Source organism: Alternaria ethzedia (assembly GCF_023757985.1).
Source record: "Alternaria ethzedia strain BMP 0044 chromosome Unknown scaffold_66, whole genome shotgun sequence".
NCBI lineage: Eukaryota > Fungi > Ascomycota > Dothideomycetes > Pleosporales > Pleosporaceae > Alternaria > Alternaria ethzedia.
Window position 1 is genome coordinate 1 of NW_026056259.1, and position 61650 is coordinate 61650.

General features: G+C 43.8%; 7 protein-coding genes across 7 annotated transcripts; 5 read left to right on the forward strand and 2 right to left on the reverse strand.

Moving 5' to 3' along the window:
• Positions 1–2528: 2528 nt before the first annotated feature.
• Positions 2529–3569, forward strand: J4E87_011038 (uncharacterized protein; the record flags this gene model as incomplete). The annotated part of the gene is made up of 1 exon (XM_049382605.1): positions 2529–3569. One exon carries the CDS (start codon positions 2529–2531, stop codon positions 3567–3569), a length of 1041 nt encoding a protein of 346 aa, XP_049227652.1.
• Positions 3570–8581: 5012 nt separating this feature from the next.
• J4E87_011039 (uncharacterized protein) lies at positions 8582–9490 on the forward strand (the record flags this gene model as incomplete). The annotated part of the gene is made up of 1 exon (XM_049382606.1): positions 8582–9490. One exon carries the CDS (start codon positions 8582–8584, stop codon positions 9488–9490), a length of 909 nt encoding a protein of 302 aa, XP_049227653.1.
• A 5374-nt stretch (positions 9491–14864) lies between these two features.
• Positions 14865–15489, reverse strand: J4E87_011040 (uncharacterized protein; the record flags this gene model as incomplete). Its single annotated transcript, XM_049382607.1, has 2 exons — positions 14865–15067; positions 15132–15489. The coding sequence occupies 2 exons, from the start codon at positions 15487–15489 to the stop codon at positions 14865–14867; spliced, it is 561 nt and encodes a 186-aa protein (XP_049227654.1).
• Positions 15490–17980: 2491 nt separating this feature from the next.
• J4E87_011041 (uncharacterized protein) lies at positions 17981–19675 on the forward strand (the record flags this gene model as incomplete). The annotated part of the gene is made up of 1 exon (XM_049382608.1): positions 17981–19675. One exon carries the CDS (start codon positions 17981–17983, stop codon positions 19673–19675), a length of 1695 nt encoding a protein of 564 aa, XP_049227655.1.
• A 6944-nt stretch (positions 19676–26619) lies between these two features.
• On the forward strand, positions 26620–27239 carry J4E87_011042 (uncharacterized protein; the record flags this gene model as incomplete). Its single annotated transcript, XM_049382609.1, has 2 exons — positions 26620–27110; positions 27218–27239. 2 exons carry the CDS (start codon positions 26620–26622, stop codon positions 27237–27239), a joined length of 513 nt encoding a protein of 170 aa, XP_049227656.1.
• Positions 27240–31277: 4038 nt separating this feature from the next.
• Positions 31278–31802, reverse strand: J4E87_011043 (uncharacterized protein; the record flags this gene model as incomplete). Its single annotated transcript, XM_049382610.1, has 2 exons — positions 31278–31394; positions 31449–31802. 2 exons carry the CDS (start codon positions 31800–31802, stop codon positions 31278–31280), a joined length of 471 nt encoding a protein of 156 aa, XP_049227657.1.
• Positions 31803–32329: 527 nt separating this feature from the next.
• J4E87_011044 (uncharacterized protein) lies at positions 32330–33298 on the forward strand (the record flags this gene model as incomplete). The annotated part of the gene is made up of 1 exon (XM_049382611.1): positions 32330–33298. One exon carries the CDS (start codon positions 32330–32332, stop codon positions 33296–33298), a length of 969 nt encoding a protein of 322 aa, XP_049227658.1.
• Between the last annotated feature and the right edge of the window lie 28352 nt (positions 33299–61650).

Consider the following 61650-nt stretch of genomic DNA (forward strand, 5'->3'; position numbering starts at 1 on the left):
CTTATAGTATTTAGTATTAATATTAATTAGAATATATAAACTATATTCTTAACTAATTCTATATCTAGCTACTAAGGTAGAGAAAGTATATACTAGTGTATACTAGTTAAAACTACTATAAAGTATAGAACTTACTTAAAATATAGAAAGATAATAATATTAATTACTATATTATAGTCTTATAGAATAAGTTTACCTTAACTCTAGGTATAGTTAGTACTTAAAATAGTTTAGAATTAATCTAGAAATATTTTTTAAGAACTTACTATAGTTTTTTAGATATAAGATCTAGAGCTTAACTATATTATAGTTTTTATAAAAGCTCTCTACTCTACTATCTAAAAGAGCTTATAGGTAGGTAATATTAATTTCTAGTAGTACTTTCTAGATATAGTGCCTTATATTATCTAGAGCGTAATTACTATAAGTAATAAACTAAGAGGTAAGCTCTATTACTTACTAGAATTAGTTAGAAATTATTTCTAAAATAGTTTAACTATATATACTATTAATTCTATCTAAAATAACTCTAGACTATAAGAACTCTCTCTATTAGTATAAATACTATTTCTAAACTAACGCTAAAGCCTATTAAAGTAGCTTCTAGTCTTTCTTCTCTTTCTATTCTACTTAATTTAGCTTATAAATATTTTTATTTACCTAAGTATCTTATATAAGCTTTTATTTATTTATAAGTAGATAAAATTCTATAATTAATTCTAAATATATTTATATATCTTAATACTAGAGTACTTAAAAACCTATCTTAAGATAGTTAAATTTAAGAAGAGGCTAAAAGTCTTCTTCTTCTTTACTTTACTAGCTCTATAGTATTAAAACTACTTATACTAGATTAGTTTTAAATTAATCTAGAAATAGTTTACGTAGGCTACTTATACTTTTAGTATTTTATAATACTCTCTTAACTAAAAAATATTATCTATTTACTTTTAAAACTTAAATAATATAAGTATAGTCTCTAGAGTCTATACTAAAGTATTAGAGTAGATATATAGTATACTTAATAACTCTAGCCTCTAAAAAAGGCGTACTACTATTTCTAGAAGTAAGTTAAACTATAATTTAGTTTAAATAAGTCTAGAATTATTCTAGAATTAATTTAACTATATACTTTAACTTAGTTTTTAATACTACTATTATTACTCTTACTAGAGCTAGATAAATATAAGTTAAATCTTTTATAGATATCTAAGTCTAATACATTAAAGTTAAGAAATTTAAGCTTAGCATTAAATATAAGCAAAGAAGGCTCTATATTATAATATAAGTATAATTTAGTCTAAATTAATTTAGAATAAATCTAAAAATTATTTAAATTAAAATTTTATTACTAAGTACGCTAATTCTCTTAAGTAGTATAACGCTAGCATACTATATTTTAAAAATTACCTATTTACGTTAGCGCATGCTATGTTTTAGCGCGCTCTTAGTTAGATAGACTGTATGCACTGACTACAGCTTGGTTGTAGCCCGGACTTGCGTCGACTCGAGTGTCTGAGATGCCGCTGCCATGGGCGTTCTGAACACGCTCGTGCTTGACCATGGTAGCGGGTCATCCTTGGACGCTGTGAGTGTGCGCGCGCCCGTCGTCTGCCATGAAAGAGCTTGAGAGGTGGGGTGAAGTCAACCAATAGGAGCCAAGCTAACCTCCAGGGTCCATCTGGGTGGGCTACCAGTGCGGAACCCCCCCACGCCTGATTTGTTCTCTGTCTTTCGCGCTCGAGCCTGAGGGATCTTTTCGCCACATGTTGGACGGCAAGATGTATTTGCTACGATGCTCATGTGTTGGCGTTCGAGCGCTGCGCAGCATCTACCCCATTCTGAAGACTCCGATTTACAGTTTAGCGGCTGGCCCGCGCGGCCCCGCGCTGACCGCGAACGCCCCAAGCCCGGACACAGGTCCAGGCACTCGCCTGATATTTATCGTCCGTCCATTGTTTTGCTACTTCACAGCGTCCTTTATCATATGGCACAACCTGCTCGCGACGCGTCAGATTGCGAAAATTCCATCTGGTCAAAGACCCACTCACAGCTGACACGATAAGGCGATCACACGGCGCTGGAATCGACTCTCGTGCGTCTGTACTAGCCCACACAGGTTTCGCATGAAGAGTATTATCGTCCGTTGGTAAGCTGGTCTCGCTTTTTTGGGTATGGTAATGTCGTATGCCGAATCGAACTCTCGATCCACTACGCAGAAATTCTATTCTCAACGCTAATCGCAGTCCCAGGCACGAGCCCTCTCTATGAACGGCTGCAGTCTCAAGCCCCGAGTCTCCCCACAACGATCACCGGGTTCGTACACCCACAAGCGAGGATGCGGCAAAGCGGACATCCCGCATGGGCGGTCATTGTGGAACCAGTGCTGGGGGGCTCTTTGCCTAGGATAAGCCGCGATTCGATACCCCTTGATGTCATGAACGTATCTCGCTGTGGAGACATATCTTGCTGGGTGATTAGTTTATGAGCTGTTCACGCTGTCCAACGAAGGTGGTTCTTGGTGTCATATGCCACCACATGACGAGGACGAACAAAGCCCGCCCTTCACTCTTTGGGGTTGTCATCCGCGGTTTGAGGACCTTGTACAAAACATCGATGCCGGCACATGGGTCGCTCCTGGCGACTGGGCCGGTGGCTGTTCTGTTACCAACGACCTGATCGAACACTTCCCCCGGGCGAGCAGCTCGCATTTCGTGCAGGATGGCAACACTCGGTACCCCACCTTTGATTTGGTCTCGCTCGAGATCATTCATACGAACCTGAAGGATATCGCGGTACAGCTGCGCGCTTCGTGCCCGCAGGCCATCATGGATCAATTGTCCGCGACCCTGGAGCACCTTGACCGATTGATCCATGGAAACCAGGAGACAGAGACTGTCAACGACGGGGCCAGCATCGGCTCCCTCAATCTGAGTGACCTTATTCGGGAGCCGTTACCCGATCTAAAGGTTGCCGACAATGCCAGCATGCACGCCTCGGATGACGAAGTTACTCTTTACGAGGGCGAAACCCAATACCTTCAAGCAGTAAACGGTGGGGCCACCAATGAAACCTACAATCTCTACCACGTGCTCATACAGTCAGATTATGAAGACAATGCCAGGATCCTCGAGCTTGGGGTTGCGGAGATGGCTGCGTACGAGGGCGACACGGACGAGCCTTCAACGCTTTCACTTGATTACGACTTCATCTACGCCGACGACATGGACGCCCAACCAGTCCAAAACCAAGTCGATGCCAGCGCGGTGCCTACACCATCCAACACCGGCCTTCTTCAGCAATTCGAATCAATGAACGTTAACGACTATGGAGAAGAGGTCTCGTCCCCGACCAATGGCCCACTTATCCCTCATGACCATCACGGCCCATGCGTAAATCAGTCCCTCGGTACCGACAGCACCGAGTCTGAACTTGGGCCTGGATTTGGCGACGATGAAGCCGTCATGTCGCGCTCTGACCTCAACCATGACCCTCAGCGGAAGCATCTTCCCGTGTACGACATCCGCCACCATGTGTGCACATCAAGGAACGGGTGGACGTGGGACTAGTAACCTTCTACCCACCACGTTGGTGGGTTGTTTGTCCAGAAACCTGCAGTACGAGCTAGATTGGATAAGAGATTGACATGCCATGCGCGAGTTCGGGTAGTACCTAAGCTGGAAGGGGTGAGGGGTTTGAAAGGTATACAAATTGCGAATGGGAACGAATTCGACGGCAGAGACGGCGTTAGGTGCTCATTGGCGTTGGCTTTGGCGTTGGCGTTTTTGCTTTCTCGATCAGAAGACATGTAGCTTGCGACGAAACAGGAAAATGATTGTAATGGTACTCAAGTACAAATGTAGCATGTGATCTCCTGATACCTCTTGCGTTGGTGTACCAGCCAACGTCATCTCGTTGGTTTGCTCGGAAGCAAGCCGCACTTCCGCATCTATCGCCTCCCCCGTCCTCGCAAGACTGTCTTCATCACTTTGCGCAAAGCATGACTCTCATTCAAGCAAGCTTTTACAGAAGTTCCGTGCTGCTCTTTTGACTAAGCCGTGGAAGATGTCGAGCAATATGGACCAAATGAGATACGCCCTCTCATGTTCTGGATGGCTGATACCAAGAAACTCTCCTGAATCAAGATGCACTACACTGAATAGTCGACCGTGTTTCTGCGCACAAGTCGCTGCAACCTTTTGGTGGCGAATATCGACTACACAATGCAGACGGCGAGGACCATGTAAGCGCGACGAGCTCATTGAGCTAGAATCCGAAAGTCAGGCATGGAGAAGAAACTGATGATCGAAACAGCCAAGTATCATCATGATAGAACCTGATACCTATGCATGAAAGGAAAGCACATGGTAAAGTTAGGACAGAAAGCTGACAGCATGACGGGGACGGGAATGGCGTTCAGATGCCTAACTGAATTCGTGCTAGATCTAGAGGCAAGGCTCATCACTCGAACGGTCTCTGGAAGCCCCACGCAAGATTCTGGCATTGGAAATGTTCCCATTTTTAGCCAGTAAACCTCATGTTGCTAGCTCGTCACCCTGCGTTTTCCTTGTACTGCATCATGAGATGGTCGGCACAAGAGAGCGGCCGTGGATCCAAATCCAGGAGGATGCGTGAGAGTAGCATGGTAAGTTCAGTAAGCGTTGAATGCATATGCGCTCTTGTTACTGCAATCTGCACATTTGCAGTGCCCTGCAACTTGTAGTAGTCATGCCCTGATCTCAGCAATGACCGCTTCGAGCATGCATATAGTGTGGCCATGTCTGCGACATAGCAATCGTGCATGTGGAACACAAATTGATGGTGTCGGCGGATTGTTGAGTCGGTTCAGAGGTAGCGGTAGCGGCAGAAGCCGGCTCGGAAGCTCCGGGTTTGTCGGGCCATTAGCAGGGACATCTTGAGTTGCACGGTTCGGAGGTGCCTGAAACTCCGAGTAGACGTTGAGCGTCTTCAATACAGTCTTCTTCAATTCCAATATTGGACACCGGAGTCTCGGCGCCATGATCTCAGTCCTCCCAAGCAACCATCCAAAGCGAAACTCAGACGACTTGTGCCTGTTGTCTTGATCTTAGCCGATGCAAGAGTGTATTTGGGGTATAGTCAGGATCGTTGGTGTCGCGAGATTGTGAAAGTGTCGTTCTGAACGAGACTTCGCGCACGCTCTGGAGAGTAAGATCGCGAACCGATTCGCGGGAATGTCGTAGCTTTGGGCCGCTTCATGAGGTGTTCGAGAGGGTGAGCCGTTGGGGTGCAAATGCCTGGTGCGGTTGCGCGAGACTGTGGCGGAAAGTGGCTATTTCGTGGCATTCTCGTCAACCGAGCAGTTAGAGATGGTACCGTACAGCCTCGGAGCTGGGCAGGATGTCATCGCATTACTACTCGGAAGAGCTGAGAGCAAGACCGAGTCAACGGCGACGTGCTAGTTTCCAGGTCGCAATCTAATACCCGTGTGTCTTCTCCTGTTGGTTGAGCTAGTGCCTTGTCCATGACATGATGGAAGACCCGGTGCCAGCTTCCTGATTTGCGATATTCATAGACCAGTCTCGTTTCTTGGCGTCGACATGTTCCTCGGAGAAGTTGGTGTTGTCGGTGTGTGTCTGAAGCCTGATGTCGGCCTCGTGCTGGGTTCACCGAGAATGGCAGCAGTTGAGATTGTCTTCGCCGGGGGCCACATTTGGCGCGCGGTCGCAGTCCAGGTACGTTGCGCTCGATACGTGTACGACATAGCTGCATGAGATGGCGTCACTCATACGCGGTTCGCAAACCAGTGGCGGCTGTGGCTATCAGCGCAAGCACTGCATGTACCGCTCTCGTCCAGACGCGATAGAAATCTCACACGGGCACAGCCTTACAGCATTCAAACAGCCACTTGTCCGAGAAGGGTCGCGTATACCGGCACAAGCGCTCCAGCTGCCCTGCTAGCCCCGGGTGTGGTCGCACATCCTCATCTGCTCATGACGGCCGAAGGCTCAATTGCTGCCGATGGGTGAATGTGCCAGGTGTATATGCATGGTGTTTTCGAGGTTGGGGCCGTGTGGTGACAGCTGCGGCGGGCTGCATGGGCGATGCAATGCGCCTCTCGATTCAGCTACAGCATGCGAGGCGGAGGTATGCGAGGCGGCGATATGAAACAGGCGGCGGTGTAGTGAGGTATTGAAATATGAGGGTCGTCCTAATGTCGCGGGGTAGTTGGCGCTTTCTCCGCGCGGCTGGTGGTGGTGGTGGTGGTGGTGGTGCTGATGCCGCGGAGCCAGGAGCCTGCAGCTGATCTGGGCCTCGGCGCGGGGAAGGCCACTAGTCTGCATCGGAAGCGTGCTCGAGCCCTAGAGGTCGCGGATTCGCAAGCATGCGGTGTCTTCCCAGCAGTCTTTCCATGGCAAAAGCAAACAAGGCGGGAAACGTTCCAAACAATCGCCTCCTCGGACTTCCCGTCGCAAGGTCAGAGATCAATTCCACTAAGTGCAATTACGTTAGATCGCTAGGGAGAAATCCCTGGATTTCCGACCTAGAAGATAGAACAGGGTGAGATGTATCTGAGTGACATGTTAGACGAAGGGAACCTTGGAAGTGCTGGTGTTGGGGTTGCGCGGCGGATGCGGGGCAAGCCGTGATGCGAGGTGTGACGCTACTCCTAGAGCGGCATGGCCTTGATCATCCATCATTCACACGGGCTTCGAGAGCGATAGCCATGCCTTTTCTCTCGTGAGTCCATGAATCCCTTGCCAATGATGATGGCGGGGTGCAGCATCCCCTTCTTCCATGACCACGTCGGCACGCGTCCTGCCATCTTTGACTGAGCTCGCCTCCCATGGCCTTCTTGAATGCGCGCCAATCCGTATTACTCGGGCTGTCAAACCCGCACAACACAATACGTCGCACTAGTCTGGTCGCTCCAACGATGCCGCTTGGCAGCACTACTTGTACAAGTATCCGTGTACGGCCACCGACCCATCTCGAGTCCATCTTGCTGACGATCCAGCCTAGGCCTCACCACCAATCGCACACGCTCCCGAACGGCTTCACGAAAGCCATACGACTTTCGCATCAACCGCAGAGCTCCCGCACACCAAAAACACCAGCGCCCATGACTCCTCCGACAGCGCCGATCGAAGGCACAGCCAACACCCCTCACACAAACTTTGTCGCGCGTTGACCGTCTTACGGCTTGGGACGATTGGCTGGCACACTGAACATGGAGGTGAACCATAACATGTCGAAGCAACGCGTACTGATAGAGTAGCCTGCTTCAGTCCAAATCGAAAGCACAGTCCCCTAATCGGTGAGGCCAGAAGAGCAAGGCCAGCATGCATGACTACTTCGTCTCGCACCACCCTATTCGCCAGACCCGACGCCGAGTGGAAGGTCGTCTCTGCTTCTTTGAGAAGAGCACACCGGCCACATCAACTTTGACGACTCATACGAAAATCGGTGTAGTATCTTCTTCCGCTCGCTAGAGGAGTAGCGGACCGGCTGCATCAACTTGGATACCTTACAAGAGACATACTGGGCTGGTTTGGGAGTCGGCTTTTCGCTTTGGACTCGTGCACCTCCAAAGATCATGTGAATGAGATCTCGTCGTCGGTTCCAAGTGAGTCACGGGCGAACAGCTATCACTCGCAGACCTGGGGCGACAGGGTCCGTTGTTCAGACATGGAAAGAAAAGCGTGCGCATCACGCTCGATCGCACCAACAAGGACGGCTTTTAGGACCCTCCCGCGAGGGCATCTCAGTTTTGCTTCGAACTCGATGCGTCCCTCGCCCCTTGAGTGTATGCTCGATGGCATTCGCGCCTTCGAATGATCGAACGGCTGTAGCACGAATGTTCTGCGAAATGGCCCACGTGGTCGCGGTCGGGGCTACGGCACAGCCAGGTGTCGGCTAGCTCTTGTGGGCAGTTAATGAAGGCTTTCAGGACTCGTGTCGAGCTTTCTTTGGCGGGATGATCTCGCATCTTTCGCGCGTCGCATCTCTTAGTCGGCTTTCGTGACGGGTCAAGAACCGCGATATCAAATCGACATGATCGACCACCACTTCACTACGCACGAAGGGAACTGGAGTGTCGAGGTGGAACGTTGGGGCGGAGAGCACGGCCCGTTACGAGCTGAGGTGCTGTTGTCATGTATGTGCAAATGATCGCATCGTCTCTTGGAACGCGCCCTGCGCGATAATGGCGACTTTTCGGGCTTCTGGATCACCAATAATGACGAGCAACGAGCAATGTCCCTTTACTCACTTATGTATTGCAGTCATGTCGTAGATGCTGTGACATATGCTGTCAAAGCCGATGCAACAAATTGTCGTAGCGTTGGTAGATACGCTGTCTGTTTCCGTCTTCACCAGGGCATCCCGCAATTGAAATTAACCTTCGTTGCTCCGACCCGCGCACTCACCGACTGACGTTGTCTGCCGACCCTTTCTAGTACGCTCACTAACTACGCTAAGCCTTCCTGGTTGCCAGTTATCCTCTGTCACCTCACGCGCTGGTCTCTTCTCACCATTATGCGCCCTCATTTCGCTGTGCCACCACTCGCGACCTGAACCATTGTGAAAGCCCTACCGCATCATGAAGCAAGAAAATGCGACCAGCAATCTCGGACACCAAGGGTACATGCGCAACAGGCTAAAACATCTGATGAAGGGATTCAAGTCGACCGCCCGGAGGCAGATCAGCTTATCCAATCGGGTTCCGGCCTTCCTTGCAACGAACGAGACTACAGTCAAGGAACCCGAGCGTGACACTGGGGATATTATGGATATGAGTCCAGACCGGCTCTTGATGGAGGCAATCAACAAGGTGACTCGTGGCTACGATCATGGTGAAGTCTACAAGAACATGACATACGGCTTGGCCGGCGAAAAGCGCTACCAGTTTGCTCGCGCTACTTCAGGCCTCTACAAGATCGAGAGCGACCACCAAAAGGACTACAAGTGCGGTGGTCAGCTCCCGGTCTGCGGCACCCCCCAGCGTGACCGCTACGAGGAGCGCGATCCTTCGGCCCACCAACAGGACACGCTTCAGCGCGAACAGCCTATCAATTTCGATGAAGAGACGAAGAACCTCGACCGCTTGTGCGAATGGCTGGATAGTGTTCCGCTGGATCATGCCGCCTTGAGCACGGACACGGAAGAAGATGGAGAGAATGAGAAGCCCAGCGATTTAATCAAGAGGCATCTGAACGATGACATCAATCGAGTGACGAGAGACTACAGACCTGGTGAGACTATTGCCCAGATCAAGGATGTCATGGATGGAGGCCACCGATACCATCGCGCTCGCCAAAGCGAAGAGAACAATCGTGCCACGGGCAATGATCAGGCTGCGGTCAACTATTCAGTAAACAGCAACCACCAAGGTCCAAGCGACAGTCATTGCGCATTCCAATATGGCCACGAGACCTGGGTCAACAGCAGCAGCGATCAGCGTGCAGCCTACGAGCATCAACATCATGAGTTGTACTTCCATGCTCGGTAAGCGATGCGCACGCGAACACATCATGTCTACGGGTTCGACCACGATAAGAATAAGGAGGGTTGTGGGGAGGCCGTCTCGAAGGAATGTAGGTAAGGCTTGCAGAAACGCTTCGATAATACAAAACTGACTCCAAACTAGCCTGTTCATTCCCTCCGTCTCGTCTACATCTGTTCTTCCAACCTTTCGTCTCCCGGCTAGACCCCAACATTACGGGACGACGGAACTTTGGCTTCATTGAGAACACGGCAGCGCATATCGGAGGAGACGAAATGCGGGACAAATTAGGAACGCTTTCTGGCATCTGTTAAAGTAGCTCAAGTAGCACGAAGTTTGATGCAGACTTGGAGAAGCGATAAAGTCGCGCTCACCTTGGTGGTTGCTGGAAACGTTGTCAACAGAGACGGAGGTGTCGCAACTGTAAGGGACCCGAAACTTAACAAGGCAGCGCATGCACATCTTGGAGGCGAAGAAGTCCATAATCTCACAGTGAATAGTCATTGGATTGGCTATACTCGCCATTCCAGAGGGTCTGTCTAGGCATGCAGGTATGACATGGGGTTTAGAAGTTAAGAGTTCACTGTCCGTAATGTCGCTCTTGTAAAGCGCATCTTGGGCTTCTTTTCCTAATTGCAATACTAGGCGTGTCGCTAGCAGCATGTCTAGGTGGCTCCCATGGCGTGCTCGTGTAGCCTCGACAGATGTACTCGGTGCAATTAACCCGGTCAAGTGGATCGCAAAGGCTCCAAGACGCACGCATCGATGCAACTTTCCAGTCTGACAACCCGCTCATCTCATGACGATGGCCTCATACCGATCCGCTCAAGATCTGTAGGACCAGTACGGCATCGTGGTCTTTGTTGTATGCTTGGGGCACGGCCGCATCTGAAGTTCCTCTCGCTCTTCCGGGTCGGGGTCGAGTCGTGTGTGAGCACTCAGTCGTATGACAGCCGGTCGCTTAGCGTTGTGGAAGTCAACAGGGCTCGATGGTAAACGTGACGTCGAGTCGAAATCGAGTAGCGGCCGTCAGTCCATGTTCGAGAGCTAGTGGAGCGGCGTCTGCCCCCAAGTTGAGAGTACCTGGGTACTTGGAGGCTTGTGGTGAGTCGGATGGTGGAAGCAGTGGTGACCCAGTCACCGGATGTCGCGACGAGCCATAGCTCATATCCGGCCGGAAATGTTGTTGCGCGTGTAAGTTTGGTCGAGGTGGGGAGTCGCGGAGTGTTGGGCGGTTGCGCCCGATCGAGTGAGCCGTCCACGCTAACGGCATAGCGTTCTCAGGGTTGCGCCCGCAAGCCGAGGTGAGGGGGTGAGACCGCGCAGGCCTGAGAACACACATCGCTAATCCTGACTCCGATGCACCCGTGGACGTCGGCCTCGCTGGAATGCGCAGCACCAGCAGAGACGAAGGCACTGCAGCCATATCTCTACGAGGCTTTATGCGACGCAAATAGCAATGACCATCTCCACTGCGGCGCCCAGCTGTACTATTCACGGGTGAAAAGCTTCCTGAACGCCAGCGTACCCGAGCGGGGTGCAGCCTCGCAACCAAGAGAATAGCCCCACGGGAGACGACCCGTGGAGGTGCAAGAATGTGAATGGGCTTGGTGAATGGGTTCCAGCGAAGGAGACGTTGAGCGCTACTATTGGGGCCTTTCACGCAACGGTGGTGTCTGCGGCAGCTGCTTTGAAAGACGGGCTGCCATAAGTACGTTGCCACTTTCACGAAACGAGGCGTGGGGAGAAATTATGTGAATGTCTCCTGCAATCGCATGTGCCAATCGAACTAGTTACACGTAGTGACTGCAGCGCTATCGTTCGCAAGGGACAGTCAGGGCTCCGCCAATACCAAATCTGCTTGCTTCAAGTGTCGGTACCAGCGGCGCATTCTGGCTCGTGTAGCTGCTCAGTGAACGACATGTGTATAGGTAAAGCTTCCAGTCGCGTTGTAATGCAAAGCTAGGGTCTCTTTCCGAAAGCTCGGGAGTGCTATGTGCCCAGATGTGTAGCGAAATTGTCATTGGCATAAGTTATCGGACTACCTGTGCCGCATCCACAGCACCCACGCCCATAAAACTAGAGACAGATAAAGGAAGAAGACCGTGATGGCTGCACAAACGAAGGTCGAGTACGACTGCATCCTTGTCTGCAAAGTCTGCCTCCAATGGGGACGGAGACAGCGGTGGCAATCGTCTATGGTTGCAGAAGCTTTCTGCAGCTGTAGTCGCCCTGCGCGAGCAAACATAGCAGAGTAGAAGGTGGCTTCGAACGCCCGACATCGATCCTGAATACGAGAAAAGATGGACTTTGACGCGCCACATGAAGAGCTTAGAGCGTGTGTAGTTCTGGTAGCGGTGGACGCCTCATTCCGCCCAAGGCAAGGCAGACACCACCTCTAGGGCTGCAGGCGCGGTTAAAACTTCCGGTGTGGTTGAAGGTGGTGTTGGTAGAGCGGGGCTGTCCGACAGGCGCAAGGTGATGAACGTTGTGCAACGAGACAAGAAATAATTTGACAGTTTGACATCTGCGTCGACAGTGAAGATGAACACCGCCTGCTTTATCGCAGTCAATCGTGTAAAAGAATGATGGTTCATGTCTTCCGTGTGCTTTTGATGTTAGCTACGTCTACCCTCTCTCTAGTGTGTGCTTACATGAGAGGTCAAGATACCATTCAAAAATGCCTGGTAGGGCGCTACTGTGTGAACGTCGTTCCCGATCACTATGGTGAGGTGATCTGGCGTGCACTGGAGATTTGTGAGGCGAGCAAAAAGATCCCGTCCGTGAGTCTCGGATCCAGTGACCGAGAGGCAGGTGGTCAATCTTCCGTTCGACGCGGCCATAGTAGCGAGCCGGTTTGCGAGAATCTTTGCGTACGTCCCAACATCAGTTCCTGTCTCCGCTCGTACTACTACCACCATTCCGTCATGAGGCTCCATAGCGGCCAAAGTACTGTTCTGGATGTTATGTGTGGTACCAGCCCAGAAAGGATCTGGTAGCACCTTTTCCTCGTAGAACGGTCGGGGCGGTGGGAGTGCGGACGACCTTGGCATCGCAATTGATGTGATGGAGTATGCTCGGCAAGCTGTTTCGAACCGACTGGATACGATGAAAGACCTGCCCGCTTCAGTTTAGCTCCGTAAGACGTCTTTGAAGTGGACAGAAACGCAGAGAAAACTCACTCGCTAGTATGTCGAGATCTAACCGTCCAGATGAGAAATGAAACTTGGACGAAATGGTCACAGAATAGCTGATCCAGAGTAGCCTTGGTCGGTATCAGGCAATAAGAGGTGCCGCACTCAAAGATCATGCGTCAAAGAACGGAGTGGCAACTCGCGATATGAGGTTATCGAGTGTTCTTTTGGTCGTGATAGAACGTTACGTGTCTTCATTCCTACCTCTTATAAGAGTAAAGGATGCGGTCACGTAGCGACAAGTCTGGGCGGGGTGCTAATAGGTCCAGTCCGAGAGACAAACAATGCCAAATGAAGCCAAACAAATCTACTGCCACACAGTCACGGCACCTACTTCCAATTCCTTTGACTTCATCAATTACTATGGCAGATCAAAAGACTCCACCCCGCTTTGAGAATCTCCTGGCAAAATAGCTTCACCAGCGGTAACAACTGGTGGCAGCAGGGCCTTGCGCGAACAATGGAATTGATAGAAAGATGGGCTCACGCCGCGTTCGCAAATTCTGTGGGAGGTAAGGCGGAATTCTTGTAACACGTGTCGCTGGAAGACATGTGCCCGTGCAAACACCGTCTTTCACCGTACCATTGGGCCTTTCCTCAGGACTGTCTATTGTCGAAAGATGGTGTCATGTATGACACTACCGATCGTATGTTTGCGGATTCGTCATCCAGTACACGTGCGTTTGCTCTCTTTCGGGAAAGCAGCAAAATACATCCCGGGCGCTCTTCATTACAGAGAAGACGCGTACATCTCTGACCATACATCCTATAGCGCAATGTTCAAGATTAGTGACTTAAACTGACAGATGCATTCTCGTATTGGAAGAAGCATTCTCGCTATAAGAACTGGTATTCCGCGAAAAATCCCGAAAAATCCCGAAGAGTACCGGAAGGTCGCTGCCAGATTTGGGAATACCAAACTCGCACTATTACGTCTGGGGCTACCTTTCACGACATAATTGCGTCCATATGCTTGCTTACTCGAGGAGCCGAACCCCAACTGTGAACGCGTAGCTTGATCTCGGATGTCTGGGCAGTCGCAGCCATAGCGCATTGATGAACCTTTACGCCATGTGTGTTAGCAGATTGCATGGGCGATGAGGCCTGCAGCCTAGACAGGCGCGAATGAAGCTTCTTTCGATGAATGCGTGGCAGCCCAAGCGGAAATGCTGCAGACTTCGCTCGAGATAGCAGTATTGAGCCCGACGCCAACCGGCGGGGACGCTCATGCATCTAAGTAGCAGGACGACGCTGGAGGTTCAGCTTGCAGTCGGTACAGGGATTCTACAGCACTGGAGTGCAGGAAAAGCTACGTGGTGGATATGCGATCAGTGAGGCGTTGGGCAAGCACAGGGTGGTGGACGTTGCCATGGCGTGGGCGACGGTGGGATGGGTGTTGGTGTTGGCGTGATGTGGGGTATCGTGGGGCGGCGGGACCGGCCAATCGGCGGCATCCGAGTCGCGCCTGCCATGTCGAGTACGAAGACGCGTTGGCCTGCCCTCCATGTCCACAACGCCCGACCATGTATCGCCCACGGTTCATTGCCGGTCGAGACGTATCAAATGACTAGGTCGCCGTTGACAATGTAACACCAAAAGGTCGCTGAGCTCTCACAGACATCTCAGTGATGTCACATCACCTAACCATCATGCGATAGCCGGTACAGGTACGCGCACAGCGGTGGCGGTACTGCGAAGAACGCAAAGCTGACTGACGGCGCAGTACATAGCTATGGATTGCATGCCAGTACCTCGCTTTTTCTCTAGCTACGACGCTCCAGAGTACGATGCGGAGGCCGGCAAAGAGAATGCCTCGCCCAGACGACCGTCACGAAAGAAGTACGCGAGATGCCGCGCACCCCCACCGAGCAGCGCAACAAGAATGCGGGACTGTGCCAAGCGTGCGACAGGCAGAACGCAGCGAGGCTTGTGTCGTACCCGTTCCACGAGCCCCCATCATTGCCGGCGTCGCTTCCGCCACGCGACCCCCGCTGGCGTCCCCGGTTCTCCGCTGTTCACGTAGCGACCTCGATGCTTGTTTCCCTCAAGACGCACCCATCTACCCCAACATCCTCACATTCACTAACAACAGGACGGACGAAGAAAGCAGCACAGAGTAAAGATTGGAAAAACTCATGTCATTTGTTACATACATTGCCTGGAACTCCATCACCACCCGCGCCTCACTAGCACCCGACCGTCTGTCCCAGTGAGCGCATTTCTCTTGTAATCCCCGCCCATTCCAAGTCATCAAGGTCGCTCTCATCTGCAAAGATGCCATGGTAGCCCTCGTCTCCAGAGACCTCTGATCCGTCGTGGTTACCCTCGTCTTCAGAGTGCTCTGATTCCCATCTCTCTTTCTCCTCCAAGACGGAAAGGGTGCTCGGGCCTTGAAAGGTCGACGTACGAGATTAGCATGGGTCTTATACGCACTTCGTAGAGTCAAGACTTACCATCGGTCGTTCTCTTGGACAGGCCGCCAATCTGCAGGAGGGCGTCCCTGTGTGTGGCCAGCTTTGCCAACAACTGGGCGCAGCGACGCTCCGCGTCTTGCTGTGCGTTTTGCGCCGCGATCCTCTCACGCTTCTCGTCCACCACAGCAGCATCGCTTCTGCTAGCCCTGTCGCTCCATCGCTCGCACTCCTTCTTCCAGTGATCGATCTCGGCATTGGCTTCCTTGGCGGCAATCTTCCAGTACTTCGTTGCGGCGTTGGTGTAGTCCAGCGCGCGGTTCATGACATCAATGACGCCTGGTTCAACCGCAGATATGTTCGAACGCGTTGCTTTTTGGACACTGTCGGAGGTCCTCATGCGCTTGGGGGGAGGGGTCTGCGGCGACGCAGATCGTGGAGCGGGTCGCTTCGTTGAAGGCATGCTAACGAAGGAAGGCGTTCTGAATATTTTGCAATCTGATGGGACCCGAGAGAGTACAGTACAGATGGTTGAGGAGTGGACTGAAAGACCGGGGACGAGCACAACTGTAACAAACGCCTTGAGGTAGGGGAGGCTCTATCTCTTGCGTCTCGTCAGGGCGCCCTTCTTGTAGCATGTATCGGACACCCACTACAATTGCCCATCGATTTGAAACCTACTGGGGCGCAATATCTCAGAGTTGACGAGCACGTCCTGTGCTGCGACCACATTCTCCACCATCACCCCAATATCCGCGCGACCCGTCGCATGTCTCTGGTCTGATACCGACGCCTCAGCCCCAAATTACTCTGCACATTCAGTCGAACTGGCTATACATCACGTTTGGAGAGGTAACACCATGGGTTGCCGTCGCTGTCGTCATGTCTCGGTTCGCTATTGGCCACGCCCTCAGTCCCAGAAACATGTCTGAGATGGCGCTGAATGGCTCGATTGGAAGAAGACGAAGGATCAAGATCCACGAAAAAGCTTGCATGGTACCCACTTGTTGACATGATGCTTCTCATGTAGCAGTGACCTGGTGGCGTTGATGGGCGTGCCTATGCCGATTATCAGCGGACCTTGTGCTACTGTCCATGCCACATCCCGTGGTGGAGACAACTTTCTCAGTGGGTCGATTTTACGGTTGGGACGAGCGTCGGTGGGTGCGAGATGCGGGAGAGTCCCGTCGCTTCCTCACTTTGGTCACGGCTCAGACGCGCTTTCCGTCTGCGTCAAACGTCGCCTCTCCAATACACTTCGCCCTCTACCTTCACTCCCCAATAATGCACTCGGGCAGAATGATCATGGGTCTTTTCTCTGTACTGCCAACACACTAATGAACACGGCGTAATCCGCAAGCTTACTCCACACGTCTCAGTCCGCTCCCGTCTTTGGCTTCGAAACACCTAGACACAAGACGCAGCTCACGAAGTAGTTGCCAGGCTGCATGCTTGTCACATTGGCACTTTAGCTGCAGTCCCGGCAGACCAAAAGAAGCTTTACCAGAACGCTAGCTCGCCATACCATTCCGACATTTTCACCACGTTCCCATTACGCGAGCGGCATTGTCGCTTTACCATGTTCACTCGCAAGTACTGCGCACGGATGTGGCCATTTGGCTCACTTTGCACGACCCATCACTTGTAACATATGCCATTCGGACCCATCACGCAATTTCCAGCCGCCTGGTCTCTGAGTCCCAGTCCCCACTGTTGCTTCTGCTCACCGCGTCACTAACAAGCTCCACCGCTGTTTCTGCGAGCGCGCGACGTATCACTTCACGGCCCGCCGTGTGTAAATGGGCTCAGAATGCTGTGTAACGTTTCCTTTCAAGCCGCACAGACTCTTGCATGGGTTCGGTCGACCCTAGATCTCGCCGACTGGCTGTCTTCCCGGGTACCCGAGAGCCGGCCCAAGGTTTGGGCGAGTAACACTCGCCATGATCTCTGCTTTCCAGCCACTCCAACCCGTGCCCCGGCTGCCGCACCCCCACCTCCGTGCCTGAATAGCAGACACCCAGCCACCACCCCAGGAACCGACGCCTTGCATATCGAACAAACGACAACTTCAAGCCCAGCGCCCTTGTCAACATAGTAGTGACACCTACATCCTGATGCAGGTGGAGGTGGCGCAAGTCGGATCCGGAAGAGACGGCAACGCTGCTTCCATCACAGTCACTCCCCACAATGTATGAGCGCCAGCGCCCACGGCGCCCACGTCTATCACCGTCAACGTTCACGTGGCTATGCATGGTAGCTGCATGTCACCCGCAGATGGCAAACCCGAGGCGAATCTTCGGCACGACATGGCTGAACGCGTTGTTAGTCAAAGACAAAGTCACTGCGCAACTGATTATGGTAGCGGGAACCCGTCACACAGACCAACCAGTCCATTGGAAAGGGCAACGAGGCTATACCCAGTAAGATTGCGGCGGAGAAACGCAATGGATTTGACAACTCCTGGACGTGGAGGAATCACACGCAAGCATCGTCATAGTAGACCGTTATCCTTTGCTTACCTGGCCGTGCGGAACGTCAGTATTGACGTCCAATATCTTTTCCGTCGGCACATCCGCAGTTACAAACGCCGGTGCCGGACGCTGTCCGCGTGGTATCGGGCGCTCGCGCAATGGTCATCTCGAAGAGACGGCACTCCTTGTCTAGATATGTTTGGAGAGTCAATTGTATTGTTCCAATATCATGGCCTCTGCAACGGCGTGGGCTTATGATGTCTCGCAAGCCCCTGGCATCTTCACGACGAGCTTATCTTCGGACTCAGGTAATGAACAAATATCACTCCATACGCAGATACCTCCTTTACCATTATCGAAACTGCCCGTCTATCTTTTTCATCATCCAATCAGCCACTGTTTTCATGCCCTTCAGCGACCATGTACCAAGCCAACGAACTCAAGCGCTCGTCTTACGACTCCCCTTCCACCCCTCAACACACTTTGCCCCGCGAGAATTTTGTGGGCCCTGATCGGCAACGGGCGCACGACCACGTTGAGAGGGTCGTTCCTCGCGCCGGCAATGGTACGTCTTCCACGACCCTTGGCACTTTCGTCTCATCTAATAGCACTTCAGGCTCGGCATCGACGACTCCACCCACACAAATTCTCGATCGCAGGCCGATAGAACTTCCAGACCACGTTGTCATCGCATGTCCCCGGCGCATCCACTCTTCCGCGCGCGCATTTCGCAACGATCCAAGCGACAAACAGGAGAAGATCAATCGATACCTCGATGAGCTGGACGCGGCGGTAACCGGAATCGACCATGAGCTAAGGGGCTTTTACAAGGTGCGGCCTGGCGGGCAGGTAGCTCCATGGCGTCTGTCGCATAATGGCGGATCGAGCTTGAGGTGGGGTTTCCGGACCGAGGAGACGCAGCCCCTCGAAAACCTCACGGCCGTTTCTGGTGGGCTTCAGTTGCTCCTCCGCAACGGAACCGAATACTGGGAGCCTGGCTTTGGGGGCATCATCGAGGCTGGCCACACCGTCCGCCCAATGGGCCCCTTCGGATCGTCGGAACCCGTTGATACTAGCCACCGAGACACCAGTCCGAGGCTCATTCCACCGGTCGCTAATCGCCCGTGGGGGGACAACATCACCGAACGCCCCAGCTCGGAACCAAAGCGTTCAGCTAGCGCTTCCTGTGGACCGCCATATGGTGAGCTGCCCAAGCATTGGGTGGAGAAGCTCAGCCAATCAGCTGGGTCGCATTTCCGCGCTGATGGAGACGACATGTACCGTTGGGACTCTTTTGGCGAGAGGTCATACGCGCACGAGGGATTGGCCCACCCTCAGGAGGATGACTTCGAGCTTGCCCAGTTGAGTATCAACCCATGCAAGCTTAGCCAGAAACGCCACGAAGAAGGTGAGCTTGAACAAATGTACCGCCGGGAACATCTTCTGACTGGCATAGCTGCGGCCACCGTTGCCCTTCCACCAAGTCCCTCTGACCGCTCGGACGACGTTGGGTATGAGGCAGATGATGAGCCCCTAGCTGGTTTACCTTTTGACGAGGTGTCTTTCTCAGACCCGGTTGTACCTGGGTTAGATATGGATTGGGTCTTCCCGATAGTACCCTCCACACGGATCGATGAAGATCCAGTGAAGCACGATCAAGGCCAATCCGTCGCCCATGTCTACGGCGATGCTTCGGTAAGCCCCTTCACCTCTGCACCCAGTCTGAGGTACGTGGAGAGGGCCACTGTTGAGGCGTCGACTTTCTCGGACTTGTACCCTTGCAAGAAGGTCGTTGCTTCATCCAACACCATCGCCTCGGACTTCCCCGAAGAGATCCAGGCGACACATGATGTAGTCGGTCCTCAGCCTACTCGGCCTCGGCTTCCGACACGCCAAGAGGCCAGCAACGACTTCGTCATGGACATGTTCGAAGGCGCAGAGCAGACGCGCGAGGGAGCCAACTGTCGGCCGAAGGATGTCTTCTCTGTCATCACCTTTCTCAAGTCCATCGGCAACTGTTTTGTTAAGTCTGTTGTCGTGCGTCTTAATCACCGCCCTCGGGACCGTTCTTTTCGATCAAGAAGAGATGATAGTGCCAACATGAGCGGTTGCTGAGGATTATGGCTTTTTGTAGACTTGGTGAGTGTATTCAGCACGTCATGGGTTCGGTGTTTCGGTGGTCTCTGGCATATTCACGGGGATGGTGTTCATGGTGAATCAAAGTCACTTCTTATTCAGGGCATATACATTGTTATCATGTAATGTATAAGTTGGCGCGCGATGTCATTCATTTCCTAGCTTGGGTCATCACCTCAAGCCTTTACAATTCTTGCTTTCAGCGCACCGTCAATGTAAAGTATATCGCCCTCGCTATTGAGCTTGAACTTCGCGTGGCATTGTACGGTTTCCCGCTTCAATATGTCCTACTCATAGATGCACCGACTAATTTACCTCACGAGTTCCCGCTTCCCGCTTCCTGCACACAGTATCGACCATGTATGATCGAGCAATCAGTACACCGTGGTGCTGCCTATCTAGGCAGGCGCGAGGGGAGGGTCCTAATGCAATAGTTTCAGTCAACTCCACCTCAGACCTACTCCTGCATTGTTGAGTTTTATTCGTTAGCTACAATGTCACGTTGCGAGACCAACTTCACTACGGGCGTGCGCCCTCCGTAGTGCGCAGGTTGGACTCGTTGGCCTGCCGTCACTCCTGACTCAGCACGGTGCGTTCCATTACTGCTAAGAACACTCATTTTGCCATCTCTCCCCATGTTCAGATGATGCATCATCATCGACTTGCTCGCGCGATCAAATCAGGGAGTGTGCGTCGTCTTCTCGGTTGATACAGTGTTTGCAGTCGTGTGGGTCACTGAACTGACGGCGCCATGGTCGTCGGCGCACAGAAACAGTAAGCCGCTTTGGAGGCTGGTCGTGCCACGACGGGCGCGTGGTTGTGGTTGTGCTGGGCTTGTTGGTGGGCGCCGTCGCAGGTCGAGTTGTCGCTCTTCGCTTCGTGATGAGACGCGCGCGCATGCCGGGTCCGTATCGGGATGTCGCTGGCAGGTTCACTTGACGGTACGCGTTGTGGGCCGAGAAATGGTCGAAGCCAGGCACCGTCACGGCCAGCGTCGAAGATGAGGTGGTGCTGAAGGTGACGTCAATGGGGGCATACTAGGCCGTCGACAGGAGGACAGTCGCGTGTACGGTGATCGCAGCGAGGCGGTCGTGACTGGGACGACGTGCTGGTATGTGAGACGAGCAACATTGGCCAGGCAGAGAACAAGATGGGAAGAGTCAGATGTCAAAAGAGGAGTTAGAATGCATCGGGAGACCAACCAGTGCAAAAGGGCGAGGCGCCATGGCTGCCAGAAGCTCGGCCCTTACTAGTTCATCCTGCCCGCGCGCTTGTGGCGCCCGCCAAAACTAGATCCCGCTAGCGCTGCCCACCCCACCTGGGCACACATCTACTGCGCTCCCCTGTCAGTGTGGGAGCGCTCGAGTCCAAGGTTTTTGCACCCCAACAGACATCGCTGCCGGCCCTGGAATAAACACGTGCATGGTAGAATTCCTCATCAGTCTGAAACATGAGATCTATTCTTTCTCGGGTCAGGCTTCACTGCGACAAACGCGCGAACCCCTCCACGCCAGTTGATCAATTCCTTCTTCGCTTTTCCTCGCAGAGATATCTCCTTGACCATCTGTACATTGGCTTCTGATGCGATCAGCTTCGTTTTTCTTCTCCATCATTTCGGCCTACCAAAAGTATAGACATCTATCAACCTTCACCACCGGGTAGTCAAAAGCTCACGAGCCATTCGTTCTCTCTGCACTATGCACTTCCTGACTCCCTTCCTCATCGCCCAAGTGGTGCCTACTAGAGCCAGCGCTGAACGACGGACTCTTCGCGTATCGCTCGAGACGGCGAGTGACGTTGGCGACATTCTTCTCAAGACGAGTGGTATCCTCCCCAATCCTACGCACCACCGACTCGGCCCTAGATTTCAGTGATACCAGTGTCGGGCTGGGCGTCCACGATTCCGTGCCATCAGTCATTGGATGGGGTCTGATGTGCGACGTTGTCGGGAAATCTTCACGGCTGACGCAATGTTGAGGCTCAGGGTTGTCAATGCGACATTCGTTCCTACAGCCAAGGTGACAAATACTGGGCGCAGGTGCTGTTGGTCTCGCCTCATCGTCGATAGAATCGCTATGCGTGCGATCGTCGCTGGTGGGGGTGTTGGCGCGATCCGCACCTTCGACTAAAAGATGGGTCGAGTGACAGCAACTCTCGCGTGCCGCTCGCATCATGGCCGTTCCGTACTCGCTCAGTTCGGCCTCGGATAGGTCTTCTACATGGCGGCACGGGCTGCGCGTGGTTGGTTGAACGTTGGTTGAGTTGAGGCAGCCCGCCATGGCCACCGTTTGACTTGCAGGAGATCTTAGTTCACGTCTGCGATCTGCCGGGACAATGGGCGTTGGCAGGCAGTATTCCAGCTAGCAAGTTACGGTGATAAATCGCTGGAGACTCATCATCTAGCATAGTAAGGCGATTGTCTGGGACAATCATGTGTATGATTGTGAGATTGGCAATCGCACGGTACAGCACGCAACATATCGCGTACATGACCTTATGCGAGCGCGTTGGTAAGTGAAGATGAGCAAGACAAGCGTCAAGGACCTATCAAATGATCGACCTCGCAGAAGGAATACTTGAAGCCATTATAGGAAGGCAAACAGTATCCGGAGAATCCCATGGCGAAAGACGTGAACAGCCCATGATGCACAGCGTCGACGTTTGCGTCGCGGAACTCGTGAACAAAGGGCAGGACAATCCAGCCGAATGCCCAAGGTGTCAGACTCTTGCAGAGTTGGATGCGCGCGAGATGGCAAGAGTGTTGATGGTTACATGTGATGTGGTGAAGGTGTGGTGTTCTACTCGAGCAGGGTGGGGCTGCGACGCTACGCCCTAAAACGATCAAGCGCCCCAGAACCTTCCAAGGTTCAGACCATCACGACGTGCGACATCCTACCTACATCTCATGTCTCCGGATTCTGCGCGACTCATGCGCCCGTCGCGCCCACGGCCGCAAAGTCACCTCAATTCTCGTTGCTGACTTCAATGTTCACACGAACGTGAAATGGTGTCTCGAAATCGAAACACGTCATCTTCGGCAAGGTAGTGTTTGCGTCGGCACTTACAACACGTACCACACTTGATGCACCAACGGCATCAGCACCGAGCTGTATATCCTCACGCCGTCCAATATTCGTTATCGGGACATAATTTCCCCTTCACCACGCGCACACCATGTGTGGCCATCGATTTCCTGGCACGGTCAGGGAGCGCGTCATTACCACAACGGACATGTACGACAACAACAGCGACCTTCCCCGTGCCTAACCTCGGAGCCGCAGTCGACTTTCTCACATCTCCTGCAACCTTGCGATCGAGTACAGCTTCACGTCATACGTGGCGCCTTGGACAGTCAACCTCTCGAGGACTCCAACCTACTGGCGCAGCAACAACTTCGTCTACCGCAACTTGAGGTGACATCACTTGCAGCGCATATACTCGATGGGCCTCTACCACAATGTTCTCCATTCCGTGACGACTTCGCCAATCAGCCACGATGCCGATGCGAGCGAACAGCAGCTTAGCTGGCACCAGGAGACCGACGCCCTCACCTTGGTGGTCGGCAGCTATGCTATCAGGGCGTCATCCCACGCCAGCACCGACCGAGCCTGTCTTTCTGCTGGCGAGCGCAGCGCCGGCACGGACTTGGTAACCGTCAAGCTTCCCACAACGCTCGAGGCTGGCAAAGACACAAATGATGAGGTCGGCGACAGAGCGCACGACAGCGCAGAAGTGGTCGGTATACGACATGTCGTATTTTTGGCCACGACAGATCGCTGACACTTGCGCAGATACTGCCTATCTCCTCCTTCACGACAAACGACCCTGTGACGAATGCACACACGCAGACCACCGATATGGCGATCCATACCGACCAGTCCGCAGAACACGACGTACATATACCCGGGGAGTGTCTGCCAACGGGTCATGCAAATAACCAACTTGCTCTTCGTTTATGGATGAGGAACTTGGCTGGCATAGGGAAGAAGAGCTGGCTTACTCTCTACTCTTCCTATTGAAGGCCCGACCCGCGCCTTGCCCGCCGACCACGCGTCCGAAGTCGATGATATTCTGCGCGTGTCCTCCAACACATGGGTGTCTATTCCGCCTCCAACGTCCGTCCTTGTTCACCATACTTTCTCCGGCATATACTGGGTATCAGGAACCGCGAGGTGATAGCGGGACCTCCCGCGGCAGGGCGCGCTTTCAAGAACATGAGGGCAGGATGCGTTTACGGGCTGGCAGCAACCACGTACCTTTCAAGCTTGCGGTACCCGCGGGTGTGTGGGCGACCTAAGTCGCAAGGCTTCCGCTGCCAAGATTGGACGTTCAGCGGGCAGCAACGCAGGCGGGGCGTTTCTCGCGCATCAAGCTTGAGTTTCGCGTCCGTTGCAATCGTCCAGAGTCTAGCTAACACTCTTCACAGCATCGCCCTTCACCTCGAACATTCAGACCTGAGCGCCTTCCCCGTCCATCTCCGCGTCCTCGCCACATTCAGTTACTCTGCCCTGATCATGCAAACTTCTTCACCGACTTCAACCTTCATGCGCCGACGAACATGATAACGCTATGGTGTATCGTGCGATACCACCCGTACAACGTGGAGCTTACACAACAAAACGATGGAATCGCAGTACAATTTGGTCAAGCATATGCGAAAAGCCCCTCGTTCCTTGATGAGCAGCCAGGCTGCGGCAAGGGAAGTGGAGCTGGTGAGGTAGAGCGTGTCTTTGCGACTAGTACTACTCATCGCTTGCAGTGCGGACACCTTGCCAGTTGGTCGGCACCACGACGCTGGAAATGAAGGCTGAGGACTCTGCGTTCCGCTCACGCTCCACATACGGCACATGGAAAGACCAAAAGCAACATGGAAGCATGGAGGATGAAAGTTGACGGATTCAAGGCTTCGGTACATGAGCTAGGCGTTGTCGTCGAGGGAGAGGTCTTGCAGGTCGTCGAGCCCCCTAAGAAAATCAATACCAGTCATGTCGCGAGAGCCGACAGCAATACCAACTGTTGCCGTAGCGAAACAGCGATCTGCGACGTGGAAGAGAGAGATCGGGCGGATCAGATTATCAAAGCCGCAGTAAGCCACTCGTGAGTCTGACTATTGCGACAGTACCTTCTTCTTTGACTTACATCTACTCCCAGACTGAACGCAGCCCCATTGAAGGGTTTCATCATACGTACTAGGGCTCTGGCGACCCGATTGCGCACTCCCCGGACGCCTGCCATGCCACTTGCGATGAGGGAGTCTCCCGCGCATACCACGTTCGAGGCCGCCACCATGAACTACGTCTAGCCTCGCAACGCTCCTCAGGATACAACGATCCCTTCCGTACTTACACCCGCGGTGTCGTCACTGCTGGTAGCGCAGCCACGTTCCGAGGCTGAACCACCTGTCTGGCTCAACTGGGATTTCTGCAAAGACTAAACGCGAAGACTAGTCAACAGCTGACTCAATTCAAACCTGACGTTTCCAATCTCTCTGATTCAAAAAGTATCTTTGTGCAGGGTAGGGTTATGGATTGGGGTAATTGTGGGCGGCTCGTTGGACTCGGCATCGGACTCGCGCTGAGGGAAGTGGTCTCCTACACATTGGAGAACAATTCCTGTGAGGGGAGCTTTGCGATTGTCTCGGTGCGGACAACGTTCATTCGCTACGCGAATTCAACCCTGTCTGCTCACGACTCTATCGAAAGAGCTTGGAAACTCCTGAACACGGCTTACTGGCGCTGCCCCATTTGGACATTGTTAACCATGTACACATCTGGAATTGATTATACATTAGCGGGCCTTCATGATCTGCTACTCGGCGCTTGATAGCAGCGATGAAGGTGAAGGTGGGAGCGATTTGGGGCTCATCGTCCTTCCTGACGCGTCGTCTGTCCACACTACCTTTTCCTTGATTGCTGCGACCATCGTCTTCGCCCCGCAACGACTCCACAGAGACGTCTGCTAAGCGTGACACGCGCAAAGATCGGTGCTTCAACACACAGCCTAGTCAACTCACTCTCACGCCATAGAACTTAATTCCACTTCTAGCAAGAGCGCATACCAAGGCGCCTGGCGACATGTGTGTGCAGAGGGAGTGGATGAAGAAGGTCGATCGACGAGTGCCTGTTCTTGGTATGGTCACCGGGACCAGTGACGAGCGCCATACCGACGAGACTGATGAGAACAGTGGTGAGACGCGTGAGGTCGGTGGAGAATGGAAAGTGAATGACTGGAAGAGCATTGCCGGTACAAACGACTGTCCATGGAACGAGCTGGATTCCTAGACGGGCGTCGGGCTGCTCTCGGTCAACGATGCGCAAGTACTGAAGATAAGGACCAGCAAGAAGTCTTTGCGATGACGCCGCGCAGTACACGTCATGCATTCAGTAGCCCTTCACGACCTCCATACCTGGGTATCGGATGATGTACGCTCCAGGCTCCTACCGAGTAGGCGTACTTGCGACGCTGGTCCGGACAGCATTTATCGCTGAACCAAACCATGTACCACGCATCGAGACTTATAATGCCGTCGACTTATAGAACTGACCATTCGATCCAAGGCTTTCCCACTGGTCGTCTTCATCTACCTCTGAGGCCGTAGGCCTTCGTCACACTTCCAATCGATCCAGATATCTCTCATATACCACCGAGACATCCGTTATCCGACATGCTAGCAGAAGGCGACCCGCTCTCGTTCTCTGCCCCGCGGTGGCCATGAGAAACAGGTCGCCAGGATCCGCCCTCGGCGTTTGCAGCTCCACCATGGTGAGCGTGAACGTGGGACCAGAGGTGACTGAGGAAGCGCGTCTTGGCGTACAAGAAGTCTCCCACTTCTCGCAACCAGTTGTTTGCTCATTCTTATTCCACCGTACACCAACGCCTGCAAGCCCGTGATCCTGCGAACAACGAACGACGAGACCGTCGCGATGAGTTCCGGTAGCGAGGCCACCGTGATATATGCAGAGAACGAGCCCGCTACGGTGCAACGCGCAACCCCAGCGCAAGAATTTCCGTTGACCCTCAGACACCGCGTTCAAAAGGATGCGATGCAGTACGACCATCCCAACGACCTACCGACGTGGGCAATGGGCCTCATGGCTATTGTCGAGGTCGAAGAGATCGATTCTCTCAGTCGAATCGGATCCGTGGATAAGGCTGACCTCTCTGCCAAAGTTGAGTTGAGTGAAGAGGCTTCAATCTGTAACGATACCGACTCCTGGAATGAGCCAGCCTTTTACTACGACGAGATGGAATGGAAGCACGAAGAGGAAGCCTCCAGCTACGGCGCTGATATCTGTGATGAAGCCGAGACCATCGTATCCACAGGCGACGAAACGGACTGCAAGGACCGCGTTGCAACGGGTATCATAGTAAAAGCTGTGTACGAGGAGAGTGATAGCGATATGGTGAATTGCGGGTAAGTACAGCTGCCGACTCACTGCGTCATTGGCGTGGATAGTGACCCCCCTCAAAAATTCGATTTAGATCACGCAGAAGATCTACCACAATGCTTGGGAGCCGCAGCTCTAAGGCGAATCCAGGCTAAGGTTCTCGCGTGTCTTCTATCCTCCCGCAAACGCACATGTCCAATGGCGCCTGCCTCAACAACAAAGGCCCCCGTGTCGATCAATTTGACGTGGTGGACACAATACTGAGAGTCCAAACTGGCTATTTGAGACCGCATACGACTAAGACTGCGCGGAGACCACGGGAAAATGAGTCATCAAGGAGGCGTTGCTGTTCACCATTCCGGACCATGTCAGTTCCCAGGTGGGTTACCAAACCTGCGTTTGCCGTTTGCGTGTTCAGCTCCAGGTTATCATGGGACCAAGAAAGACTCGAGACAGAGATGATGAAACTGGACAATCGAGAAGACCTCGCTTCGTTCTCCACCCTCAATCCATACTCGATACCAATGAAGAGGGGGGAGAGGTATGAAAGCTCAAGGCGTGGGAGCATGATGCTATTGGGTTGGAGGAGTACGAAACAGTGCGATGCCAAGAGCAAGCAGCTGCTCAGGTAGAAGGAGTTGACTTTGTCAAGGCTAGAGGTCTCGGTGTGATCAAAGCTCGGGGAATCAAGGTTGCCAGGGTCAGTCTTAGCCAAGAGGGATTACGCCCGCGGCACGTATATGTTGTTTACTCGCTTACATGATCTATAAAACTTGATCTCAGTCCTTTCTCCACGCTTGCCATGGACCTTGAAACTTTGAAACAGCGATCTCCAACGTTAGCTACCGTTACAGCAGCACCCACCAAGGCTCTTTTCCCTAGATCAGGAAGCTATACGAGAATCCGAGAACCAATGCAGGAAGCAGCTGAGGTCACGTCGAAGAACCAACGTGCCGAGGACCCAAAGATTGCCCTAATCCGTCGTACCAGCGACATGACAACCTTGATTACGACACAGTCAATGACGTCTCGCAGTAAGTTCTTTCAAGGGTTCCCAGCAATAACCCGAGTTCTTTCCTCGGCTTGCACCACCCCATGGATCTGTCGTGGTCCACACGGGTCCATATGCCGCCTTCAGACAACCGAAGGTCCGCGCCATTGTCACGCAGATTTTCTTAGACCGTCAGAATCTAGAGAACTCGAAGAAGGCTCGCGTAAACATACCCATCTTGCCTACGCCCTCACTCTCCATTGCAGGTCAGAAGCCCGTTCATCTGGATTGGGGGTATTGCAAGGAATGATGGGGGTAAACATCTCGAACGACTTCGCACCAACGGCGCAGCCTCGATTGTATGCTGGAGTTCAGGACACTATACCCGCTGGAGATTCCATATTAAGAGTCTAGAAGAAATCGTGAGCTCTCATTTTGGGAAAATAACGACGCATTTTCCGCAGTCCGAAGCCGGTATCTTGCGTGGGCTTCCTCGCTGCCGACAGAACGTAGACACCGAGACAGTAGATTAGGGTCCAACATGTCCGCTGAGTGCTAAACCGATCGCAGTATCGTTTAGGTATTGTAGCGTTCTCGTCAATAATGGACTCCCATTGCGGTGTCAAGGCGGCCATAACGTATACGATCGTGTCGAGCTAAGCGACCAATGGCCTGCGAAGATCAGCTGAGCAATAGAGTAGAGGCAACGGCGGAAAAACTTACGAGGTATGAACACAATTGTCCTCGCAATCATGGCCTTTCGTCTTGATGGGAATGCTCTCACGACCAGTGCTTTCCTCCCCGTCTCCCCCAATTATTTAGTGCCGAGCTTCTTCAGCTGGCGCTTGAAGTAGCGCGTCTTCCTGTACCACCAACGCTTCATCTTTCGGGAGTCCTCGGATGGCACTTGGGGGTGAGGGCATGTATCTTGATCTGCAGGGTAATGGTGAACTGCCTCGCGGATCCAGTACATTCCATGCTGACGTCGTGCGATGTCTTCTGAGCTGTATATCTGTGGTAGGGAAGATAGCTTTCCGTAATACTAGTATAGCAGCGCTTACGCAAAATGAATGAATTTCTTAAGTGTAGAAGACCTCAGTCGTTAGTCGCTTCCGCAATCACTCTCACCACAAGTACGCACTAAGCAGTCGACCCCGGCGGCCGACCGCATTTGCTCTAATCGAGCTCACTTCCTGGGATCCAAAGCGGGGTGTAATCAGGTTTGCGCTAAGATTGTATTCCGCTGAGAAACTTGGTGTAGCTCAATCGCAATTCACGTCGGCATTAGTGTGTCAGAGAAGAAGAGGTACAGGCGTCGTAACCTGGGATACATAACCTTTCCAGTGTCCCATCTACCTGCAGGCTTGCGTCAACGCTCCAGACCGCGGGACATCTCCCAACAGTTGTACGGCTAATGCCGCAACTGCTTCAGATTTGATGCAGACCTCCAAGTCGACATAAAACGTGATGGCGACCCGTCTGTCTCGGCCAACCCGATCGCAGGTGCCAGGGAAGCTTCTGGTATTCGATCTTGGATGGCAAGACTAATTTTGAACTTTTCGTTCCTAACCAGCGATACCGAGCGATTAAGGCCGCTGTCAATGAGGCGCTAATTTCCGCCGCCCCAATCTCACAGGCAGTAGTGAAGGTGAAAGGGACGGTGAGCGTGGAGAAGTGTGTGTCGTAGCGATCTTTTGCCAACTCGTACTGGCCAACATATCGCACTCCTCCGACTCCTCCGACTTACCACCACTCTCACCACTCCCGAGCGACGCGTCGCAGTCCCCTCGGCCTGTCATGCTCATCTGTTTGATCGCCCACCAAAGTGCAGCATTTCCGAGACTCAGAAATCGAAGTCTACAAGGCCCCAACCCAAGCGAACGTTCGCAATGAGATGCTCATTTGCGCTTGAGTTTGTCGCTTCGTGAACGACCGGTTTCTCCATCTCGTCCATGCTCCGCAAGCGATGAAAAGGCGTTGGGACCAGTGCATCAGCCATCTGAAGCCTCGATTCAGAGAGCTCACCACGAGAGACGCGGCGGATGAGGGCAAAGAAGGCGGGGGCAGCTACGTCGAAGAGGTCCAAGAAGGTATCGATCCAGGCAGAGAAGGCGACGGTAGTATCGACGATATGAGCGATGGCAACCACGTGATCAAAAACCATCGAGCTCGAGTGAGTATACCCGCCGCGGGTTCGCAATCTGCCTAGCTGACCTCATGGGGCGATCATCGAGTGGTTGGAAAGCATTTAAATTGAGCTCGCGGCGATTGATCGCGCAAGAGAAGAACAAGCCAGGGCGAGGCTTTGTGCAGACCCTCCAGCCCTATGAGCGAAGCGACGAGAACAGCTTTCGGCAACGCGCGACCTATCGAGATGCGAAATCATGTGGGGTCTGGAAGAGGAGCTGGATATGTTGGCGTAAGGGCGTTGCTGGGCGGGGTTCCTGTACCAGACTAGAGGGTACTCGTGGTAGCGCGCTGGGCTTGGATCTTTTAGAAGGGCTGTCATGTTGCGATAGGACGGCAATTGTTGGATCGCATCTCGATGGAGTTCGTAGGATGTCGTCTCTGGTGGCGGCGCCTCGTCGTGGCCATACTGATGCAAGGGCGGGCGACCAACGCATAGCCCGACTTCTAGGCGTGGATGCGCTTGCGAGAAGGTCCGAGGTGTTGTTGGGTGGGCGGCATGTCGTGTTTCCGACTTCCGCCCAGAGCCGAGGTCCAGTCTTGCGCATGCCGCCCTTGTGTCCTCCGCGTACACTCAGCGCACTGCTCATCCCAGCCTGAGCTGGTCAATAGGAGGGCTATCTTGTTCCCACTTTATGGGACTCTGTCGGCGATGCGCGGTGTGGGCACATGAGTAGCTCATGGGCTGCATATGACTGACTTAGCGCGGAGGCTTGATTGCACAACAGATCTTCTACACGTTTGAAAAAAGGTATATTGGCGATACAAATGCGCGCATTTTTATCGCATGTACAACAATTTGTCGCGTTTTTTTGCAGTTCAGATGGCTGCAGCTTCGCTGATTGGACGACACGACCTTCCCCATCGATCCGCCACATGCTTCCCATGCTCGAATGCTTACACTGAATCAGCTGGGCACTCTGATGAGATGACTCCCGGACTATCCATCGCTGACTTGGCAGAGAAAATTCTCACGAGGGTTGATACAAGCTCCATACCAAGAGCGTTGGCGTGTTCATGCCTCCTTGTAGCGCTTTGCCAGGCTACTCAGTGCTGAACTGGGCGCGCCTCGTTTCCTCAGGCTGCTCAAAACTGCGAGGAACAAGAAGTCCTCATCGGTTTCGTCCTTGATCTTGTCATTTGTCAGCCCTACCACAAGATGCAAGGACTAAGTCTTGCGACTTACGTCCTTGCTCTCTCCGCCTTTCTGTTCCTTGGCCTTCTTATCATCCGTCTCATCCTCGCTGCTCCATCCGTTCTCCATGTCTTGTATGATTTGTAGCCCATATGAGGCGGGGGCATACACTTCGTTGCTCGGGGGTGCCATTGTAGTTTCTAGGCCAGGTATAGTCGCGAGCTTGAGGTAAAACGCGATGGCTACGTCCGGCGTGACGTCGCAAAGACGGTCAGCGAAGTCTGGTTTGACATTATGCTCTATTGCAAATCTTTCTAATCCCCCTGCCTCGACCCAGTCCTTGTACGCTTGCAGCTCTCGAACCCGTCTAATCCTTGGGACGGACTGCTGCTGGGAGGATGACATCGTGTAGGGTGCGCGAACTGTAAGTGCGTGTGTGGGTATGCTTGTGCGTGGTGGTGTGTATGCGTGTGCGAGTATGTTTGCGACTGTGCAGTAGAACGAAGGGTTTTAAGTGCAGTGGCTATGTACCTCTAGAACCATGGTTCTCCTTCCGCAACATCCACAAATTGAACCAGCACTATTAACAATCCATTCATCCTAAACTTCTTAGGGTTCTTTTTGATTGGTATAGTTAGCGACGTCTGTAAGCTTAAGTCCAGGAGATAGCCTTGCTGAAAAGATTAGTTGAGAATCATAGGATTATAAGGAAAGAGTATTGAAGTACACGTAGAAGGAATCAACGTGAAATGTATACACGCGTAACCTACGGAAGTTGCACACTGGGTAAATGTTTACCATGCGAGGACCGTTGTCTTGCTCTTTGTCAACCACCGACGGGTTGACCAGCGCCAAAAGCTACACACTTTCGCAATCGCATCCGCATCCCGACGTTTTCATCATACACTCGTAGACACACACACATATACACAATGACAGACCTCGAAGCAGCCCAGTCTGCTTACGAACAAGTCTGGGCGTCTTCAGACTACACCAATGTCTTGAACGCCAGATACATCTTGGCAACAGCCATGCCGGCTGCAACGCAGCCGTGGAGAGAGTTCCTCCGAAGATGCGATCAACTGCTAGAGAATGTCGATCCGAATACTAGATGGGACCTCGCGGGAAAGCTGCTAGGCAAGAAGAATGGAAAGTTGTTCGGGGATGTCAAGCCAGCATGGACAGAACCTCTTCCTCCCTATCTTTGGACAAGCGGCATCGGACTATGCACGTCCTTTGCGATCGCAACAAACGGGCATGCGAGCATCGATGCCGCTTATATCGAATATCCCGCAGCACATCGCATAGCAAGCAAGTCCGATGAATCCCAATCGGCCGTTGTCATCGATTCTGGTCCGGGCTATGCGTTTGAGCTGGCGGAAGGGGAGTCCATCAGCAATTGGGAGAATCGCTCCGGAAACGTCTGGTGGAGGAACGGCGGTAAGATGATCAAGCCTGTCAACATAGCGACAGCCGAAGAGGCCATGAAGCTGTGTTTGGATCAGCTATGGAAAAAATGCCGATGCCTCTTGGTTCTTCACCGAGGCCCCGTAGTAGATGCCTGCGGCACTTGGGGAGCTATGACAATGTTTTCCGGGTTTCACCGAGCTTTCAGACTTCAAGAAACCGCTCGAGACGGATTTGTCTCGATAAGATACATTGTCTTTAGTAAAGGCAGTCTGGAAGATCTGGACGACTGCATGGCTATCCTTACTGACTGGATGATGCTGCGTCGTCCTCTTATGGAAGAAACAGCGAAGCGTCTCTTGTCTGAGATGCTAGAACTGTTTTCAGATGCATCAGACCTTTGGGGTAGTCCCAGAGTGTCTATTGCGGAGAGGGTGGCCGACGATGGAAAAGCGCATCGTAGTTGGCCTGATGCGAAATTCGAGGAGTCGTGAATCAGGCTCGTTTGAGGAGATAGGTAGAGGTACTTCGTGTAGACTTTCGTGGGTACGTTGAGTATGTATAGCTAGCAGTGTCTTTTTGTCATAACGTCGTTCTACGCTCGATGCACCACCACCTTTCGCAAGTTCATGGAGTGCATCGAGAGGTTGGGATGATCTGTCGTCTGATGTCGCCCGAGGCCCGCCCAAGCCCCGCCCGTGAGACTCGGCTATGCCGTGCCCTGGGCGGTAATGGAACTGACGGCTGAGTGTTGGTGGTCTTGGTGAAGATGGCGATGAGGTTGATGACAAAGCGTCGCTAGCGACCGTGTAGGCTTAGCGGCATCCGGCCTCGGCCAGCGTTCGCTCTGCGCCGGTGCCAGCTCTCACTGCCACACGCCCGATGCATGCGCCATAGTCCCCCGTGTCTTCGCAACAGCGCATCGCAGTCATGTCATTCCTCGACCCTATATCGCCGACGTGACATATTTCGCTGCCCTCCACGACACCACTCGCCGTGCGACTCGCCTTCGTTGACCGGCTCATCACCTTCCTGCATGCGACACCGCCCATATTACACACTAAACCACGTTGGCAGCCGCACCTTGGACACGTCCAGTATCGCGGCGGCCCTGCTCTCGAGCGAAGTAGTGCACACATGTCCCCACATACTGCATATCCCCCAAACATCGCCCATGTCTAGTCGCAACCAATGGGCAGCCGCTGCCGTCGTCTTCACAACAAGACACGACTAGTCGGAAACTAGGAGGACGGATGCATAGCAGGACAGTGGATGATGGGCCCGGTAGGATCTGCTGCGTAGAAACGCGCTCAACGCAGCCGACGACAGCCTAGTTGAATCCGACGGCATGATTCCAGGCCACCACCTCTGCTCGACACCCAACATGGACCCCGTGGCCCAGCCTTCACGGTACCTGTCGCGCGCAGATTCGGCAGAACCTTGGACTATCTGACCACTGCGCACGCCCGGCTACTGTCTGGAGCAGCGACTTGCAGCCACCTCCACTGAGGACGTTACTTGGGCCATGGAATTTGGCGGAGCTGGACCAGCACCCCGTCATCGCCTGCCCCGCCCTCACATTGACCGCGCGAAGCTTGTCGTCAGTTACGAACGCGTGCTTATGTACCATGCTGCAGCAGAACGTTATCATCCTCACGATGGACCGAGTCCGCACGACGCCATGTTGCCAGATCACGTATCGCCCGTTAACGGAACGTCAATCGAGGCTCCAGCGGGTTGCCCTTACGCCATCCCTCCGGCCTCTCCACATTGCGAGGACGCGTTCTACACCTGGCCACACGATATCATACGCGTCGCGATAGGTTTCCGTCTCCACGACACACATGGCGATCTCGAGAGAAGATGGACAGGACAACAAGGGTGGAGTACAACAAGATGGGTGTCACGGGGAATGGCGGTCGCTCCCCGACTGTGGGAGTTTAGGAATTCGACTGGATTGGCACGAGTAGGCTGCAGGTCAACGAAGGGTGAAAAGGCTGACGGCTTCTTACTCAAAGACCGAGTACATGTTGTGGATGAGCAGATCTGCTGCAAGAGTTTGGATAACCCGACGCCTGCTGGTGACTACTCTGAGATGGTTAGGTGTTCATATAGCAGTTCACAATGTTCTGTTTGCAACAATAATAGTCTGTCAAGGCAACATACCCCTATTTACCACGCAGTCAAGCACCCTGACCGGAATCTAAAGAATCTATCCTGCCTATCTCCTCCGCGTCAACACGACTATTGGTTGTATGGGCGAACTCCGAACGAAAGAATGGTATTATTGTTGCTACGAAAGACTGTCCCTGCCCCTTTAGTGAATAAGACTTGGTCGATGATCATTCAGACGGGACGCCAACAAGTCAGCGACTGTTGGTGGGGATGGATCAGGTCCGAGAGGAAAGCAGCATTCACAGTGGTAGTCCGTTTCGCTGATCCTGGTTACCCGTCCATTCACTCGGTTGCGTCCAAAAGCTTGAACCCGTCCACGAGCTACCCTCGTCACACATGTGGTACATACCGGATGACCACACGGAGTGTCGAGCAACCCATCGTCTCCGTTGCACACGCAGCATTCCCCATGGCTGGACCGGAGGGGGTGAAGCTGCTGAGGGCCTAAAGCGAGGTGTTGGGGACAGTAGACTCGTTGGTCGCTGTCGCGACAGGCATTGAAACATTGCCCGCAGCAGATGCTCTTACACGTGCTGAAGACGAGTGGGCCCTTGTCTGGGTCAGTGTCGTGTTCGTGGACGCACTGCGAGATGTTTTTGATGCTGGAATGAGGAGTATCGGACACGCTCCTAAGCCGTCGCCAGCTTTGCTTCGTAATGGTTATGCAGCTTCTGAAGAAATCTACAACCCCCAAAGAAGGCCAACTCTTGTATGTGAACGCGTAAACGCCCAAAAAGCAAAGGAAAAGAAGGATAAGAACATTGGTCTCGACAATGTTGCGTTCGCAGCCCGTTCCTAATGGTACTGGCCAGAAATAGATAGCTAGGACAAGAAGAATGATCGATTCGATAGACCAGAGTTTAGCGGAGCGATATCGCGTGCCAAGGAACCGTCTTTCGAGGTGAGCCATGAAATCCGCACTTGCAATTACCGCGAACCAGATAGTGAGGATGGCATAGAACCCTTGGCCGACGCTTGGACTACGGTAACAGTCCCCTTGGTCGAACACATAGGGCCAAAACAGGCGAAACATATCTGGCTCCGGTTTGTAGACCGGTCTCGGGGTTTGGGTTGTCAGCATCCATGTGTACGCGGCAGCAGTCAGTGTTTTCCGAAGGCTAGTACCAATGAAGGAAACAGCTCTAGGATGGCCGAGATATTTTTGCCGGCATTTCCAGACCCCGTCTTGAATCGCGCGCCTTGAGTCATGGATAAATGACACGATCAGACGCCAAGCTTTTGGTAGCAGGTCGACAAGACACTCCACACCTTGACATATGCCCCAGAGGACTAGCCAACCTATGAAGAGAAGACCAAATCGTTCCACGTTATCGAGCAAATACTCATTGAATCCATCTTGCAAGGTGCGTGTTGGAAGTAAGGACAGATGCGAGAGATCGTGATCATCATACTTTGGAAGAAAGAGCCCGGCAAATAGAAGCAGGACGCCTCCAATGACGCCGGCTGGCCACTTTTCTACAAGGCTAACCTCGAAGAAATCTTCGATTGACTCTTCCATTTGCAAGAGCTAGTTCGATAGATATTGTCGTGATGTGTCGAGGACTTCTTGTGAGGACTTCTTGTGTAGATACAGTGACGGATCGTTCGTGTGGATCTTTGTAGTTACGTTGAGTGTGTATAGGTAGTCGTAGTTTGTTGTGTTATTTTTGTGAAGTTGATAGCTATACTGAGCGGTTTACAGAATATATACAGGGTAGCGAGCATGACTTGAAGGGAACGGCATACGATGTTTACTGACAGAGGTTTTTACTGAAGACTCAATACGATGCATTGTGTAAATATAAAGACGGAGCGAAGTCTCGAGAGAAGTTGACAAGTTTCACTAGAAAGAGCTATCTAGGTACTGCTCTCGACTCGATGCTGGTGCGAGTAGGCGCTGTGAAATATAGTGTGATGTATACGGAAAACCTCAAGAACGGAAATTAACGAAGACTAGGAGTGTGCACTGACTTTGGCATAGAAGAAGAGTAGTCTTAGTCGAGTGGAATATGTTGAGTATTCGCGTGACTAACGTTTTGGAAGGAGTTGTTTACATAAACCCATCGAGGAGGTGATATACTGCTTAATAACTATGTAGCAGTCAGCTCCGCTCGTGCTTCGTCGATTATTGGTCAGACAAGCGACGACGCTTGTCGCTCGCGATCTACCCACTGCGTCTGTCCTAGTCTCGCCTATCGCTGCCTCGATGGCATACTTGCACATGAGAAGCTATGTTAGTCGTAAGCAAAGAGGAATCCGAACGGAAGCATTGCGGTGGTTTCGATAAGCAGCACGACAAAGAGACTGACTGTTAATATTACGAAGAAGCGACGTGCATTTAAAGTTTCGCTGCATTAACAGACTTGATCTTGCTTCGCGTCTCTGAAACCTATCGCAAGATTGAGCTGGACTAGGAACACGGGCAATTGGATAAATAGTGTAAGGTCGAGTGCGCAGTTCGAGATGTGTTTATAAAGTTCTTTGACGAACTTGTAAAAACATCAACGAGAGAGCTGCGCTCAAGGCTTGTTGACCTTTAAGTTCCTGGAAAACGTTCGGACTTGGTAGAAGACTGATGCACCGGTTCTATCTAACATCACGCTTTGAGATATCCCAATGCGCACGTTTGCATCTGGTTCCAAAGATAGGGCAAAGGCGCCGGTGTACGCGACATTGCTATGGGTTAGCGTGTGCTTATACATTAACCGCTTATCTTTCTATGTCCTCGCAATGTAGGCGGACCTAGAATTAGATTTGATTACGATAGCCTGTCGATAGAAGTACGATGCAACAACCCTGGGCAAGGGGACGGCGAGGGCAATATGCAGTGCTTGACGTACTGCTTGGAAACTATGTTGCAACAGTTCCTGGGCACAGCATGGAAAGAGGCGCTAACATGGTTACTTTAGGCTATGCCCTACTGTTTCGTCTTAGCTTCGAAATGCAACGAAAGAACAGATACTATTAGCGTTGGACATTGTTCGGTTCAAAAGGGTGGAGGGTAAGATCTCTAGCTTTCTCTAATCTTCATGAATGGACATACTCGCCTATAGCGACATTAAGAGGCAGTAGACTCTGGAGATTACGAACCTTGTGGTAAGATATATCAGGCTTGGACCGCCACCAGCGAACGCGCCAGCGTGCGCATGGCACTGGACTCGCCATCGTGGAGGTTGCGCTGGGAGGGATTGGAAGTCGCACAGCATCCAAGTCCTTGGAGGTCACCAGAAACCCAACGCCCCTCCCACAGGCCAGATGGATCGTCGGGTGCAGCGATGACTCCGAGAGCCAATAGTCTGAGGCGTTTCACCTGGAATGAGCGACCTACCTCCAGTCCAGACTGGGAGGCAAAGGTACCCCGCGCCATGTTCCCACGAGTTTGAAATGGTCTATACACAGCCACGCTTCCTTTCTGCGCATGGCTCAGTTGGGGACTGACAGACGGGTAGCACAGCAAAGTTGGAGAGGCGGCGGCAGCAGCAGGATCCAGGACTGTGTCTGGTAACGCTCTGACCTGCTGGTGAGGCGCTGACTAGACCAAGATAGCTCTAGTCGCAGGTAAGCGAGGACGGGCCGCGGAATCCTTGGATGCTCTCAGGCCGCGTGCCGTATTCTTCGCCTCCGCGTCAAGGCGACAAACACAGCGAGTTACCGCGCTTGGGTTTCTGCTACCCGGTCGTCGGAATGACTAGTGAGCGTCACACTCCACGCCGACCGTACTGAAGCTCGAGCATGACGTTCCCGGCTATTGCGCCCCATTTGCAACGGGACGTCCGCGCGAGGAAAGAGCGGGAGGCCGTATTTCGACGCTGGAGAATCGCAGTGGGTGAGATTGTCGTGTAACCATCTTCGCAATGACAGGAAGTGCCGAGCCCGCCATCTTCAAGTAGAGAGTTGCATCTGCACGCGCAGCGCGGAAACGGACTCCTAGACGCCTGCACTCCACGAAGCGGTGAAGGCATTCTCGCAGCAAAGTGGACGAACACGGACTTGATGCGCCATTGAGGGTCAAAGTCTTCCCCAAAGCCGGTCTTTGGTACCGGTCCCGAAAGGTGCGATGATAGACGTGTTCAAGTTGAACTTACTCAGCTATTTAGTCATGTTTCATGCTAAGAGAGAAACTCTTTTTGGCTACTCTGAACTTGCTCGCATGCTCTGTGACTATTGTCGCTGGATATTCCCCTGAACTGTACCCAATGCGATCGCGATGCGAAACCCCGATGCATGTCCTGCCACATCCTTTCCTGCCTTCTTTCTAGTCTTTGCTCAGCTTGTTGCAGAGGGCATCACTTGCTAGCGGAAGATGCAGGCCAGGCCGCCTACGCACGACGTAGGCCATGGGCTGCATGTGCAACGCTTCCATTTATCCAGACATGGTGCTTTGTAGTATTGCGCACGTCAGATCTGTGAAGAATCGATATCGTTCTTACCGCATGTTGACCCCCTTACTACTAAACGGCATATCACCCAGATTTCTTTCTGAAGCATGCTGAGATAGCAATCGGTGCAGTCTCGTCCTCACAGCGGAGCATCGGACCTACATCAGCTCTTCACTGCTCCACAATCAAGACTGTATCGCAGAAAAACAACATTCAACGTCGTGTCCCCCGCGCTTTACCCTACCGCCTGGATTGTCAGCGATGCGGTCGTCTTACTAGCGCGGTAGAAACGCCTACGGGAAGAGCTCAAGTGCCGTTGTATCGAGCTTGAAATCTCTTCATGCTTACACCCTGGTCACAAGTTTGGCGAAGGAGAGCGCTGTACCACGTGGTTCATCCATAGTCCCGATAGCACCACATCCTCCGAGATCCTCCCCAGCGTCGCTACCCAACCCACCATCCATCTCTCCATCTACGAGGAAAGTCAAACGTCTCAACAAGAGGAAGATGTTCTCGAAGTCACTACGGTATTACAAGAAGATGTGAGCTGGGTCTCCATGACAGTCATATGAGAGGCTACACTCTGATGCGAAGCTATTCACCAAGAACGAACGAATCCTGAGTTCATGTTGGCCTTTCACGAAAGCTACCCAATCAAAGACGAAAAGCCAAGTTCGAACATGCTCAGTACTCCGCACACGACGTTCATCTTGCCTACTGAAGCCATTGATGGAAGAGGTAATCCTCTCGTCGCGTCTGAGTTCACGTTGACAGGGTGCGTGTGGGAGGCGTAGGTATCGTCGCGCGAACTTCTCCATGCTGCCCCGAACGAAGGTATGATACCCAGGCGCCGAAGACAAAGAGGGCTGTACCGATAAGGAGTGCATACATTGCGAGACACGGCAGCAAGAGCACACGTCCTTCGCGAAGCTCTGGCGGCTTTTCGGCCGTGGGATGTCCGGGAGGACATGCCTTGAGCGTTTATGATTGAATTAGCGCACGTGTCTCGGAAGGGACAGAAGAAGCTCTACATTTTCGGCGAGCTCCTTGATAAGTGGCAGGAGACTGAAGGTCTTGTTCACAATGGCGGCTAATGATTAGCGTCGACCCCATGAGAATCTATGAACCCTTCTTCAGCATCTACTTCGCACCGTCTTCCACATCATCATTGGGGGGAGCGTCTTGCTGTTGGCTGCCTCTTGTTCGCCATGGGCCAGCCCACAAAGTTTTTCTGGGCCGAAAAAGTTCATCGACGCCCCCACGAATACCGATATATCAATGACGATGTGAACCAAGAGCCACCGGTTCAGTGCAGAATGGTACGTTGCCACCATTATGCAAGCCCATGTAAGTTGAAAGTTGCTCCCGATAGCGCTGTAGCGTATTGCCAGGGGTCTTGAAAGTAGTCTGGCCGACGAGATAATTGCTCCGCCAGCCACTTGGAAGGAGCTGACCATAGGAACAGACGATGCGTTGCGATGAATCTTGCGAGGAGTAGCGCGATAAATGCGATAATAATCGTAATGATGATACTAAGCACCTTGGAGAATCGGAGAGACATGAAGACAACTTTTGTCGAGGTTCAGGCCGGAGTCTGCGTTTAGCGCGGTGGGTTGTGTAGGGGAGGAAAATGCAAGCACGATCATGATGAGAGTTGATTTCGGGGTCGTGGATTGCAAGCGCGGAGCGCGATGGAAGCGCGCAATGAACTGGAATGGGTCGGCGTGATGGAAAAGTTGGAAGACGTCCCCAGACTCAATCGATATCATGAAGATGGTCGGACGGCAGAGCTAGAGATGATGGACTGATGCTGCGAGTGCAGTGTTGGCTGCGAAGAGGCCAGCAAGGTTTACGATAAGAGTGTATGTACTGGCCTAGCGAGCGAATGGTGCGAAGATGTGTGAAAGGATCAACAGAAGCTGCTCATGTTGGCGGCGATGGACGAAAAGACTAGTGAGCAGGCAACCAGCTGCGTACGCATATCACAACGGAGAGAGCGCAACAAAGACCGGAAGTCATTAGATCGACGCAAAGACAACGTGGGAAACGGGTATGAGCAAGCATAGCGGCATTGTATTGGTATGGCCGCCCAGTTCCGCGTTGACCTCGGCTCTTTCGACTTCACCAGGCTCATGACCAGCAAGCTCGCTAAACACGTCGGTAGCACGCGGTTCATCAACCATGTGTAGAAGTTGCTTTCCATTCTCGCTATTGGCAACAACGTCAACATAGATGGGCTGATGATAATGTGACGAGTTAGTAGGGTTGCATGGAGTCGGTTTGCGTCGGCGGGGATCAACGCATCGCTGTACGAAGGCCATCGCAGCCTGGTGATTCTCGAGCTGAACGTATGAGAATAGCTGGCGAAATCGATTTCCCTTCCACTTGTCATCTAGCGTGGCCTTGTGCGTACGGAGGTCAGGGACAAAGCGCTTGTGCGGCGTAGGGTTCGTCTGGCGCTAGATGCCCTAATGCGTGACAGCACATTAGGGTTTCTTCAGCCTATCGTAGCGCGCTTGTATTGTTTTGGCTGTCTCTTTCGGGAGATTGGGTTCCTCGCATCTGTCCTCTGCGCTGAGGTTGTGGTCTAGCGTCGGGGGGTTTGATGCAGGGGCCTGGGGCTCTGGACGGAAGGCTTGCTGGCCCTCGCCCGGAGGTTTTGAACCTATCCCGGAGGCTGTAATTCGTGATGTTGGGGGATCGTAGGAGACCTTGTTGCGATCGGCAGGGTTAGGAGAGCGAAGGTTCCTAGACCTCTTCCGAAGGCTGCTGTGCGCGGTCATGTTAGGTTGTTGGGAAACTCGGTGCAGGCGGCTGCGGATGTTGTTCGAAGGCTTGATGCGCGGTTAAGCGCTCTTAGGTTTAGAGAAGGTTATCTATACGCGCAATCTCCTCTGCAATCTGGTTTAGTCAACGGTCGGTGATGGCGGTACTGGCAAGGCGGGCCAGGGCGATAGCAGCCAGCTGCTCGACAGAAGGTAGGCCCTGGGGCACGTTGCTGTCTTGGTCGATCATCGCGGTAGGCGGTAGACAGCCTAAGCGGCGAAGAGCGGGCTGTCTAGGAGGCTCTACATACAGCAGAGCCTGCCTAAGAAGCGCTGCGCAGGCTAAGAGATGCAGCAGCACGCACGTTGCCAGCGCTGTTGTCGCGGCGGCCTAGGCTGCTACATCCGGCCTTAGAGGTGACGAGAAGGCATGTCGAGCATGTATGAAGCAATAGGAGGAAGAGCATCTAGGGCCTCGAGCTAGGAGAAACAACAAGCTGAATATGTACGGGCTGGACCGTCGAGTGAACTACTGCGACAAGCACAATTGCCGACATCGACAATCCGATCTGCCAGGTTGTTAAAGCCCTGGTATTGAGTACAGATCTGCACTTGAGTGCAAGGGCATCTTGAATCACCTGGATCTCACACGTAGGGCAATCAGGATTCACCCAACACTTTCGTCAGTCACGTTTAGCGCAGGTGAGCTCAATTAGTCTGCGTCTTTGTTACAGATCTCTCATATGGCAACCTACTTAAATTCTCTTGAGATAAATACATTGTTCCTACGTAGCTTAAAACAAGATCCAGAACGGTGCTGTGCTCTATCAATTCACTTGAAAAGCTTCCGTGCAATTGCTTGATTGACCTTCACAACTGTTATAGCCGTGAATTCGTTGACCTAAATCAAGGGGAGCTTGTCGTCTGTGAAGAGGAAGTTTGCTGCGACAAAGACGACAACGGCTACAACGATGATGTAAACCAAATACGTGATGCCAAGTAGGCATATTCGTACAGGGTCGAATTCGGGCTCGAGATTGTCAGGAGGAGAATCTAGAGGCCTATAGGACTCGCTCCGCATGGACTGAGCTCGAGCATCTTGTCTATCGTGCCCAAGTGGCCTGTCCATCCTGCTCTCCATGTATGGATCTGGGTCTCTTTGCGCATCGGGTTGAAGTGGCCCGTCTGCGCCGGTCATTTCGTACGTATCTTCTCTTTCCGCATCAGGTTGAAGTGGCCCGTCTGCGCCGGTCATCGTGTACGGATCTGGGTCTTCTTGCGCATCGGGTTGAAGCGGCCGGTCTATGCCGCTCTTCATGGACTGCGCTAGGAACTCTCCTGGATTTTGTTCCGGGTATTGCTCTGGCGGCTCGTGGAACTCGTTGTCGTTAAGGGCAAGAGGACGAGTTACGTTATGGTGAAAGTCGTTATCGTGGATGTCAACAATATTTGGACCCCGATCGAGACGATCTTGGCGTTGTTGATGCAGTGTCTCTTGACTAAACGGAACAGGCGCACTTGCGAGAGAACGAGAAGACAACAGACCCTGTGCTGGGCGTCTAGTTCTCGATCGTTCTGTCGACTCGATCAATAGTTCTAGGCGATCAAGTCTAGTCATTAACAGGTCTGCGGCCTCTTGAAAGGGGCAGTCGGATACGGGTGGAGTCATTCCAGTCGTCGACGGAAGAGGTTGTTGAGTAGCAAGATTAGACTCTTGCCTTCCCAAGTTGCTTTGTGTGCTCGTGTAACGATCGGTGGTAGTTTGCGTGCCGTCTTCAGATCTGGCTCCTCCAGGTAATCCGGGTCCACCAGTAGTACTCACATGACCGGCACTGAAGTTACCCGATTCGTGATGCGATGTCGCATGTGCGGAGTTGCAAGGCAGGCCTTCTATATAGACGCCGCTGTTGTCGTCGAGCTCGCTGACGTCGATGGTGGTGTTTTCCCTGGTCCAGTTGATTGTAATGCGAACCATTGTGTGGAAAAGTCTTCAGGTGCGGTAGGCGATTCAATGTCAACAACTTTGCGGGGTTGTAATTGAGATGAGTTGTAAGTTTATGGCTACTGCTAAGCGGGCAGTTCTTTATACAGTCTGCTCCCGCCGCCGCTAAATAAACTTTGCTGGTACCTGATTGCCTTCGACGCTGTTCGGAAACTCAAGGTGAATGTCTCCAGTAGTTTCATCACTGTTATCGACATTGTTTGTACTCTCGGCGTGCGCGTTTCCAGCGATGTGTTCACTATTCCCGGCGTGATTGGTGTGGTCAACATGAGCCTTTCTGACGACACTGCTGTACTGCACAGCATGGGTGTTATCTGTATATTCGAACACGGGGTCTCTACGGCGGGGCTGATTGAGATTCGCTCGATCAATGGGCCACGTCCAGAGCTGTCTTACATTCTCTCGACGGTTGAGTTCAGGCAACTTATTGGCGTCAGCTTCTTCCCTGCAAAGATCATGAGTCAGGAATCACTGCTCGTCAATTGCTGCGCCATGAGAGACGGCGTATCCCACACCTGAATGCTGCAACCATGTAGAATCGTGTCAAAGTCCGACGTGTGCTTGTCTTGCCACTCCGTCTGGATAGTGAGAAGCTTGGACTATAGGTTTTGTGCCCTTCCATCATACTTTTGCACACCTGAAGCAGGCTGGCCTTTCGTTTCGAGCGAAGTTAGCAATCAGATTGGTCAGGAACAGGTCGTCTACCATGGTGTCTAGGCTTCGGCGGTCCCGCTGAGCGGAGGAAGCTATTTCTACATGCAAGAGACGCTGAGCTCCTCTGCGCCCTTGCATCACCGCGTTCAGACTTGTCTTCTCTCTTGACGAGTTCTGAGGAATCGATACCCTCGCGCAATAAAGATGCACATAGATAATAACTTCTGATACCACCATCTCTGGAACACTGGGCAGAGGGCAGTTGCTTCCCAGCAATGTTATCTCTCGAGGAAGCAGCACGCTGTCTAGCGCAATCTCGCAGAGAATACGAAATTTAAATGTTAGTACGTGAGCGAAAGAAACGCTTTATACTCACAGTCGGGCTTTGTTGAAGAACACAGAATAGGCGCGATGCATACGCTGCTGGTCCTCGTGTAGGCCTGTTGGGAGCGCCAGCGTAAAGGAAGGGTAGTCTGGTGAATACAGATGTTGCATGATAGTGTGAAAAAATTGAGAGACTGAAGGAGGGAGCAGGCAGCATTATCGTGAATGCAGCTAAAAGCGTGTGTGCTGATGCTCAAGCTGGCGAAACATGGTGAGAAGGTAAGGTGCACAGCGACCTCTCATGCCTCTGAATGCGGTCCAAGGTACTTTACCAGCGTTGTCGTTCCACGAATATTGTAATAATGAAGGGTTCCCGTCCATAGGCTTTCCTCCCTTGGGTTTGTTCTTTCCCAACGACACAGCGATGCAACAGCGACTGTCTAGCGGGATGAGACTGTACGAGTATAGGCACCCATAGACTTGCCGGCGATGGGTGGGAATGACCAAGAGACATCTGCATGTGATGGTGAATATCATGTAAGCATCACACCGCTACCTAGGTTGTGATGATGGCGCATGCGAGCGACGCTGGACCTGAACCACCCGGGCTGCTGCTCTTACACGAGACGGTGCATGAGAAATCGTAGCGGTCTTCCTGAGTGGCTTTCCTGCTTTCTGTTGCCTCGAGCTAATGGGTAGACTGTGTTGGCCAGAGGGTGTGTAATGACAGGGGCGCGCAGCTATGGTGTGTGTGGCCGTGCACGCGTAGAGGCCCTGAGACTGCGCAGCGCTGGAGGTGGCCGCAGGCGCATCAAAAGACGTGCCACCTCCAGCGTGCAGGTCCCGACCCTCCGCTCGTTTCGGCTAGTGCGGGATTATTGCAGGTGCGAACGTAGCACAATCCGTGCACTACCAGAACGCGTGCGTCGTTATGGCATCTGGGCTGCCACAGTACAGCGCCTGCACACGGGACCTGCGCCACACACGGCATAGCTCTGCATCGCCCTCGCTACAAAACTATCGACTACATCGCCCGGTTAAAGGAGCTAACGCGTGCCAACATAACCGCATAGCAATATCTAGTGTCTTAGCTACTAGCAAAATGCGCCTAATTGACCTTGTAGAAGATGCGATAATAGTACGCGATACGCAGGCTAGAGCTTTACACAGGCTTAATATGTTAGATAAATATTAACATAAGTTTCTTACTATTACTTCTATTAAAAACTTCTCTCTATTAAGCTTTGTGTAAAAGCTCTTAACTATAACAAGGCTAATATAAGTATAATAAGTATAATATAGTATACTCTAGAAGTCTAATAATCTTATTAAAAAGTAATATTAAAGGTTAATTTAACTATAAAGAAGATAATAATAATAATATAAAAAAATAATTATTCTAAGTTTATTATAATAATAGATTTTATTATAAATTAAATTTTAATATTATATTAACTATAATATTATAGTACCTTATATCTAATTTTATAAACTCTATTTAGTAAAAAGATATTAAAAGATATTTAGCTTTATTCTAGAACTACTAAAAGATTTTAAAATATTAATATATTTAGTATATATTACTCTTAGTACTAAGACTTCTAACTAATAATATATTACTTTTAAAGCCTTACTAAAAGAGAAAACTTTTTAATGCCTTACTATATTTAATTTTTAGCTATTAATATAATATAACTTAAGTAGCTAATAAAGATAACTACTTTTTTAGTTCTTAAGAGTAACTATAATAGTAAAACACTAATATAGCTACTTTCTATTTAAAAGTATTATTATATTAAAAGTAAGCTTTATATACTTTATTCTCTTTAGTCTATTTATTATTACTTTAGATAAAAATTTTAATAAATACCTTACGCTAGTATATAATAGCTACCTTTATCTTTATAAGTAAAGCTATTTATAGCTTAATTTTATATATAAAGTTATAAGTATAAATAGTATAAATAATTAATAGATTACTCTAAAAGAAAAAGGTAATACTAGTAATATAAAAACTATTTTATTACTTTTTTTAAAGTAAGTATAGTTTATAAAAGAAATTTTATATATTACTAGTAAGTTACTTATAAGCTTAGCTATAATAAAAAACTAAAAAAAGTTTTAGGTTACTTATTAGAAGCCTTTATAGTAGTAGTATAATAATCTTAATAGTATTAATAGTATTAATAGTATTAGTAGTTTTAAAATATAATATAAAATAAGTAAAGTAAACTTTAAGAGCTCTAATAATAGCTTTTATAATAGCTTTAATAATAGTTTATATAATAATTTTTAGAATAGTCTAGCTAAGAGCTTTCTTTTTAGTAGTAGTTTTAAAGTAGTTTATAGAAGCTTTAATAAGTAATATAATATAGTATAAATATATAATTAATATAAGTATAGAGAAAAGTAATATAACTAGTAATAAAATTAGCTTTAGACTTACTAATACTAGAATAACTTATAAAAGAGTAGAGATATAGTAAAGAGATTATCTAGTACTAGTATAGCTTTAGTATTAGATTTAAGCTACTATTTATATTTTTAATAAGTTTTAAATCTCTAATTTACTTTAAGCTATAGAATAAGAATAAAGAAGAGTATATATATAGAAGTATAATTTTATAAGCTAAGATTTTAGTATTTTATTACTTTATAATTTATAGCTTAGTTAGTTATAAGCTATTAAGAATATTTAATTATATTATAATTCTCTCTACTATAGTATAAATAGATATTAGTATTTATAGAATAGTTACCTTACTACTATAGATTTTAAAAGCTTTAACTACTACGCTAAATATAGTAGCGCTAAGAACTTAAGTCTTAGCTTACCTAACGCTTACACCTCTAAATATAGAATTTTATACTTTTTAAAATACGTCTTTTTATATACTAGTAATAAATCTTACTCTTTTTAGACTAGCTTATACTATAGAATTATTAGTTTACTAATAAACTATAATATTAAAAGAAAAGTATTTTACACTTAAAAAGCTATTAAAAGTATTTGTTAATATTTTTAAATATAGATTTACTTTACTTTTAGATAGATATAGCTAGTACTTAGTTTTAGTAAGCTTTAGTAGTAGCTATAAAGAGTAAATATCTACTTAAAAAACTATAACTTATTCTAAATAGTATATAATAGAAATAGTATATATAATAGTGTTTATACTTTTCTCTAAGTATATCTAAAGATATAAGTAATAGTAGTAGTAGAAGTATTAAGTAGCTATTTTATTATTTCTACTCTAAAAGCTTATTATTCTACTTTACTTAATAAAACTATAATTTTAAATTAATACTATTATACTATTTAAAGCTTAAGATTTATTTATAATAGATACTAAAGTCTATTATAAAACGCTTTAGGTTTACTAGAGTATAGTATATTTTAATAATAGTAATTAATAAATATATAGATAATCTATTATATATTATATATTATTCTTTCTAGTAAAGTCTAAAGTAAGCTAATTATTTTTTATACTATATCTAAAAACTAAAAAAAGTCTATAAATAGAAATAGTAAGAGAAATATTAAAGCTTTAGTAGATAATAGTAACTCTTTTAGTAAAGATAGTGTATATAATAATTTTATATAAATAGAAAATAGAAAAAAAAGGTTTTTATAAAAGATATTATAAGAAATAAAGTTTATAATATATATATTAAATATATAATAAGATAGCTTAAAGCTACTATAGTATCTATAAGCTATATTTTAAATATAGGTATAGATAATCTACTATTTATATATAATATCTAATCTTATATAGTTCTAGATTAACTCTTTTTTAGCTAAATAAATATACTTAGCTAGCTTTTTATATATTATACTCTACAAATATCTAAAAGATAATATTAATAGTAGTAACTATTCTTTATAACTTTAATATAGATATATAAATATATATTAAATTATATTGCTTAGATAGCTACTTTAAAACTAATATATTTAGTATAATAATTTTAGTTTAAACTATAATATTTATATATATTTCTATTTCTAGGCTAACCTTTATAAATATAAAGATAATATATAATTTTTCTTTTAAATCTCTAGCTATTTAAATATTCTACCTAACCTAGATATTAAGTAATAATTAAATATCTATGTAGAAGTAGCTTTTCTTTTTAAAATATACTTTTATTAAATATAGAAAGGTACTACTATAACCTCTAGTATAATTAGGCATAACTAATATATATAAAAATCTATAGCTTTTTAAATTTAGAAACTTTCTTTATTAATATAGAAAAAAAGATTAAAATTACTTCTATATTTTTATAAGATATTCTACTTCTTAAGACTTTAATAATAGTATATTAACTAAATTTCTTATAGTATAAGACTTTATAGACTTTAGAACTTTTCTTCTATAATCTACTTTTACTTCTATCTAAGGTTTTAGCGCTATATTTTATACTATATACTTATTATTTTACTTATAACTAAAGTATTAAAGAAGTTTTTTCTAATAAATCTCTTACTAGATCTAAGAGATAAAAACTATAGTGTACTTTCTAAGAATTTTAAGATTATATAATAATATAATTATATAATTATATATTATAGTAATAGACTTTAGATTAAAGCTTAAGAATCTTTAGTTAAGCTTAGATCTCTAATAGGTAATATATATAACTATACTATCTATACTAATATAATAATTTATAAATATATAATTATAATATACTAACTACTTTATATTTATAATATTATAAAACTAGTTATATTAACTATTTACTAGTAGTATTAAAGTATATTTTTTATAACTACTAATAGTAGATAGAAACTTAGTAAGCTATAGTAATTCTTCTATAAGTATAAAGCTTCTAAGATAATCTAAAATACTTATATTAAATTTATATTATTATCTCTAAGATTAGCTAAAGTAGCTACTATTCTATATAAAGAACTTATTATTACTTAATACTATACTATACTTCTAGCGCTTTTAAGATAATATAAAGTTCTTTTTATATCTACTTTATATACTTGTTATCTTTAGTAATTTTAATAAATAACTACTTTAATTAAGTATTACTAGTCTACTTACTATTAGTTTAGTATTTTTACTTTTTAGTAATAAAGTAAGTATTTCTAGAAGTATATATATAAGACATATAAGATATACTAGCTATACTTAAGTTTATAATATAATAATATACTTATTATTTAAGTTAATTTAGTTTAAAACTTAAGAGTTATTATACTAGAACTCTAGCTTTAGTCTAAGATATCTACTTATATATTATAGCTTAACTAAATTATATTTTTCTACTTAAATCTTATTAAAGGTAGATAGTAGTTATACTTTATATAATTCTAGATATATAATTACTTAGCTCTTAGGTATATTACTAGAATTCTATTTTATCTTTTTTTTATAGAAGAATAATAATAATATACTTATTTATCTCTAATTATAAAGTATCTATAGCTTTAAGAGGTCTAATTTTAGCTAGTTAATTATAGAACTAGATTTTACTATATATTTAAGCGTACTAAAAGATAAATTAGTTTATTTTATTTTTACTTTACTTTCTATAAAATTCTTTTATTAAAACTTTCTTATATAATTACTTACTTACTATCTACTTCTTTATTATTTTCTATATCTTTACATTAATATTATACTCTAATTCTATAAATATAAGTAATTATAATATAGAAGTTATAGTTATAAGTATACTTTTTAAAACGTAATCTAACTAAAGTACTATATTTACACTATTTAAGTAATACTATAATAAAAATAGTATTTAAGAAGAAATTAATCTTAATCTTTAAGATATTAGATAAATATATACTTATAAGCCTAAGCTTTTAGATATTTGTTTTTTAGAGTCTATAAAGCTAGCTTTAATTTTAGTAATACTTACTTAGTAGTAAAATAAGAATTATAGAATATCTACTTATAAGTATAATATTTTCTTATTAAATTATAACTTTAATAATAAAGGTACTACTTTATTAGCTTACTAAAACTTTAAGTTTAAGTAGTAGCTAAAAAAAAGTAAGAAAATTAATAGTGTTAAGAACAAAATTATATATACTATTATACCTAAGTACTTATTACTTATAATTTTAAGTACTAAAAATATTCTTTATTTCTATAACTCTATAGCCTATCTATTACAACCTCTAAGTCTACTTTTAAGTTTACTAAGAGTATCTTTATTACTATTACTCTTAATAAGTATATTAATACTATTTATATTTATAGTAAATATTAAAAAAAGTTTTATTAATACTTATAGCTTTATATAGTTAATATAAAGTTTTTAAAAAAAAAATCTATATTAAGATTACTATATAAAGATACTTACTACGTTTTATTACTCTACTCTATATTAATACTCTACTATAATAGTAATAGATTAAAATAAAAAAAAGTTTTATTCTTTTAAAAAGCCTTTTAAACTATACTTATACTTCTTTCTTAAACTATATAGTATATAGTTTATATAAAGTATTAAACTTATCTTAAAAAGACTTAAAAATCTTTTACTAAGAAGTAGTTTACTAATTAGTTAATACTTTACTAAAAAATAAATATTATTAAGCTTTTAGAAGTTAAAAAGCTTTTTATAATTACTAATTTTTCTATTATAAATAAAAGGTTAAGCTTTAAGTAGGCTAACTAGTAGTAGTATAATTAGTTATTTACTATAGCTTTATAGAAAAATATATTAAGGTATAGTAATCTTAGTAAAGTATTAAGTATTATTTTAATAAGATATTAATTACTTCTTAAAAAAGTAAAGCTAATATAATTTTAATTTTCTTTTTAAATTTACTAGTTCTATAAAATAAGTATAAAATAGCTAAGTAATATAGTTTATAATTATAATATAGAGATATTTTCTAAGTACCTTTATTAATAGTATATAGTAGAAAATATTTTTAATAAAATCTAGCTATTAAAAGTAAGCTATAAAGTTTATAGTATTTATAAGCTTTATTCTAAAAAAGAGAGTAAAGATAATTTTAGCTTTTAGTATTTTATAAGCCTATACTAAAAGTATAAAGAAATTCTAAAATTATATAATTCTTTATAGCTTAAGAAATACTTATAATATTAAACTCTTAAATTAATACTTAGTTTAAGCTAGTATACTACATTTTTTTTAAGTTTTTATAAAGTACTAAAAAGTCTAAAAGTACTATATTTCTTTATATTTTTATATAATTAGTAAACTCTAAAAGTTAAGAAGAATATATTCTTTTATATCTTAATAAAGAGTTTTAAAAGTTTTATAGTATATTTTTTTCTCTAAGTTTTAATAGAGTTATAAAAGTTATAGAAGTTTAAAACTAGAAAAATAAAATACTTTATACTTAATAGAGTTATTAAAAGTAGAATACTATATAGAAGTATACTATAATTCTTTTAAGTTCTCTCTAGACCTTAGAGATAAGATTTACTACGTTGTATTTTATAATATTATACTATATTAAAAAGAATAAATAAACTTTCTAGCTATTAAAATTAAGCCTAATAGGCTTAAACGCCTTTTACTATCTCTTTACCTACACTTTCTTTTCTTATATATTTATAATAAAGACTTATAATTTTATATTAACTTATTTATTACTACTATTATTATATAGATAGAAGCTAGTAGTACTACTATACTATATGTAATCTCTCTTAAAAGTAAGTACTACTACTACTTTTATTATAGTTATAATTACCTAAAAGCTTAAGAAAATTCTAAAATTAATATATTTATAGTATTATAAAAGAGCTATACTTTCTCTATAGCCTACTATATTAGCTTTTAACTATTAAAATAGTCTTAAAAGCGCTTATAACTCTTTACTAAGTTTATTATATATTATACTATAAGCTTCTTATTAAAGTATATAATATTCTAAGTTACTATACTTATTAAATTAATTATCTACTACTTTACTTAATACTTACTATATCTTATATATTACTAATACTTAATTACTATATCTTTAGTATAAATTATATTAAAAGCTTATAAGATCTTCTTTTTATAGCTATAATACTTTAAGAATTAAAAGCTTATTAAGAACTTTTTTTTTTTTATCTAACTAAAGTATACTTTACTTAAACTTATTATTAATAAGTTAGTATTATACTAGCTATATAGAAAAGAGAGCGTTTTAAGTAAGTATAAAGCTAGAAGTCTATCTCTTATACTTAGCTATAAAAAGAAAAAAATTACTTATAAGCTTATTATATTCTAGCTACTTTATAGTAAAGCTTACACTATTATTAAAAAGGTTTTAGAAGTAGTTATTATAAAGAAAGATATAGTTTTTTATAATTAGCTAGTTTTTATTTTTAAAGTTTAGTATAAACTTACTTTTCTTATACTAATTATTATAGAAAGAAAGAGTAGACTACGTATTTTATATTACTAAAAACTTAAGTTTAGACTTAATTATAGACTAGATGTTATTATAAATTACTATATTTATTAATTAATTATAATAGTTAGAAGTAGAAAAAATATAAAAATATAGAAAAGAGATAAATAAAGAGATAAAGAGCTATTAAGTAGAAGTTATTACTTACTTTTTAACTCTTTATTAGAAGAATTATAGTATACTTCTATAAAGTATCTTACTTTATTAAACTTAATTAAATGTTAAGTTTTAAAACTTTATCTTAAACTTTTATAGCTTTTATAACTCTATTAAAACTTAAGAGAAATATATACTATAGAGCTTTTTAAACTCTTTATTAAAATATAAGAGATATATATATAATAGCCTAAACTAGGTATCTTTTTAAGAGTTTAATATTATAGATACTTCTTAGGCTATAATAAATTATATAGCTTTTTAATTTCTTTATATCTTAGTAAAAGGCTTATAGACTAAGTAAGAAAAGCTTAGCTAGTTAAGCTTATATTTTTATACTCTTAGTATAGGCTTATAAAACGCTAGAAGTTTAGCTATTTTTACTCTTTTCTTTTAGGTAAAGCTTATAAACGCTATAAAGGTTATAGCTTACTTTTAATAATTAAATCTTATTAAAGATATATACTACTATATACTATAAATAAAGGTATTTAGAAAATATACCTATATTATAATTTTATACTATATTACTTAGCTATATTATACTTGTATTATAGAACTAGTATATTTAATAAATAATATTTCTTTTAAGAAAAAGTTTAGAAGTAGGTAATAACTTCTACTTAATAGCTTTTTATTACTTTATCTATCTCTTATCTAAATTTTTCTATCTCTTTTACTTTTATTTATTATATTATATTAATATAGCTACTTATAATAAGATCTAGTCTATAAATAAGTCTAAACTTTCTCTCTAGGCCTAAGAGATAAAGCCTATAGTATACTTTTCTTAGAACTAAGTATCTACGTAATTATATAATTACGTAATAATATATTACTATATTAGATCTAATAGTAAATAATTTTTTTTTTTATATAAGCCTAGATTTAAAACTTCTAATACTTCTACCTATACTACTACTACTACTACTACTATTACTACTAATATAATAGTTACTACGCACGTTATTATAACAGGCTAACTACTTTATATTTATTTTTTATTACTAATAGCTATCTAGACTATTAACTAGTAGTACTAATATAAAGATTATAATAACTTTGTTATTATTATCTTTTTATTATTAAGCTTTATTAAGATTATACTTATTATTATTTCTTAATAAATTAGAAAAATTTCTAGTAAATCTAATTACCTACGTAATTAAGATTTTAGTAGCTAGTTTTAATCTACTATACTAAAGAATTTCAAAACACCTCTATTTATCTTAGCTTAGTTAATATTAGAGTTATTATATAAGATAATAACTTTTATTTTTCTTATCTCTTTTTCTATAATTACTAAAAGATTTAGTAATAAACTAATTATTAGTCTATATAATATAACGTATAGACTAATATAATTAGTACTAGTCTAGATTATAAATCTAGAAAATAAGAAGAATTTAGCAGACTTAAATTATAAATCTAGAAATTAAGTAGATTTAATTATAAATTCTTATCTTTAGGCAGAAATAGGTAGATATTTATATACTTATTTTAGTAGCTATTTTCTATAAAAGAAATAGTAATTCTTTATAGTTATTCTTTACTTAGTAATAATATTATAACCTTTTACCTATTATTTACTTTGCAATTACTTTATTATAATCTTTATTAGTTATACTATTTATTATAGTATTTAACTACTTTATTCTATCTAATAAAGCTATATTCTATTATTAGAGAATAGTTCTTGTTACCTATCTATTCTTTATAACTAATACTAGCTTTATTTAATTATATAACTCTAAAAGGTAATATAGTAAGCTTACTACTAGTATAAAGCTTTTTAGATAACTTAAGATATCTATATAATACTTATAAAATACTTAAATTAGTAATTTTTTCTTATATACTATTACTTATAAGTCTTACTATATTAGTAATATAACGCTATTCTCTAATATACTAACTATTAATTCTACTTATTATTATATATTTTTAAGTATAGCTTAATACTATACTATGTTAATACTACTTTTTTTAGCTAGTAAAGCGCTACTTTTTTTAAGCTAAGAAAACTATTACCTACTATAAGCTTAATAAAGTTAAGCTTATTTTCAGTTACTAGTAGTTTTACTATTTTAGCTAGCTTTTTATTTAATATACTAAGCTAGTTAAACTATTTTTTTATAAATACTAGAATATTAAAAGAAAGGTTTATTTAGTAGAAATAAAATATACTTATAATATATAAAGCTATAAGGCGTCTTTTATTAGTAGTAACTACTTCTATTTACTTCTTACTATTTTAATATAAGCTTCTTTTAGTCTTACTTTTTTTAGCTATAAGTTATAAGTTTTTAATAAAAAACTTTCTAAAATAAACTAGAGAGTTAAATATACAACGCATATAACTAGTAGAAACTACTAGAGTAGTATATTTTATTATACTAGATAGTACTATTATAAGAACTAAAATCTCTATTATAAGTCTAGAAGAAAAGTTTTATATAGAAAGTTCTTTATATTTAGTAAATATATTAGTAGATTTTTTTAAATATATACAAATATGTTAAAAAAGATATAGAATAAAAAGAAGTATTTTTAATATATAAAGCTTTATATATTTCTCTTCTAGACTACTATTCTCTATACTATAGTTTACCTATATTAATATTTTTCTATATCTTATAGTAGTACTAAAATTAATATTATTCTAGACCTAAAGTTTACTTACACTACTTAGACTTTTATTTATTTACTACTATAGCTAAGAGAACAGCGCTACGCTCTAACTTCTACTTTTTTTTATAAAAGCTTTCTTTTTAAAAGCTTCTATATTAACTTTTAAGAATATTTTAATATTTTTATAGCTTTATACGCTTATTACTACTTCTAAGTCTACTTTTAAGTTTACTAAAAACGCGTTTACTACTATTACTTTTAATAAGAATATTTAACTCTTTATATTTATAGTAAATATTAAAAAAAGTTCTATTAATACGTATAGTTATATATAGTAAGTATAAAGTATTTAGAAAATCTACTTATATTAAGATTACTATATAGAGTTACTAACTACGTTTTATTACTCTACTTTATAGTAATACTTTACTATAATAAGTTTAAACTTAAGTTTCTAGTGCTATAAGATAAAATAATATAATTTTTAATATAGTTATAAGTTAACTTTTTACTTCTACTAAGTTAGAAAAAAAAGTAGTTTAACTTACTACCTAAACTCTACTTTTATAAGCTTAATATAAAGTATATATAAAAGTTAATTTTTTACTTATAATTATAGACTATAATTAGTTAATCTAAACTACTATATATTATACTTATAAAGCTTTCTACTTAAAATAAGTAAAAAATTTTAAAGTACTATTATAAAAAGAAGTAAATTAGCTTATATAAGAAAGTTAAGTAATTAAACTAAAGAATAAGTACTTTAGCTACTATATACTCTAGTAATATAATCTTAAGAATTATTTATATTAAGAAAATAATTACTAAGTTTAAGCCTTCTATCTTTAGAATAAGTTTAAAGTTTTATATACTTTTAGCTAGTATAATTCTAAAAAGTAAAGCTATAGTCTACTTATTATATAATAAAGCTTAGATAGATTTTACCTCTTTTATTAAAACTAATAAATAAAAAGAAAAAGCTAGTAGCTATCTTATTCTAGTTATTAGTATTTGTAACTATATACTTTCTTTTATTTATAGTTCTTTAAAAAAACTAAAAAACACTAATTTTGTACTTACTATTGTTTAAGTTATCTCTAAATTCTATACTAATATTATTTTAAATTATTTCTAGAGTTAGAAGTATATAGTATATAAGCTATAATTATATATTTTAAATTAATATACTAAAAGCGTTTATTATTTCTATAACTTTTAAGTATAAATTTATCTTTTTAGTTTTTAAATAGAATACTTTTGTTTATTTATCTAATTCTATTATTATAAATACTATTACTTTTTTAAAAATCTTAGAGATAAATACTTATAATATTAAACTTTAGTATTAAAAATTAGACTACTTAGGTAAAAAGAGTTTTAAAACTTTTGTGTAAGCTACTTAAAATATAGAGATTATAGCTATACCTTATAGTAAGTATAATAATTATACTACTACTTAAATATAATAGTTAATTCTTTATTAGCTATATAAGCTATTACAATAACTTTTTTTAAAAGTATTATAGAACTTATTTTACTTTTTTAAAAGCTATTAACTTAATAAATAAACTTTAATAATTAGAGAGAATTATTTAAGTATACTATATAATTATAACTTTAAGAACAAGTTACTAGACTTTACACTAAAAGTAATTAAAAGCTTTATAGCTATACTTAAGTATTACTAGTAGTAAAAAAGAATAAAAATCTATAAAAATAAAAATACTATAATACTATACTAGAGATACTACGTAGAAAGTAAAAAATAGACTAGAAAGATAGAAATTATAATTATAATTTTTTTACTATATACTTAAAAGTCTAAAAACTTAGTAGTAAGAGCTAGCTAGAAGTCTATTACTAAAAGAATTAAAATATATATAAGCGTAAGTGTTCTAGCTAGAATTTAGCTTATAATTATAAATATAGTAGCTTAACTTTAAAAAGATAATTTATTTTAGGTTTAAAGTTACTAATTTTTTATTTAGGTATTATATAAATACTTTAAAAAGTATTTTAAATATTAAAAGCTATCTAGAATTAAATACTAAGCTACTAAATTTTACTTAGATTAAAGTAAATTTATACTTATAGCTACTCTATATAATTACCTAATAGTAATTATATAGCTAGAAAGCACTATTAATACTTAATATTTAATTTTAATAGTTATATAAGATATTTTACTTACTATTTAGTATTTAATCTATATTATATATAAGTACTAGTAATTAATTAAGTTATAATAACTTAAAGTACTACTTTAAATAAGTAAAAGCTCTATTAAAGTAAGTAAAAAAACACCTAAATTAAAATTAAGTAATAAAGTAAGTTAAAATACTTAAGAATTATAAGCTTATTAACTTTATAAATAAGTTACATATCTTTTCTATTAACTAAATAGTAAGTATAGTAAAGCTTTAAATTACTAACTAAGATTTTAGAAGTAATATAATCTATAATAAAAGTAAAATAGTAAGCTTACTATTTAGTTAAAGTTTAAAGTTTACTAATTTATTAGAGATAAAGTATAAAGCTAGAATTTTATTAAAAAAATTCTAATTATTAGCTACTTCTTACTAAGTTTACTACTTAGAAAAATATAGTAAAACTAGAAGTTTAAAAAAAAGTAATTAAAGTAATTATAAAATTCTAAATAGTTAAAAAGTAGTATATATACTCTAAAAAGATAATCTATAAAAGTTTTAAGAAAAATAGTAATCTATATATAAAATAAAAAACTAATTTTATTTATTAAGTTTACTATAATAGACTTTAGTTCTATAAAAATAGAAATAAAGCTTACTTACCTAAAGTAACTACAAAAAAAGATAAAATAAAAACTACTTAAGTTTCTAGCTTTGTCTTAATATCTAATATAGCTTTAAGATTAGCTAATAGCTTAGCTTTTTAAGAAATACTATAGTAAGAAAGTTATAAATAAAAAGCTTAAGCGCGCTCTTTTTATAATAATTTTTAACTATTAGAATAATTTAAGAGTAGAAGTAAATAGTGTACTTTACTTAGTTATTAACTAAAATATAATAGTATAAGTAGTATAAATATAGTTATTATAAGCTTAATTAATAAAAAAGCCTAAATTAACTTTTATAAACTTTACCTTTTTAGTTTTTAAAAAAACTAGAATAATTAAGCTAGCTATTAAACTATAAAGTCTATTGTTTTAGCTTTTATTCTTAGTAAGTATAAACCTAAAGCTACCTAATAATACTATAATAATTTTTATAAGCTAGCTAAGTTACAAAAGAATTAATTTAGACTTAAAAATATATATACTTTTTAAAAACAGTAATAAAATAAAAGTAATTAGCTAAGTAGAAGAAAAACTAAAGTAAAAATCTATTAATTCTAAGTCTAAGATAAGCTACTTCTAATAAAATAAGAATATACTTATAAGTATAATTAAAATAGCTATTCTTTTAAATATAAAGCTAGTTTTATAAAATACTAGATAGTATTAGAAAGCTAGAATTATATATATAGCTTAACTATATACTTAACAAATAAAGAATTGTTTTATAATTATAGTATAAAAAGCTTTTTAGAATACTAAGAGCTATAAGTATAATAGCTTTTTAAGAAAAAGTATACCTTTTTCTTAATAAAAAATTAAAGATTTTTAATTTCTTTTACATTAATAATAATTTAAAACTTTATTATAAAAACTATTAAAAGATAAGTTATAGCTATATAAGCTAAGATTTTTAGTAAGTATAAAATCTTAGATAAGATAGATTAAAATAAGATTCTTAGTATTTATATAATTTAAGGCTAATATCTAAGAATAATAATACTTATTTATAATTTATAGTAGAGTAATAAAAAGAAAGAAATATTAAAAAAGCTATTTTTATTAAAGCTATATATCTAGAAAACTAGACTAGCTAGAACTAAGAATTTTAGTTTTCTAGAACTCTAAAATCTTCTTTATTAGATAAGCTGTTTTAAATCTACTTAGTAAGTATTACTAGAGAGAAAAGTAATATAAAACTTAAAAATTAAAAGACTTAGTTTAACCTATCTATAACTTTTTTACTAGCGTAGAAAAGATTTAAGAAAAGTATTATATAGTACTAGCTTATATAATAGTTATATTAGTAAGATTCTACTTATAGTTTTCTAGGTAAGAAATTTTAAAAAATAATAAAAAAGAAGTATACTAAAATAAGTACTTAAATTACGTAAGCTTTTTTAATCTTATTCTATATATTTTTTCTTTTCTAAGTTTAAATTTTCTTTTCTCTATATTCTTTTAATATTAGTAGAACTTTTAAAATTTTAAAAATAAGTTTATACTTTATCTTTATAATAACTATCTACTAGTATTATTAGTATTATACTAGAAAAGTCTTTTAAGTCTATTATAAACGCTTTATAATATATTTAAAAGAGAAAAAATACTTCTACTACTCTTTCTAAGTCTAAACTAAGCTACTTTTTAAAAGTTTTTAAAAAAGCTACTAAAGTAGTTAATAGAGACTTAGAATATAGTTCTAAAAAGATAAATTAAAATATTCTAAAAAGAAAAATCTAGACTTCTCTACTAAATCTCTATATTACTTATTAAAAAAAGAAAAATACTCTATTTCTACTACTAAAAAAAGTAGCTTTAAAATAAAGAAAATACTTTATTTAAAAGAAAATACTTAAAAAAGACTATAAGAAAAAATAAAGTATATAAACTTAAATAAAGTTATTTTTCTAGATAAGTCTTTTATATAGCGTAGGTATATTATAAAATAAAAATATATTAGAAAAAGAAGAAATAAAAGAACTAGCTCTAAATATGTTCTTATAATTAATATAAGTATATTTAAAAGAATTGTAAATAAGCGAAATTATTCTTTAAAAGATTTAGTATTTTTCTAGTTTTTTAGATTATTTTTAGCTTGCTTACTAACTAATTTATAGTCTATAATATTACTATCTTTATTTAGAGAGTTATCTTAAGAAGTAGAAAATCTAAGTTATATATAATAAAAACTTAATAAAACTCTAAACGCTTTATAAATATAAGATATATAAAAGAACTTTTAATACTTATAGTTTAACCTCTTTTTAAAGTAGATAGAAAAGCTCTTTTAAATTTTTAACTTTAAATAAATATAACTTTATTAATTCTTATAATTTTTAAAAAGTTTTTTAATTGTTAAAAAGCTACTATCTTCTTCTATTTAGAGTAAAAACTATTATAAGATAATAATAAGATTTATAAAACTTTAGCTATGTTTAATTAGTTTAGAAAAAATAGAATTATCTTTTTTAAATATTTTACTAATAGTCTAAATCGAAATTTTATAAGAAACGTTTAGAGTTTACT